At 39.3% G+C, this 60,948-nt stretch overlaps 2 protein-coding genes and 1 pseudogene across 2 annotated transcripts; 2 read left to right on the top strand and 1 right to left on the bottom strand.

Moving 5' to 3' along the window:
* Positions 1–13,717: 13,717 nt before the first annotated feature.
* Positions 13,718–15,003, top strand: LOC119526418 (annotated as a pseudogene).
* Positions 15,004–19,742: 4,739 nt separating this feature from the next.
* LOC119516802 (U2 small nuclear ribonucleoprotein B'') lies at positions 19,743–20,672 on the bottom strand. The gene has a single exon (XM_037813265.1). The coding sequence runs from the start codon at positions 20,629–20,631 to the stop codon at positions 19,954–19,956; it is 678 nt and encodes a 225-aa protein (XP_037669193.1). The 5' UTR covers positions 20,632–20,672; the 3' UTR covers positions 19,743–19,953.
* Positions 20,673–28,797: 8,125 nt separating this feature from the next.
* On the top strand, positions 28,798–36,984 carry CCDC190 (coiled-coil domain containing 190). Its single transcript, XM_037813277.1, has 4 exons — positions 28,798–28,980; positions 30,089–30,310; positions 35,467–35,578; positions 35,858–36,984. Exons 2-4 carry the CDS (start codon positions 30,115–30,117, stop codon positions 36,417–36,419), a joined length of 870 nt encoding a protein of 289 aa, XP_037669205.1. The 5' UTR covers positions 28,798–28,980; positions 30,089–30,114; the 3' UTR covers positions 36,420–36,984.
* The last annotated feature ends 23,964 nt before the right edge of the window (positions 36,985–60,948 follow it).

Genomic DNA, 60,948 nt, shown 5'->3' on the forward strand with positions numbered 1-60,948 from the left:
TATGGAAATTAAAGAAACTGTTGACCAAATTAAAAAGATTCTGGACACTCATAGTACAAGACTAGAGGAAGTTGAACAATGAATCAGTGACCTGGAAGATGACAGAATGGAAAATGAAAGCATAAAAGAAAGAATGTGGAAAAAAATTGAAAAACTCGAAATGGACCTCAGGGATATGATAGATAATATGAAACGTCCGAATATAAGACTCATTGGTGTCCCAGAAGGGGAAGAGAAGGGTAAAGGTCTAGGAAGAGTATTCAAAGAAATTGTTGGGGAAAACTTCCCAAATCTTCTAAACAACATAAATACACAAATCATAAATGCTCAGCGAACTCCAAATAGAATAAATCCAAAAAAACCCACTCCGAGACATATACTGATCACACTGTCAAACATAGAAGAGAAGGAGCAAGTTCTGAAAGCAGCAAGAGAAAAGCAATTCACCACATACAAAGGAAACAGCATAAGACTAAGTAGTGACTACTCAGCAGCCACCATGGAGGCAAGAAGGCAGTGGCACGATATATTTAAAATTCTGAGTGAGAGGAATTTCCAGCCAAGAATACTTTATCCAGCAAAGCTCTCCTTCAAATTTGAGGGAGAGCTTAAATTTTTCACAGACAAAGAAATGCTGAGAGAATTTGCTAACAAGAGACCTGCCCTACTGGAGATACTAAAGGGAGCCCTACAGACAGAGAAACAAAGACAGGACAGAGAGACCTGGAGAAAGGTTCAGTACTAAAGAGATTCGGTATGGGTACAATAAAGGATATTAATAGAGAGAGGGAAAAATATGGCAAACATAATCCAAAGGATAAGATGGCCGATTCAAGAAATGCCTTCACGGTTTTAACGTTGAATGTAAATGGATTAAACTCCCCAATTAAAAGATATAGATTCGCAGAATGGATCAAAAAAAATGAACCATCAATATGTTGCATACAAGAGACTCATCTTAGACACAGGGACACAAAGAAACTGAAAGTGAAAGGATGGAAAAAAAATTTCATGCAAGCTACAGCCAAAAGAAAGCAGGTGTAGCAATATTAATCTCAGATAAAATAGACTTCAAATGCAGGGATGTTTTGAGAGACAAAGAAGGCCACTACATACTAATAAAAGGGGCAATTCAGCAAGAAGAAATAACAATCGTAAATGTCTATGCACCCAATCAAGGTGCCACAAAATACATGAGAGAAACATTGGCAAAACTAAAGGAAGCAATTGATGTTTCCACAATAATTGTGGGAGACTTCAACACATCACTCTCTCCTATAGATAGATCAACCAGACAGAAGACCAATAAGGAAATTGAAAACCTAAACAATCTGATAAATGAATTAGATTTAACAGACATCTACAGGACATTACATCCCAAATCACCAGGATACACATACTTTTCTAGTGCTCACGGAACTTTCTCCAGAATAGATCATATGCTGGGACATAAAACAAGCCTCAATAAATTTAAAAAGATTGAAATTATTCAAAGCACATTCTCTGACCACAATGGAATACAATTAGAAGTCAATAACCATCAGAGACTTAGAAAATTCACAAATACCTGGAGGTTAAACAACACACTCCTAAACAATCAGTGGGTTAAAGAAGAAATAGCAAGAGAAATTGCTAAATATATAGAGACGAATGAAAATGAGAACACAACATACCAAAACCTATGGGATGCAGCAAAAGCAGTGCTAAGGGGGAAATTTATAGCACTAAACGCATATATTAAAAAGGAAGAAAGAGCCAAAATCAAAGAACTAATGGATCAACTGAAGAAGCTAGAAAATGAACAGCAAACCAATCCTAAACCAAGTACAAGAAAAGAAATAACAAGGATTAAAGCAGAAATAAATGACATAGAGGACAAAAAAACAATAGAAAGGATAAATATCACCAAAAGTTGGTTCTTTGAGAAGATCAACAAGATTGACAAGCCCCTAGCTAGACTGACAAAATCAAAAAGAGAGAAGACCCATATAAACAAAATAATGAATGAAAAAGGTGACATAACTGCAGATCCTGAAGAAATTAAAAAAATTATAAGAGGATATTATGAACAACTGTATGGCAACAAACTGGATAATGTAGAAGAAATGGACAATTTCCTGGAAACATATGAACAACCTAGACTGACCAGAGAAGAAATAGAAGACCTCAACCAACCCATCACAAGCAAAGAGATCCAATCAGTCATCAAAAATCTTCCCACAAATAAATGCCCAGGGCCAGATGGCTTCACAGGGGAATTCTACCAAACCTTCCAGAAAGAACTGACACCAATCTTACTCAAACTCTTTCAAAACATTGAAAAAAATGGAACACTACCTAACTCATTTTATGAAGCTAACATCAATCTAATACCAAAACCAGGCAAAGATGCTACAAAAAAGGAAAACTACCGGCCAATCTCCCTAATGAATATAGATGCAAAAATCCTCAACAAAATACTTGCAAATCGAATCCAAAGACACATTAAAAAAATCATACATCATGACCAAGTGGGGTTCATTCCAGGCATGCAAGGATGGTTCAACATAAGAAAAACAATCAATGTATTACAACACATTAAAAACTCGAAAGGGAAAAATCAATTGATCATCTCAATAGATGCTGAAAAAGCATTTGACAAAATCCAACATCCCTTTTTGATAAAAACACTTCAAACGGTAGGAATTGAAGGAAACTTCCTCAACATGATAAAGAGCATATATGAAAAACCCACAGCCAGCAGAGTACTCAATGGTGAGAGACTGAAAGCCTTCCCTCTAAGATCAGGAACAAGACAAGGATGCCCGCTGTCACCACTGTTATTCAACATTGTGCTGGAAGTGCTAGCCAGGGCAATCCGGCAAGACAAAGAAATAAAAGGCATCCAAATTGGAAAAGAAGAAGTAAAACTGTCATTGTTTGCAGATGATATGATCTTATATCTAGAAAACCCTGAGAAATCAACGATACAGCTACTAGAGCTAATAAACAAATTTAGCAAAGTAGCGGGATACAAGATTAATGCACATAAGTCAGTAATGTTTCTATATGCTAGAAATGAACAAACTGAAGAGACACTCAAGAAAAAGATACCATTTTCAATAGCAACTAAAAAAATCAAGTACCTAGGAATAAACTTAACCAAAGATGTAAAAGACCTATATAAAGAAAACTACATAACTCTACTAAAAGAAATAGAAGGGGACCTTAAAAGATGGAAAAATATTCCATGTTCATGGATAGGAAGGCTAAATGTCATTAAGATGTCAATTCTACCCAAACTCATCTACAGATTCAATGCAATCCCAATCAAAATTCCAACAACCTACTTTGCAGACTTGGAAAAGCTAGTTATCAAATTTATTTGGAAAGGGAAGATGCCTCGAATTGCTAAAGACACTCTAAAAAAGAAAAACGAAGTGGGAGGACTTACACTCCCTGACTTTGAAGCTTATTATAAAGCCACAGTTGCCAAAACAGCATGGTACTGGCACAAAGATAGACATATAGATCAATGGAATCGAATTGAGAATTCAGAGATAGATCCTCAGATCTATGGCCGACTGATCTTTGATAAGGCCCCCAAAGTCACCGAACTGAGCCATAATGGTCTTTTCAACAAATGGGGCTGGGAGAGTTGGATATCCATATCCAAAAGAATGAAAGAGGACCCCTACCTCACCCCCTACACAAAAATTAACTCAAAATGGACCAAAGATCTCAATATAAAAGAAAGTACCATAAAACTCCTAGAAGATAATGTAGGAAAACATCTTCAAGACCTTGTATTAGGAGGCCACTTCCTAGACTTTACACCCAAAGCACAAGCAACAAAAGAGAAAATAGATAAATGGGAACTCCTCAAGCTTAGAAGTTTCTGCACCTCAAAGGAATTTCTCAAAAAGGTAAAGAGGCAGCCAACTCAATGGGAAAAAATTTTTGGAAACCATGTATCTGACAAAAGACTGATATCTTGCATATACAAAGAAATCCTACAACTCAATGACAATAGTACAGACAGCCCAATTATAAAATGGGCAAAAGATATGAAAAGACAGTTCTCTGAAGAGGAAATACAAATGGCCAAGAAACACATGAAAAAATGTTCAGCTTCACTAGCTATTAGAGAGATGCAAATTAAGACCACAATGAGATACCATCTAACACCGGTTAGAATGGCTGCCATTAAACAAACAGGAAACTACAAATGCTGGAGGGGATGTGGAGAAATTGGAACTCTTATTCATTGTTGGTGGGACTGTATAATGGTTCAGCCACTCTGGAAGTCAGTCTGGCAGTTCCTTAGAAAACTAGATATAGAGCTACCATTCGATCCAGCGATTGCACTTCTCGGTATATACCCGGAAGATCGGAAAGCAGTGACACGAACAGATATCTGCACGCCAATGTTCATAGCAGCATTATTCACAATTGCCAAGAGATGGAAACAACCCAAATGTCCTTCAACAGATGAGTGGATAAATAAAATGTGGTATATACACACGATGGAATACTACGCGGCAGTAAGAAGGAACGATCTGGTGAAACATATGACAACATGGATGAACCTTGAAGACATAATGCTGAGCGAAATAAGCCAGGCACAAAAAGAGAAATATTATATGCTACCACTAATGTGAACTTTGAAAAATGTAAAACAAATGGTTTATAATGTAGAATGTAGGGGAACTAGCAGTAGAGAGCAATTAAGGAAGGGGGAACAATAATCCAAGAAGAACAGATAAGCTATTTAACGTTCTGGGGATGCCCAGAAATGACTATGGTCTGTTAATTTCTGATGGATGTAGTAGGAACAAGTTCACTGAAATGTTGCTATATTATGTAACTTTCTTGGGGTAAAGTAGGAACATGTTGGAAGTTAAGCAGTTATCTTAGGTTAGTTGTCTTTTTCTTACTCCCTTGTTATGGTCTCTTTGAAATGTTCTTTTATTGTATGTTTGTTTTCTTTTTAACTTTTTTTTTCATACAGTTGATTTAAAAAAGAAGGGAAAGTTAAAAAAAAAAAAAAAAAGAAAAAGACAAACAAGGAAAAAAAAAAAAAAAGATGTAGTGCCCCCTTGAGGAGCCTGTGGAGAATGCAGGGGTATTCGCCTACCCCACCTCCATGGTTGCTAACATGACCACAGACATAGGGGACTGGTGGTTTGATGGGTTGAGCCCTCTACCATAAGTTTTACCCTTGGGAAGACGGTTGCTGCAAAGGAGAGGCTAGGCCTCCCTGTATTTGTGCCTAAGAGTCTCCTCCTGAATGCCTCTTTGTTGCTCAGATGTGGCCCTCTCTCTCTGGCTAAGCCAACTTGAAAGGTGAAATCACTGCCCTCCCCCCTACGTGGGATCAGACACCCAGGGAAGTGAATCTCCCTGGCAACGTGGAATATGACTCCCGGGGAGGAATGTAGACCCGGCATCGTGGGATGGAGAACATCTTCTTGACCAAAAGGGGGATGTGAAAGGAAATGAAATAAGCTTCAGTGGCAGAGAGATTCCAAAACGAGCCGAGAGATCACTCTGGTGGGCACTCTTACACACACTTTAGACAACCTTTTTTAGGTTCTAAAGAATTGGGGTAGCTGGTGGTGGATACCTGAAACTATTAAACTACAACCCAGAACCCATGACTCTCGAAGACAGTTTTATAAAAATGTAGCTTATGAGGGGTGACAGTGGGATTGGGAATGCCATAAGGACCAAACTCCACTTTGTCTAGTTTATGGATGGATGTGTAGAAAAGTAGGGGAAGCAAACAAACAGACAAAGGTACCCAGTGTTCTTTTTTACTTCAATTGCTCTTTTTCACTCTAATTATTATTCTTGTTATTTTTGTGTGTGTGCTAATGAAGGTGTCAGGGATTGATTTAGGTGATGAATGTACAACTATGTAATGGTACTGTAAACAATCGAAAGTACAATTTGTTTTGTATGACTGCGTGGTATGTGAATATATGTCAATAAAATGATGATAAAAAAAAAAAAAAAAAAAAAAAAGCCAAAGGAGTGAGGACATCACTAGTAGTTGGGAAGAATAGAAGGGACAGTAGTTGAAATAGACCTAGATGTTTCCTTTTCCCTTTAGACAGTAGCCCCCATACCAAAAAGAAAGTCCCAATTTCCACTTACAAAGCAGTTATAGTCCCACTAGTGCTTAAGAGGATCTGGTTTTTATTTTAAGTTTCATCTGTGTGTCAAACTGCAAGCCCCTTAATAGCAAGAATTGCATCTTTTTCGTATCTTAATCCCCAGGAACTTGCAAACCATTGAAACAGATTAGGTGCAGAGTAGATGTTTGTGGAAGGAAGGAACAAATACATCAACCATCACAGCACTGTAAATAATGTTTGTCTGATTTTTCCCAGATGGACATCTCCCTTACTAGTCTAAATGAATTCTTTTGAAATTTGTTTTAAGCATAGCAATAAATACGATAATAGTTGAAGGCTGTGAGCCCCTTGAGGTCAGGACCACCCACAGTTCGTGTTTGTATTTCCAATGCTGAGCATGGCACCAGACACAAAGAAAGTGGTCAATAATTATATTTGAAATGAAAATGTGCCACTTCCTGTGATTGCACCAAGTCAGGTCAGGTCCCCAGCTGCTCTTTAGCATAACTGGACATTGTTGTTTGTCCACGATTTGGATGCCGGGCTATTACCATATCGCAGAGCCTCGTGAACCTTAGAGTAAAATCCACATTAGTGAGCCCTTTTGTCATCCTTTGTCAGGAGCTAGATGTGGGTCCCCATACTGGTAAGGTTTGCAGACCTAAACTTTCTTTCTGGCAAGCCTGGCAGGATTAACCTGCATGGAGCAGGGGCCAGAGAATTCTCCCTCAACCATTTACATCCCCACTCCCCATTTTCCTTGAAGCCTGAATGGTAAGGTCAGAGGTTAAATAAAATAACAATATGCTATTTAATGCATGTAGGAGACCCACCATCCCCTAATCTCTGCAAATCCTCAATCAGAATGGACTTCTTTGATCAAAATGGTGAGCTTGGCCAAGCTGCTGCTAGGTTTTAAAACTCTCCTGGTCTGAACCCCTGAGGGGCAATTTCCCAGTAGAATTTAGCTCTTGCCTGTCAGAGAAAGAACACAGACCTGCCCAATAAATTCTGGGCTGGATTATTCCTGTCACCAACAGGCTGTGATTGGAGGATGGGTACCATGAATCTGATGAGGTCTGTTTACAATACCAAAATAGAAACAGGAAAGGAGCAAGGTCCAGTTGAGCCAGAATCCTTCCCCCACATGCTCTGGGCACGAGAAGGTTATTGTTGTGGATAAACTTCTTAGGATCCTGATAGATGTCTCCCTCCCACCAGAGCCTTTGGGTGAGGAAACTCCCAACAAGGGACAACCCAGTCGTAAACCTCCAGGTAAAAGAGCTCTATCATGATCCCTGAAAACACTACAAGAAGTTAGTTTTATAAAATACAAGCATTTTTCCTCAGTACAAGTGCATCATTGTTGTCTAAGGAGCAATAAACTGAATGTTAGAAACACCAGTCTGTGATACCATTGCTTGATCTCTTGCCTCTGGGGGAAAATGCACACAAGATAGGAAAGCTCATTTCTAAGTTTCTGCATGGCATGCTTTTCTTTTAAGGAGCTCATATATTTGTCGCTGTCTCACAGTTATAGGAGAGGCAAGAGGTATTACCAATCATTTTTATCCAAACAAGACTCAGAATGGAAAAGGTATGAAGATGCACGTAAATTCAGGACAGGACTCATTCATCAATCTTCTGATAACTACAATATTCCAAACATGGAGAGCCAAGGCATTTGACTTACAAGGTGACCCAATGGTCCCCAAAGTGCGGTCCTCTCACCTGAGAACGTGTTACAAATGCAAATTTCCAGGCTCCACCCTAGCTCTACTGAATCAGAAACTCCAGGGGTGGGACCAGCAATTTGTGTTTTAACAAGCTCTCTGGTTGATTATCACGCAGATCAAAGTTGTAAAAATTGTGCTGATATCTGGTTCCCATCACAAGGCGCACTCCAATTTAATTGTCCTGGGCGTTAGGATTTTTATAAACTCCCCAGGTGATTCTAATGTGCAGTGACATTTGGGAACCACTGGACTAAGGGTTGAAAATTGATTGTCATACCTGTCTCGTGTAATTCCTTGTACCTGGCTGTTACAGCCACTTTAGTTTTGAAGAATAAATCTTCAAGGAGTTACACACCTTTCAAAAAGCCGATGCTAAAATTTAGTTAGACGTACTGCCACTAGTTGAGACGACTGTGCTGTGGCCAAGTCTTATACAACATATTCTCATTCCCTGAGGCTATGGAGATGCTGTGTTCAAACCCAGCAGATACTGTATCATGCATTTGCTAGTCCTGTTTAAAAAATAAAAGCATCTTTATCAAGTCATGTAAATAACAACAAATACTAAACAACCATTAGTTTTAAAGTGATACTTTGGAGCAATGTTTAAAAGTCTTTGGCATGATTCAGAACCTTCTCACTAACATTTAATTCTTATTCTGTCAACCCATCTATATCTTTGTTATAGGAACAAAAACTCCCTCAGGAATTCAATTTTAAGTTCCAGGTGGCTCAGCTGCAAAAAGACTCTTGGTTGTTTATTTCTAAAAGCAAACCCCTATTCTCTGTCAGCCGGCGGCAAACAGTCCATGACATTTCTGAGCTCAAGAAAGGAATCTCTTATTTTGCATTTGGAAGTAACAAGAAGAAAAATTCCAAGAGTTAAAAGACCACAGAGGAATATGTCAGGCATAAGTGCCTGTGCAGCAAAGGGTCCTGGGATGATTTGACAGTGCTAGGGTAAGTGTGGACAGAGTGCCTGCTGTGGGAAGCAGAAGGCAGAAGGGAAACCAGAGCAAGTAAAGCACTCAAAGAATGCAGGAGAGAAAGCAGCAGCAGGCAGGAATATAGACTGGGGAAGAGACTATCTAAGCAACGGTCCAGGGGATAAGCATCTGCAAAAAGAATAACAGGAGTCAGGAATTTAAGGGCCAAATCCAAATACGAGATGGCAAAGAGACATCAATGTCTGCAGTAAAAGTGTCCCTGTTTGAAACCCGAAAACTTACGTCAGGACCAGGAAGTGCATAGAGAACCCAAAGAGCCCAGGCAGGCCAGTGTGGCAGGGGATTGCATGCAATAGGTACTCAATACTGGTTCATTGAATGAATATATGTTCAAAAATATTCCTGGTTTCAATAGCATATTATGCTCTGCCAGAGACTCTAGTGTGCCTCCCATAGTCTGCACTCATTCTCTTTTAGAAATTAATGTATCACAGCAACTAGAGGGTAAACTGTAAATTTACGTGTGCTTAGGGTTAAAAAAAAAACCAAGCTATGAGTTATAAGACTTTGATGTGGGTCCTGGCTCTGCTTCTGACTAGCTGTTCAGCTTGGGACAACTCATTTTACATCTCTGCAGAAAATGAAGCAAATGGGATAGGGATACCAGATGATCTCTAAAGTTTCTCTCAACTCTAACAATCTGTGGCTCAGCACAACAGGTATGTTTCTGAAAATACATAGCAAAAATTGACGTCCACATATCAAATTGGCTTATGGTAGTCCTGCATATCACTGATTACATGTGACTGGTGATTTTCCAAATATTTTTAAGATCTCCACAGTTAGCAAGTAAATCTGATCTTTTAGGCTATTTGTAGGATGTGGGGACAAAAGACAACATTGTGGATACACTGCATGCCAGGGCACATGTGTTTATTGACTAAGTTTAACCAGAAGTTTTGTAAGTTTCTTCTAAGGAAAGCCCCTATATTCTGCCATCACAGACAGGGAAGCAGAAACCGGAGGGGTGGAGTGACATGTCTGGTTTCAGCTTTGGCCTTGGTGCCCTGTGGACTGTTAGGAGGTGGGGGGATAAGGCTTTGCCCCAGGGGTGGAGAAAGTATCTCAGACACATGGAGAGTGTGACATAAACACTTCCTTAAATCCCTCTCCTCTTCACGTCCCCCACAGGGACAGCACCCTCACCCCAACCAGCTACGTGCTCTGCTGCATTCTCAGCCAGATGCGAGCAGGCCGAAGGGCCAGCCATCTGGACTCTGAGAGCCCATTATTGCCGTAACAGGCAGCTGAATCTAGTTACAAACAGCAGCCTCTCCCCATCTGGCTGTCTCAGGCTTGAAATCACATACTCAGAAAGCATCTGCTTGGGACAAGGGGATGGAGGGAGGAGCAGAATGCAAGGACGCGGCCACAGGTGCACCGGCTGCTGGCAGAACGCAGGTTCTGGGTGACGGCGGAAGGAAGCCCTTTTCCTTTTGTCCCATACCCTGCTCCATTGTCTTCTCTTGCCAACCCATGAGGAGCATGTACACACATACACCCCTAAAATCATTCTCTCAGGGATACTGTTGGAAACAGGGCTTTGTTTAAAGCAGGAGCAGAGGAGAGATGTCAACATCCAGCTGTGAGAGGAAGCCACCTGCACTAGCAATAGTCACGTCCCCAGACAGCACTAGCCTCAGAGGGCAGGGGGAGGCGGGTGCTCTGAAGGCCACTTTGTCTCATTCCTTGTAGTTCTCAGGACAGGACCATGGATGGGCATGTGCTGTGAGAAAATGCTGTTGTCACCCTTCAAAGCCCTTTTTCCATGAACCTGTATAAAGGCATATGCGGTGGCAAAGAGACTAATGGCCACTCCAAAAATGGGATGCAAAGGAGCAAATTCCACTCTCCTCTGCTCCAGACGGCAGAGTGCCCAAATGTCCTCCCTTCCCAAGGAGGGATCAGGGTTCCTCTAAGTCACAGGCAGCCCCGATGTCCAAAGCAGAGGATTAAGAATGAAGAGCCTGCGTGTCATCCTCTTCCTCTCTTGCTGCCCCACAGGTGTGCCCTGCCACGCCTAAGTGGACTTAGTGAAGACTCCACATGTTAGTATGATCGGAATGTCCTCTCTGCCCGTACCCCACGTCATAAACTCTGCTGAACGCGGGGGAGTCGTTAAGAATGCAACCTTAAATGCCAGAAGCCCTGGGTTCAAACCCTGGCTCGGCCATTCTTGGTTGGATGAGCCCTAACCTCCCTGCCCTTACTCTCCTCACCTGTAACAAAAGGAGGAGGAACTTCACTTACAAAGGGTTTTAACAGTGCCTAGCACCTAGTAAGCACAGAATGAGGGCTAGTCACTATTCTGCAAAAACTTCCCCAATCCTCTCCTATCGTCACTCTCTCCAACAGTACCTAATTAGAAGTTTCACATTTTTTTTTTTTTGATTATTAGATGCCTGTCTCCTCCTCTAGTCTCTGAGCTTCTCAAGAAAAGAGATCGTGACTTACTAAGGTTTGCATCTCTAGTACAAAAGTGTTTGGCATGAACAGATATTTTAAAAAGAAGTGTATTCAATTAAATTGGATGGGAAACTTCGACTAACAATAATACCTCTCATTTAATGGGTGGTAACTATGTGCTAAGCACGTTGCTAAGCACTTTGCTGGTATTGTTAAACAGTTTCTTTAAATTTAATCTCATGTTTTCTTCTCTTCCTGACTAACAAGTTTGGCTCTCAGAAGCAAGATGGAAAATTACTATAAACTAAAATTTGAGGACTTAAAGCAAAGAAAAAAAGATGAACTGGAGAAGTGGAAAAAGACAAATAAAGAGAGCGAGATGTAGGAGAAAAATTATCATCTTGGAGTCTATTGATTAATACAAAAGAAGATGATTCTATGTGGTCAGTTGGACCTTTAGGAAGGCAGACTTGAGTCCAGAGAAGAGAAATACATGACTCATAAATGATATGTCTAAAAAGAATGGGAAATTCCTCAAAATAAAAGGCTGGCTGTGTAACAGAGAAGAGTAAAAATTAGGAATAAAGTGGATTGGCACAAAATAAACCAAAGTGGATACTTGAGGCACTACCATAGCCGGCTCCAAAGATAAGGAGTGAGAAAATTCTTGGTGGGTCTGCAGTTAATATGGCCTGGGGCTGTGAGGACAAGGGCTAGAGGGCAAAGGTGGGAAATACTGCAGAGAGCAAGAGGGGCTCTTGTTCTTAAGGGGAGGAGGCGGTTGTCCAATATTCAGAAAAACAAAGTATAATGCCATTGCGTAAGTAGATATTCATCTTGACAGATACAAAGAGAAGGCAGAACAACTTAGCTCCTGTTTACTTCCCTTCTGCCTGTTAAGGATGATCATCAACAAATCAGGAAGGGAAGACAAACATAATCAAGATGGAACTGTGATCAAAATAAGTGAAATGATAGTAAAAAAAATCCTTAGGAATTTAAGAGAAGGCAAATTGTATAACAATCATCACAGTTACACTTGTTTGGCATTTTATAGTCTTGGAAAATCCCTTCTACTCTCTTATCTCATTTTATGGATTTAAATCCCCAGTGGTTTCTGGGGATTCAAAAAGAAGAGTTGACATGAGCCGTTGGGCCAGACTCTCTAGAATTTTTTTTTTTTTAATTGACATGGTAAAGTACTCTTTATTTCATTTTAACATCCAGGAAGATCATGCTGCATCATTTTATTCTTAGAAAAGTACTTTTAAAGATTTTTTCCTAATTTTTATCATGAAAAATTAGCTTCAGCATATCACCTTAAAAAACGAAAACTTAATACAACAGTATTTTGTGGATTTTAGGAGAGGAAAATATTAAATGTAAAAGAAAAGGGAAGTGAGGCAGGCCCATTTGTTGATTCTAACAGGTTGATGCAGAGTTCTCACTTCACCCACCAAGGCTGTGTAACCCAAGGGTGTATAGCATTTCCAAAGTTCATGAGTTCCGGCTCAGAGCTGTTCATGGAGGCCTTTGTTTGACAGTGAGTGGTTTCAGAGCGCCACCCAGTGCCAGATTCAGAAATTACAATAGGCAGGCCTGAAGACGAGCTTTGGAAGTGTCCAACTGAAACACCAACCAAAACCCAATTTCAGGCTTATGGTTATTTCTCTAGCCCAGGCAACTAAATTCCAGTGGATACTTAATAGTTCTATATGGGATGATTCAATAAATGGTCTTAAAGCAAAATAGAGTCATGGGACTGGAAATAATAATAATTATCTTCCTTTTAAGTAACAGTAAGTGCTTCCTTGGTCACGCAAGGTGCCTAAAGACCCAGGTGTTCAAAGTGGAAGCTCTCTCATTCCTTGTCTGTTGCATTGTCCTTGATCCTTCTCTCTACAATGCTGCCATACTCTCTCTGAACACACCCCATCTGGTACCCCTGCCCCTCTCCACCTGTATACTCCACTCCTCACAGAATAACAAAGTCCACACTCCATCCCATGCTGTCTTTAAAACTCTGCCACCTCAGGCTCCAGTTGGATCTCCAAGGCATCTTCTTTGGCCCAACATACTGAGTTTACAATCAGGAAAGTCTTAGAGCATGTCTTGTTGAAATGGGCAGTATGATGAGATGGGGTAGGGTGTAGAAGACAGCAGGGGCTTTAGCTTCAATGCACCCTCTTTACCCGAGTTCCCACCTATGTCACCTATAATGCTAACAACATACTATCTCAGAAATTAACTTTCTTCCAAAGACCATGTAGACTAAACCTCATATTCCTCATTTTTAAAAATGTCTATATGCAAAACAATAACCTTGGCCTTATTGTGTTAAAAGTAAACTTGACGAGTGCATTACTTACCTTGACCCTTAGCTTGTTGGGTACAGTAACTGGGACCCAGTGTATGTTCTGTCATCTTCACCTCCGAACCTGTAGCTACCATGCATGAGTGCATCTCCATCCACATGGGCTGGGCTCGTGCCCAGAATGGCAATGCCTGCTGGGAGTTCTACTGCCTGGAACATGGCATCCAGCCTGATGGCCAGATGCCAAGTGATTAGACCATTGAGGGAGGAGGTGACTCCTTCAACACGTCTTCAGTGAGGTGGGCACCAGCAAGCACAAGCCCAGGGCAGTGTTTGTAAACCTGGAACCCATGGTCATTGATGAAGTTCACAGTGGTACTTACTGCCAGCTCTGAGCAGTTCACCAAAAGCAAGGAAGGTGCTGCAATAACTATGCCCACGAGCACTGCACTATTGGTATGGGAATCACTGACCTTGTCTTGGACAGAATTTGCAAGCTGGCCAACCAGTGCATAGGTCTTCAGTGCTTCTTGGTTTTCCACAGTCTTGGTGGGGGAACTGATTCTGAGTTCACTTTCTGCTGATGGGATGTTTCTCTCTGACTATGGCAAGAAGTCCAAGCTGGAGTTGTCAATTTACCCAGCCCCACAGGTTTCCCCAGCTGTAGTGGAACCCTGCAACTCCATTCTCACCACCCACACCACCCTGGAGCACTCAGATTGTGCCTTCATGATAAACAGTGAGGCCATCTATGACATCTGTCACAACACACAACAACCTTAACCACCTTAGTAGCCAGATTGTGTCCTCCATCACTGTTTCCCTCAGGTTTAATGGTACTCTGACTGTTGATCTGACAGAATCCAGACCACCCTGGTGCACTATCCCTGCATCCACTTTTCTCTGGCCACATATGCCCCCATAATCTCTGTAGCAGAGATTACCAATACTTGCTTTGAGCCAGCTAACCAGATGGTGAAAGGTGACCCTCGCTATGGTAAATACATGGCTTGTTGTCTGCTGTACCGTGGCGACAGGGTTCCCAAAGATATCAATGCTACCATTGCCGCCATCAAGACCAAGCATAGAATCCAGTTTGTGGATTGGTGTCCCAGAAGATTCAAGGTTGGTATTAATTACCAGCCTCCTGCTGTGGTGGCTGGTGGAGACCTGGCCAAGGTCCAGCGAGCTGTGTGCATGCTGAGTGACACCACAGCCGTTGCTGAGGCCTGGGCTCACCTGACCACAAGTTTGGCCTGATGTTTGCCAAGTGTGCCTTTGTTCACTGGTATGTGGGTGAGGGGATGGAGGAAGGAGAGTTCTCTGAGGTCTGTGAGGACCTGGCTACCCTTGAGAAGGATTGCAAGGAGGTCGGTATGGTTTCTGTTGAAAGAAAGGGTGAGGAAGGAGAGGAATATTAATGCCCATTTCTCTCAGCCCTACAGCAGGTCACATGTACAGAACTTCAGCTTCTACATTAGCTAAAAGCATTTAAGCTCTCTGGTTAGACTGTCTTCACTCTAAGTTAGGATCACGTCTTGTTTTTCCACATATACCTGTAAAGGTTTCCATCATGTCTCTAAGTAAAGGCTTTTTTTGAAAAATGTAAATTTGACTTCTTCCTGTCTCAGTTTCAATTACAAATGGTCCCTCTCATGATTCCAGGAAAAATTACACTAGGCTCAAGTCGTTTCTCCTTGATCACAATTTTCTTAAACACATGACCTATTTTGCTTCATGTTCATAGTCCGTTTTTAAAGAGACAATCAAATAATTTTGGAGACGCTTCATTTCTCTACTTGCTATTTCCTGCTACTTGATTGTCACCTTCTTAAGGCAAGAATTATTTTTGCAATTCTCACATCTCTCATGCTAGCACAGTGTAATGCTAGTTGTGTGTTTGTTGAATTAACCCAGAAATAAAAACTGTTGGATGTAGAGGAAACTTCTTGACTGTGGCAGTGTTAGAACTCCAGAACAGGGAACCAAGGGCAGGAGACAGATCTCTGTCTCTTGGATTCCTTAAGAAATGGGCAGATGGGAAGGCAAGAAGTGAACCATGCTAAGAAAGGACTCAGGTTTCTAAAACAATAAACTGATAAATAATACTGGAGGTTATGCTGCCCCAGTAAAAAAAAAAAAAAAAAAAAAAATGGAGGAAATGAGTATAGGATGGAAGTAAAGGGAGAGACACAGAAGGAAGAACCTGAGACTGATATATATGTTCATCTTCTGCAAGTGAGGGGACACTGAGGCATGCTCTGCTCAGGTGTTTCCGCTTCCCTCTGGCAGCTTCCTAATCCAGCTGTTTGCATCTCCAAAGCTATCCACGGCTTCTATTTCTAATGGAGGGAAAGCCAAATAGAACTTTGAAGTCAAGGAAATCTTTAATTTGCCAATTTCAGGGACTAGGCCAGAAGGGATCATTTTAAGAAGATCAGATTCTCTGCACAAGTAGTTGAGTTCAAAGTTGGACTTGGCTCTCTTGAAGGAAGGAGGAAGATCAGGATGTTTGGGGGGGCTGTGGGTCTTGATGGGGAGTGGGCATGCCCCTTTTCTCTGATGCCGTTACATCCCACTCTTGGAAAATCACTCTTAGTAGCTCACAGATGCGGCTGGTTGGGAACCTCTCTACTTCCTTTCTCTCCAGCAGGTTTTGCAGTAAGAATTGAGATGACTTGGAAAGTCTCCAAGACCCCAATTCTCCTAACAATCAGGTTTTTAAAAAAATTTTTATTGAGATTGTTCACATGCCATACATCTCTCCAAAAATCCAAAGTCTAATAATTGGTTTTGAGAGAGGAAGCCTCTGAAACATACTTCCTAAGAATACGAATAGAATTTGGGGAAAATGGGCATGGGTTGGCTAAGTAGAAAGTAGGTCAAGACAGATAAGCTACGTAGGATAAGCAAGGTTGGTTTCTGGTAGCCTGGATGGAAGTAGTATTTCATTAGAAATTTTTGTCCTTAAAGACTAGCCAGAACGATTTCAAAATGTTACACTGGTAAGATCACTAATGATGTTTTTTTTGCTATTTCCCTATACTTTTCTGTATTTTTTGAATTTTCTGCTATAAGCAGATCTTAATTTCATATTTGTTGACTATTAAATATTAAGAAAAAGAAATCTTCTAAGTTTCAATGGCTCCTATTTTCTACCTTTTTAAGTAGATGGTGACAAAATTTAACTTTTCTTTGATGATTCAGGATCTTGAAGGTCATATTCATTGCTGTAAATTTAATTTTTCATAACACATTACTTGTAAAATATATGGAATGTGAGCCCTTCTATACTTCACACCACAACTGAGTTATTTTTCCATATCAAAGTTCTAATTTTCTCAGGTTAAAGAATGTCTTCTTTTATTTTAAGCAAAGACACATTATTGGAAGGTTTTAATCAATGGGTGACAAGAAGTTCAATATGGTAGTGTGACCAAAGTAGGAGCAACAGTTAGGAGTCCATTATCATGATTTAGGCATTAAAAAAAAAAGGATGAGGGCAGTGGCTGCTAAGGAAGAAATGGAAGCAAGGGGCTTTGTAAAGGATAAGAGATCAAAGGAAAAAGAGGGATCAGTGAGGATAACAAGCTCAAGGATCTAGGAAAATTAGCATATCCATAACAGAAATAAGTAAATTAAATGGTTGATGATGGTACTTTAAGATATATCTCATGTTGCTGGAAGTTATAAAACAATAGATTAATAGGATATGTTTGGTCATTAATATAGTAACTCCCAGGAGTGAATACAGTAATATTAAAATAATAGCAATTTTTATTTAAAAAGTGATACAAATATAAATTCAGAAACATAGACCCAAAAGAAAGGGTTCCTCAGGACTTCTTTAAAGTCCCTCTTCAGCACTCACAGAAGGGGAGAAGAGATAGATGTTTAGTTTTGTAGGCAGGTTGGCCATTACAGGACTCCATCACTATGGAGATCCAAGTACTATGTAAAGTTACCCATTAAACAGATGGAGAGATTAGGAGTGTGTTAGCTCAATAACTCTGTGTACTTTGTCCTTGATAAGTCTGGCCACTGCATGGTTACCAGAAATAAAGAAGCATTGTCCAAACCTGCTTTCCTGGAACATCCCACCCCCACTAGCGAGACAACATGGCCAGGCACGTGAGCTGCACCCCTTCCTCTCTTGTGAAGGCTCTGGTTTTCAGAACCCTCACCAGCTCACAGAGTGTTTATTTCAACAGCAAATGGAGAAAACAAAGAGCAAGACACTCAGATGCAAATCAAGAATGAGGCAGTTGTGGGAGCATGAAAGAGGGAAAATGAGTCAACTTACAGCAAAGTGAGAGGGCCATAACCCAGCTGTGGTTTTCCAGAGGAGAGCCCAGCTCAAAATATTAGGAAGATTTCTGGCATTATTGCAAAAACACCCTCTTCTTTTTAGTGTGATAAAAGAAGTATTATAGGACTCTTGGTTTTTTAATGGGAAAATTAAAACTTTGAGGTGTGTAAGTTTTTTGGGGGGGGAGTGTTTGTTTAACTTGCTGACTATTTTTTTCCCTCTAATCATTTAGCAGGCACGTATTGAATACTTACCATGAGGCAGGCATTGTTCTAAATGCTGAAGATACCAAAAAGAATAAGAAAAAAAAAATACTCCTCCTTGCAAGGAGCTTCCACACCAATGGGAGAATTGATAAATAAATAAAGGGTACTGAAGTTATTTAAAAATTGTAATGTAGTAATTGTTTTCATTGAAGGATAATCATGATATTCATAATAATGTTTTGCATGTATTAATAAGGGAGCAGAGAGAAAAGTTGGCCTAATTCCCTCTGGAGAGGTAAGTTTCCCCACCTGCCCTCTTGGCACACTCCCATTCCTCCAAAGTGGGCAAAATGCCAAGGTGGAGAGAGTGGAAGAGAAAGCAAACTCATCTCTGCCAAGACCTAGAGACTTGAGAATACACTGTGTCTCTGGAGAAACGCAGAAGGCATGTGAGAGACTGTGGGAATTCAAGCAGGGGCCATTTCCTGACAATCTTTGTGTGGGCATCATCAAACTGGTATCTATAAACAGACAGGGGATTTTGAATTTCTCTCTGTGAGTGATAAGCATCATGGGTGTGAGCTTCATTTCAAACATATCTGTGGTGGCTTAGAACTATGCACCTCAGAAAAACATATTTTTAAACTTAATCCATTACTGTGAGTGTGGACACATGGTAGGTAAATAAGATCTCGTCAAGATGTTACTTCAGTTAAGGTGTGACCCAAATGAATCAGATTGGGCTTTAATCTGGATTACTGGAGTCCTTCATAAACATAGTGAGAGTCAGATGGAGAAAAAGCCAGAGTGAGTAGCCAGAAGCTGGAAGTCAACAGAACTGAGAAGCCACGAGAGGCCACCGTGTGCACTGCCATGTGACAGAAAAGTCAAGGACCAAGGATTGCTGGCAGCCAGCCCTAGAATGCCACATCCTCTGGGAGGAAACATCGCCCTGATTTTGGACTTCTCCTATCCTTAAAACCACGAGCCAATAAATTCCGGGTAATATAACTAAAACTTTTTTTTCCTCTAACTTTGTTATTCCTTTTCAAATTTGTTTGGCTACTTTGAGTCCTTTATATTTCTATCTGAATTTTGGAATCAGCTTCTCAATGTTTACCAAAAAATAAAATAAATCTGCTAGGATTTTGATTGGGATTGAATATATTGACCATTTTGAGAAGAATTAACAACCTAAAATACTGGTTTATTTACTCTTCTTCAATTTCTGAAATATTTTCTAGTTAACATTTTATTAAATTTATTACTAAATTTGTTATGATTCTTGATGGTATTGCACATAGTACTTTAAAATTTATTTTTCTATGTTTTATGTTGGTTTATCTAAATACAATTTTTGAATATTGACTTATATAATCTTGCTAAAATCATAGAAGATGCTATTTATTACTATTTTCTACATAGAAAATCATGTCATCTGTTTTACTTTACTTTCCAATCTCAATGTCCCTTTTTCCCTTGACTTATTGTACTAGCTAGGACCTCCAATACAACATTAAATAGAAGTGGTGGAAGCAGACATCCATGCCTTTTTCTCATTTGTTGGGGTTCTTCACAATTAAGTATAATGTTAGCCATAGGTTTTTTTTTTTTTTGTTTTTTTTTTTTTTTGTTTTTTTTTTAAATACAAATAAAAGTTTATTGTACAAAATTAAGGCCTTTGTATTTCACAGCTCACTAAGGCTCAAGAAAGACTAGATTATTTTTTAAGTCCTTCACAAAAATTTTGCTTTCACTATGGCCCCCCCAAACTATTAAAAATGGCCTAACCAAAATGTTATCAAAACAAACACTATAAATAACACCAAGTCCTTTAAAGAAGACTGTCCCAAATGTTATTTCTTGGCATAGGTGATCTTCATGGCATGGGATGGTGTGATCTTAAATCCTTGTAAAGCATCCCTGGCAGCTCCAGCCTGCCCATCATTTTCAAACTCAACAAAAGCAATGTCATGTCTTCCAGGTACCAAACGGACTTCCTTGAAACCAGGGAACTGATTAAAGAGCATGGATAACATCATCTCATTAGTCTCCTCTGGTAAGTTATTAAGGAATAAAATATAATTTGGAGGGTAATCAGGAACCTGAGGATTAGGTGTTGTATTTCCTTGGGTGTTAGTTGAATTTAGTATTCCCTGACCAGGCTTTTTGTTTGCAGTTGCTGCAGTCTGTTCCACTGTTTTGGCTTTTTTCTTTTCTTTTTTCTTTTCTTTGTCAGCAAATGTGCCACGCATTTTAGATATTATATCAGAATCTGTTTTTGCATACTGGATTCGCATTGGTTTACCATAAAATGGAAATCCTTGTAACTGTCTCAAGGCATTTGTAGATGAGCCCAGTTCCTTAAATATAACGAAGGCCTGCCCCCTCATCTTCATAGTCTTTAAAGCTACAATATCTACCACATGGCCAAACTGAGAAAACAGGGCATACAGGGATCGCTTCAATTCTTCTTTTTTAATTTTGTCATTCATGTTATTGATATAAATTGTATGATTTGGTCTGATATCCATGGTTTGGGTTAAATTGTCCAAATAACCTGAGGACTGCAGCGTCTTCAATCTAGCCATAGGTTTTTTAGATGTCCATGATTTGATTGAGGATGTTCCACTCTCTTCCAGATTTTGAAATTGGTATTGAATTTTATCAAATGATTTTTCTTCATTAGTTTAAGTGATTATATGTTTTTGCCTGCATTCTGTTAACATGATGAGTTATATTGATTTTAAATATTAAACCAACTCTGCATCCCTGAGATAAGTCCTACATGGTAATGAGTTGCCCTCCTGTTTATATATTGCTTGATGTGATTTCCTAATACTTTGTTCTTAATTTTTGCATCCTTGTTGATATTGATCCATAGTTTCCTTTTCTTATACATCTTTGATTTTGGCATCAGGATACTGCTGGCCTTATAAAATAAGCTGGAAACAACTCTATTTATCTGTTTTCTGAAAATGTTTGAGGAAAATTTGTAACAATTCTTCCTTGAATATTTGATAGACTTCATAAGTGAAAGAATATGGGCCTGAAATTTTCTTTGTGGTATGTTTTGATCAGGAATTCAAGAACTTCAGTGGATATTGGGCTATCTAGGTTTCTATTTCTTCTGGAGTCAGTTTTTATTAAGTTATGCTTTTCAAGGAATTTTCAATTTCATTTGCATTGGTCAAATTTATATGCATAAATTTGTTCACAAAATTCTCTTGCTATCCTTTTAGCATTGATGGAATATGTAGTAATACCTCAAATTTCATCCTAATATTGGCAATTGAGTTTCCCATCTTTTTTCTTGATTATCCTTGCTAGATTTTAAAATTTTATTAATCTTTTCTAGGAATTGAGTTTGGTTTTGTTAATTGTCTCCATGGTATGACCCTTTACAATTTCAGTGATTCCTAATATTATCTTTATTCTTTCGTTCTACTTACTTTGGGTTTATTTTTGCTCTTCTTTTTACAGCTTGATAAGGTGGGAAATAAGATAATTGATTTGTTATTTATTTCTAGTTTATTTCTACTGTAGTCAGAGAACACACTCTGCAGGATTTTAAACTTTTGAAATTGGGTGAGGCTCATTTTCTGGCCTGACATATGGCATATCTTGGTGAAAATTTCCCTGAGTACTTGGGAAAATGTTCATTCTGCAGTTTTTGGGTTTAGCATTCAGTTGACATCAATTAGATCAAATTAGTCAACAATGTGCTTTAGATTTTCTATGTCATTACTGATCTGTGTTCTACTTGTTCTATCAATTACAGAAACAGAATTGCTAAAATTCTCTGGCTTTTATTCTGGATTTGTCTGTTTCTCTCTTGAACTTTTCAGTATCTGCTTCATGAGTTTTGATGCTCTGTTATTAGGTGGATATATATTTAGGATTATTATATTCTTTCCTGGTGAATTATTCCCTCTATTACACATAATGCTTCTTAATCTCTTGTACTACTATTTGTCTTGAATTCTACTTTATCTGATATTAACATGACCATGCCATCTTTCTCAAACCTATAAGGGTATGGCATACCTTTGCTCATCTTTATTTTCCATCTATGTGTCTTTATATTTTAAATGCTTCTCTTTTAGTCCATCAATAATGTACTTCTTAATATAGTTAGATTTAAAGCTACCATCCTGCTATGTGTTTTTGATGCATCCCTTCTCTTTTTGTACTTTTCTTTCTTCATTTCTGCCTTCTCTGGGGTTAATTAAATATTTATTTAGTATATCTATTTTATTTCTTCTATTAGCTTCTTTGCTATACCTCTTATTATTCTTTTTAAGAGTTGCTCTAAGGCTACCAACTGTCATCTTTAACTTACTGATGTCTAATTTGGATCAATATTGTACTACTTCAAAATTCACACTCCACATCTGACATTTCCCATATCTACTTCCTCATTCTCACTTCATACCTAACCCTTTCCATATCTTGCTTCACATTGTAATATTTCCTTTTCATGAATAACATAAATTTACAACAGTATAATATATTTATCTATACCAACCCTTTGTGCAATTTTGTAATATCTTTTACTTCTATACATATTATAAAGCCCATTTTCCAGTTATTATAATTTTTGCTTAAAACAGTTCATTTTCTTTTAATTAAGCAACAAAAGAAAATTAAACATAATTTTCTGTATTATCATTTCTGTTGCTCTTCACTCCTTTTGGTAGCTCTGCATTGCTATATATTATCACATTTTTTTGGCCTCAAGGAAATACTTCAGGGTTTCTTGTAGTTCATATCTGCTGGCAATGATTCTATCAGCTTTACTTTATCTGAAAATGTCTTTGTTTTGTTTTCAATTAAAAATGATATTTCCTCTGTATATACAATTTCTTTTTTTTTTTTCTCAGCACTTGAAAGATACCATTTTAATGTCTTCTGGCCTCTACTATTTCTGATGAGAAGTCATTAGTTTTTCCTCTCCTTATTTGCCTGTGTGCAGTGTCTTTTTTTCTCTGGCTCCTTTCAAGAGTTCTCTGTATCTTTGGTTGTCAGTAAGTTCACTATGATTTGACAAAGTTCCAGCACCATTTGTTGAATAAGATTTTCCTTTCCCCATTGAATTGTCTCAACATCTTTTTCAAAAATGAACAGATATATATGTATGAATCTATTTCTGGAACTTCTATTCTGTTCCACTGATACATTTTTCTATCGTTATTTCAGTACCATACTGTCTTAATGCTTATAGCTTTAAGAATGTCTGAAAATTGGGTATTTTAAGTCTTCCAACTTTGTTCTTATTTTTCAGTGTTGTTTTGGCTATTTTAAATACTTTACATTCTCATATAAATTTTATAACAACCTTTCCAATTTCAAAAAAAAAAAAAAAAAAAAAAAAGCCTGTTGGAATTTTGAAAGGATTTAGTGGAATCTACAGGTCAACTGAGGAATAATTAACATCTTAGCAATATTGTTCTGATCCATGATCAGTCTTCAGTACACAGGTTTTGTACTTCTTTTGTCAAGTTCATCATTACTTATTTATTTTTATGCTATTGGAAATGCTATTCTTTACTTAATTTCAATTGTCACCCAGTCATTGCTAGTATAGAAATAGTTGATTTTTGTAGGTAAATCTTGTATCCTGGAGCCCTGCTAAACTCAGTCTTTGGTTCTAGTAGATTTCTAGAAGTTCCATAGGACTTTTTTATGTAGACTTTTTATCTGCAAATAAAGAAAGTCAATTTTTCTTATTCCTTTTTAATCTGGATGCATTTTCTTTCTTTTTTATTTTATCTTTTGCACTGACTAGAACCTCTGGTGCAATGTTGAACAGATACGGGCAAAGCAGACATCCTTGCCTTGTTCCTGATCTTAGGGAAAAATCATGTAGTCTTTCATCATTAAGCATGAAGCTGGCTATATGCTTATATATGCTCTATATGCTGTTTATTGGGGTTGAGGAAATTTCCTTCTCTCTCTGGTTTCCTGAGATACTATATCAGGAACAGATTTTGGATTTTGTCATTTTCTTAATCTGTTGAGATAATCATATGTTTTATCTTTTAGTCTGTTAATATGGTGGCTGACATTGAATTATTTTTGAATTTTAAATCATCCTTGAATTCTTGAGATAGACTATATTTGGTCATGGTGAATTATGCTTTTTATTTATTTTTTCATTTTATTTAATAAATTGTGTTTAAAATATTTGCATTTATGATCATAAAGAATATTATTCTGTAGTTTTCACTTCCTGTAATGTCTTTGGTTTTTGAATCAGGGTAATATGAGTCATAAAAAGATTTGGGAAGTATACCCTCTGTGGTAGTCTGAAGTTATATGTACCCCAGAAAAGCATTTTCTTAAACTTATTCCATTCCTGAGGGTGTGAACTCATTGTAAGTAGGACCTTTTGGTGAGGTTACTTTGATTAAGGTGTGGCACACCTCAATCAGGATGGGTTCTTCTTTATTGACAGTAATATTCATGGCTCTGAAAACTATTTTGTTTGATATTAAATAACCACCCCTGACTTCCTTTAATTATAATTGGCATGCTACATCTTTTTCCATCCTTTTATTCTTAACCTGTTTGTATCTTTATACTGAAAGTGCATTTTTTTTAGCAGCATACAATGGAGTCTAGTTCTTTTGACCTGATAATCTTTGCTTTTGGATGGGGTGTTAAGACCCTTTACATTTATTGTGATATTTTTATACTGTTTGGTCGAAATATATCATCATGCTATTTATTTCCTATTTATTCAATCTTTTCTGTTTTCCTTCTTTCTTCTTTTTCTTTTGGATTTAATATTTTTTATGGTTTCATTTTATCTTATTTGTTGACTCACTAGCCATAATTATTTGTTGTATTATTTTAGTATCTGCTTTAGAGTTTATAGTATACAACTTTATATTATTACAGTCTACCTTCAAGTGACATTATAGTGTGCACATATAGTATAAGAACCTTAAAACAGTATACTTTCATTTCTTCCCACCTGGGCTTTGTGATATTGTTGTAATGCATGCTAGTTCCGTATATGCTATAAGTGCCAAAATACATTGGTATTATTTTTTACTTGTAACAGCCAATTATATTTTAATTAGATTTAAGAATAAGAAAAAAAGTATATTTACAGTTAGTTACCATTTCCTGTTCTCTTCATTCTTCTATGTAGATTTGGATTTCCATTTCAGTATAATTTTCCTTCTCTTTGAACATTTCTTGAAGAGTAGGTCTGTTGCTGAAGAATTCTTTTAGCTTCTGTATGGCTGAAAAAGCCTTCAATAATCCTTTGCTTTTGAAATATATTTTTGTTGGGTATATAATCTTGGTTGACATTTTTTCTCTCAGAACTTTAAAAATCTTGCTCCACTATTACGCCTGCTTGAAATTGTTATGGACACCAGAAGAGCCATAATCTTTTAACCCAATCTTGTTGGGCAGAGCCTTTTGATTGTTTCCATGGAGATGTGATTCACCCAACTGTGGGTGAGACCTCTGACTGGGTTATTTCCATGGAGGTGTGTCCCCCACACATTCAGGTTAGGCCTTGATTGGTTCACTGGTGTACTTAAGAGAGCTCAGGAGCCAAGACAGGTGCTGACACTTAGAGATACTTGGACATACAGATAGAAGGACATTTGGAGATGCTAAGCTGAGAGATGGAGCTCAGAGTTTGCCCCAGAGAAACTAAGAGAGGTCCCCCAGATGCTTAGAGAGAAATGCCCTGGGAGAAAGAAGTAAGGATGCACAGGAGCTGAGAGAGAGGAGTGAAGACAGAAACCCAGACACATTTTGGAGAAAGCCATTTTGAAACACAACCTGGGAGCAAAGGACCAGCAGACACCAACCATGTGCCTGTGCCTTCCCAATGACAGGGGTGTTCCAGACGCCATTGGCCATTCTTCAGTGAAGGTATCCTCTTGTTGATGCCTTAGTATTGATACTTTTATGGCCTTAGAACTGTAAATTTGTAGCCTAATAAATACCCTTTATAAAAGGGGATTAAATCTATTTCTGATATTTTGCATAACAGCAGCTCTAGCAAACTGGAACAACTATTTTCTGGCATACATTATTTTTCACAAGAGGTCTACCATAATTCTTATCTGTGTTCTTCTGTATATGTCCTTTTTATCCTGGCTGTTTTCAGGACTACTTTTTCATTACTTGTTGTTAGAAATTTGACTATTTTATAAGTCGGAGTGGTTTCATTCATGTTTCTCTTGCTTGGGATTCATTGAGCTTCTTGGATCTGGAGTCTTGTCCTGCTAATGTTAGCTGCCTTGGCCTTTGTGGACTTCTATGTTGTCTCCTTGACTCCCTTCCCAGATGCTTCCTCCCTGTGCTGTGGCCTTAAACTCCAGGAAATAAATTGTGGCAATCATAGGGCTCCATGGCTTGTTTCCACTCTCTCCAGGATCACTTTCCTATCTGCTTGATGTTCAGTATTTTAAAAACCATTATTTCATATTTTTTCTGCTTTTTAAGTTATTTTAGAGAGTAAATCTTGCCCCTATTACTCCATCTTTGCTGTAAACCAGAAACTAATTTTTATTGAACATCTACTATGTGCCAAGCACTTTGCATCCATTTTTCATTCAATTCTATAACAAGTTCTAGGATGTAGATACTATTAATCCATTCTATATGTGAGAAAACTAGAGGATAAGAGAGGATTAATGACTAAAGTCATACATCCTATCAAATGACAGAATAATTTATTTCATTACAGACACATGCCAGCCCCATATAAAACAGAGAATTATAGAAAAGCATATAAATGTGAATTAATGAAATCAATTCTGCAAAATTCATTTAAATCATAATCACTTTACTGAGAAATTTAAACCTCTTCCTCCTCTAGTGGTGGTAGCAGGGACATGATTTGGGAATGACACAGCTTTACATTTCTAAACATTATATTTATTGACCTTTCTTATCCCTTGATGATATTTTGGGGAGATTCTACACATTTCTAGTCATTTTGATTATAACAAATTCAGTCCACTTTGAAGTTCCAACCTCATATACAATTAAACCTCTCCTCACTGGACTCCAAGGGGCTCATAGAAGGAGAAGGCACATGATCTGCTCCTTCATTCTTCCCTCTCCATCCCCTTGGGGTGGAGATGGGAGCATGATCTTGCCTGTATACCTCCTCTCCCTCATCTTTTCAATACTTACACCCCATGAGGTTGAGGGCCAGGAGGGGAATATGGGAGGCATCGATCTTCCTATGGAACTGCTGCATTTGCGGTGTTGAGGCATTGCTGATGCTTTCCTACCTACTCATGCTCCATGTGGCTGCTGTCCTCTGTTTTTAAGATGATGTCTATAGTGGTGCTCTGTGTGGTTTTCATGATGAAGTTCACCTTCACTAAGATCTACTCTATCCCTGTCTCCCTTTGGCCCTGCCTGTGGTTCCATCCCTTAAATGGCCTAGAGAATTTCAGGGGAACCCCTGGTTTCTTCTCCTTCATATAATCTTAATGCTTCCTCATATGGAGCTGGGGAACTGCTAGAGTCCTCCTTGGGCCTCTCAAAGCACTGAGGAGAATTAGAATGGTATGGCCCCTGCCTCTTCCCCTTTCTTGTCCTTCTGCCATGGATTATTTCTGAGAGCCTCTCTTCTTCAGCTCTCTCAAGATGAGATGCAGGAATAAAACTTTTCTAAGATCTTCCTTGTATCCTTGACTTCAGTGGCAACAAAGGGATAGGGTAGGGGCTACAATTTCTGTAGTTCATCAAACCTCCAGCTGTGGAGTGAGGTGCCAGTCTCCCTTGTGTAGGTATCCCATTCTCTATGATGATTCTCTCGGAATCTCACCCTCACTCATTTGAATTCTGTGAGAGAATTACCTCATGGGAAGTGATGGGAAAGGAATTACCTCCTACTGAGCGAACAATGGTGAATTTCCCTCTCCCTCTCCCAAGTAATCTCCTTATAATAACTTGTTTGCTGGGCGATGATTGTGAGTAATAGAGTCTGTTAAACTGCCTCTCAGTTAGCTCTGGGGAGATAAACAGGCCCCAGTATTGGCAGGTCTCTTTAGACTGTGGAGTATTAGAGCCTATTGTTTTCAGCTAAGGCCCCAAGGCAACAGGAAAACCCCACTCAGCATCTTATTACATAACCAATAGTTCAGCTTGGGTCTGCCGGAGAATGGGTAACCAACATTCTCCTGAAGCTGCCCAGAAAAATAATCACAAAAGCTCATTCAAATTTCGCTTTGCCTAAACCTGTTGTCACCACTTTGAGCATCTTAATAAGCACTGAATGCACTGAACATCAATAGAAGCTTGCAAGAAGTCAGTAGTGTGTCAGCAAGGCAATAATAATAATTACAACAACAACTCCTCTCCTGCATAAAATGTCTACAATCATGACAAAATGACAAGGTGCCTTCATCTTGGGTCTAATCTGGATTTCAAGAAGTAGGAACGTGGTGTAGGGGTGCACAGAAAACAGAGGAGGAGAAAGAGAGAGGACAAACAGTACAATTCTCCTTGCTTTTATTCTTGGCTTCCAAGAACACAGTCCAGAAGGAGCACTGTGTGCGCCTTGGAGGAGGGTAGGGGTGGTGGCTAGAAACTGGCAGGTTTCCTTCCCACACAGAGCTATTTTAGAGGTCTGGCCTCTCCAACAGGGATTGGTGCCCACGGCCCAGGGGGTTAGTATTCCTGACCAGGGGAGGTGGCAAGGGAAGAAACCTTTCAAGTGCATTCAACATGTTCCTTCTGAGCCCTCGCCAACCATGCCCCCCTACACACACACACACACACACACACACCACTCACAAGTTTACTGAAGAAAAACAGGGTCATTAATCCAGACTCAGCCTGGCATGGCAAAAGAAACAAGCAGCATTCTCACAGGGAGAAACTTGAATTTGTAGGTAAGTGCTACTCTGTTTTTTAATAAAAGTTTAGTCTATACTTTAGACTGTAAAGTAATTTGCCTTAAAATGTGCTTTATTCCTGTGTCCTGAGGTTGCTCTCCTTTTCAACACTCAGCATTTTCCTGTATTATCAACACCAAACCTTTATTGATAGCATTTCATTTATATCTTGGGCACATACTGTGATCTTAGCTCTCAGAAGAGTATTGCAAAGAACTCAAGGGTAAGGGAAGATGAGGCCCCACCTGTTAATGTTATAGAGCTCAGGGGAGAAAGAAAGTGGTATGGGCTTGGGCATTGGGATATGTGAAGGGCAGGGAGGATCTAAGGTCTGAGAATATAACCAGAAGCAAGAACAGAGGAGTTAATCCCCAATCCAGGTGGTTTCACCAGAGCTGCCTATACTACTCCTTTTGGATGCGTGTTCTATTTCTTAATTAGGAGACACTGCTCTGTTCACTTCTTGAGATACCGATTTTTCATATTTGGCATGCATTATTAGACTCCAGAGTCACAACAGCTGAAAACTTCTTGACAATAGGATCTATGTCTTGTTCACCAGCATCCTCAGCTGTAAGCACCTTAGCATAGCAACCAGCACATGGTATGATTACGCTCTGGATGAACCCATGCAAATGTCAATGAATGAACTGGATGGCCCCAGAATGGCTCTGCCGTATGTCCCCAAATCCTCCCCATCCTGCACCACACATTTGAACAGGCTTTTCAGGAGGCTTTAAGTAACAACAGAAGTGACTTCTATTATTGGATGGATAATGCCTTATATATGTAAGATGCTGCTATTTTTTTTTCAAAGAGCTATTAATACTTCTCACTTGGTCTTTGCAACAATCTGATTGGGGGGGGGGCGGTGTAGGGAGCCTATGGTCTATCCCTGTTTTTTGACAAGGAGACTGAGGTGCAGATGATTGCTTTTACCTCAATGCTTCTTTTTCACTCTTGAAACTCATTTTTCTTTAGAGCAAAAGTACCCAGTAGTGTGATTTCACTTGATTAGGTGGCTGTGGTTTCAGAAATGTACAAGTTTCAAACACCAATCTTTGACTAAAAACCAGGAGTCAGGCTCCCTGTCTTGTTTTTGCAGGCTAGTTGTGGTTTTGTCTTTAGACCATGAAGAGGATTGAGAGACACATGACCAAGGGACTACTGTATAAACACTTTGATTTGGAGAGAAAGTATGCCAAACGGGCTGAAGTCATGCTGGGCCAAAGATTGCAGAGCCTAGAGAATATTTGCCTCTACCACATGAAGTGGCTAACCAGGGAGCAGAGACAGCTCCAAAAGGAACTGCAGCGGTTGCAGAAAGGTAAGGCTTCCAGTACTGGGGGGAGGCAGGGCAGGGCACCAAGCCCATCACTTGCTGAAGCGAGATTACTCTCACCCTTTCCTCAAAACAGGGGCCCTCTCAGGACCACTGGACATCAGGAAGCAAGAACTCTGGGTCTTAACCTGGAGTTTAGGCTGCCTTTCCCTCTGTACCCCTCCTTTCCCAACTGCACAGTTCTTTGGAGCACTCCATTCACAAATTTTCTTGAGCTAATACTTCTCAGGCTTCCAATCACTGCAGTCTTTCAAATTAGCTCGCTCTTGTTTAAATCCTTTGTTTCCCACTTCCTTATTTTATTTCTCATTCTTCTTTTCTTTCACTATTTCTGGGTTGCTTGGTTTTACCCCCTTTTTTTTTATGTTTGGTCCTTCTGTTTTGGATCTAACAACCATTTGTTGAGCACCTACTCATGTGCAAGTCACTGTACAGCTCTTCTACTTTATGAAAGGAAAGTCAAAGAAGAAAGTTCTCCAGGATTAGTTATCAGAGAGTGGTATATGTATGACAATAGCTGACCAAAGCCCTCCTTCCCATGGGGAAGGGGGGGTTAGTTGCAAGAAGCCCCAGGCAATTTTCAACACTCACCTATTTGAGATGAAGGCCCTTCCTTTCCTCTGTGGAAAGTGAATTTCTCATTTACCCTCCTTATGCTCCAAAGTAAATTCATACTAGAACCTGCAGATTTTGCTTAGAATTAGAAATTTCCGCATAGGCGATAGTGTTTTCTTCATCTTTTAAAGCCAAAGAGTAAACATTTTTATTCATTTCCCCAAAGAAGACCTTTACCCCAAGCTGTGTTCTCATGTACTTTATAATAGTCCCTTCCCATAAAACCTCCTTCCCCAGGATTACCCTTTTCCAAATTTATACATCACTTAGAGGAGTAACGTTGCTAGCTTTAAAACAGCTGATCATTACAAGTGGCAGAGCTACATATAAGAATCCAGAAGCTCAGAACCTCTAAAGCTGTCTACATCATGCAATAAAAAAGAGGGGAAAAAATTCGGAAGGAATTCTTTCCCAATGATTCCATCTTCATCCATTAAAACATAGTGGTTGAGAAGACAGACTCTGGAGCCAGATCATCAGGGTTGGTTTAAATCCTGACTCTATCAGTTACTGGCTCTGAGGCTTTGGGAAGTTTACCAGATCTGTATGTGCCTCAGTTTTCCTCAAATGTAAAATAGAAATGATATTACCTAACTCATGAAGTTATTTGAGAATTCAGTGAAAACTTTTTACAGTACTTAAACACAAAGTAAGTATTGTGCAAGTGTTTACTTATCAATCAGTAGATAAAAGATTGTTACTGGGTTGAAACTCTTCTACAGCTTTGTTTCAAGTTGTCACAATCATTCAATTTTGGTAACCATTTTTTTGTCCACAATTAAAATAACTCGATTTTGCAATCACTTCAAAATTCAGCCTAAAATAGACATATCTCAGCTCTTTAAGAATACAGTCTTTCTTAATTAAGGCAGAAGCCAGAACACAGGAGCTCTGAAAATGATGTAAATTTTTCAAGGGGAAAGCTAAGATGCTATGGCTGAATGCAAAATCTTTTACATCTACACATCTAATGTGTGGACAAGAAAAACAAAAGCCAACAGTCTGAATTATTCTAAGCTCCAGCTTCAGGCTTGGATGGTAACTGTAAACAAGTAATTGAACTTTTCAGCATCAATTTCCCTATTTGTAAAAAATGGCTGCAGCCAACCTAGAAAGAGAGCTCACATACTCAAAAACGATCTTGGAGGCCATTAGATTGACTCCCACTTCAATTCTCAAAAAGGAACCCATGGTGATGAATGCATACTATGTTATCATACTGTGGACAGTGGATTGTATACTATGAATGATTGTATGGTGTGCGAATGTATTTCAATAAAACTGAATTCAATTAAAAAAAAAAAAAAAAAGAATACATGGAGAGAGTGGTCTTCCTTAAATAGGATCATTAGGAGACCTCTCTGAGAAGGGGACTCTTGAGCCAGGTCCTGAAGGACCATGACAAGAAGTCAGTCTTGTAAAGAGTTGCAGGAGGAGCCTTCCAGGCAGAGGACACTGCAGTGCAAAGGCCCAGCAGCAGGGAGGAATCTGGCCTGTTGGAGGGCCAGTGCGCCCATGGCCCTACGAGGCTGGTGCATGCAGGAATTTGCAGGCCTGGAGCCTAGACTTTGAATCACCTCCTAGGTGCCTTGGAGGATTTTAAATAGAAGACTTAAGTGATCAGGCTAATGCTTTAAATGCTTGCTCTGAGGCACATGGAAGAATGTTCTGCAAGGCGGCAGGCATGAAGGCAAGGAGAGTGTTAGGAGAGACTGATGCAGTGACCCAGGCAGAGATGGCATGGCTTGTCTCGGATGGGAGAGGAATAGGCAGTTCAAGATATTTTAGGATCAGAGTGGCAGGAATGGGGTATAAGAGCTCCTGCTTGTTCAAACCCACTGTGAAAACGTCTCCCATAGACTTGGTGGGTCAGGGGTAGCAGTGGGGGAGCTTAGAAAAGGGCCCAGATCCCAGGAAGTACAGGTTTGGGCTTTGTGGTCTCTCCTTAGTCACACTGTGCCAGTTTGGATATATTATGTCCCCCAAGAAAAAGCCATGATCTTTTAATCCAGTCTCCTGGGATATTGGGATTAGATTGTTTCCATGGCGATGTGACCCACCCAACTGTGAGTGACACCTTTGATTAGGGTGTGACCTCTTGATTGAATGTTTCCGTGGAGGTGTGGCCACACCCAATCAGCCTGGGTCTTGATTAGTTTACCTGAGCACTATAAGAGCTCAGACAGAAGGAGCTCAGAGAGCTGCAGATTAGAGAAATGTTTTGGAGACGGCCGTTAAAAGCAGACTTTTGCTGAGGCTTTTGGAGATACTAGCCCAGAGATTGCCCCGAGAAGATAAGCCTAGAGACATTTTGGAGGATGCCATTTCAAAATGCAACCTGGGAGCAAGCAGATGCCAGCCACGTGTCTTACCAGCTAACAGAGGTTTTCCAGATGCCATGGGCCATCCTCCAATGAAGGTACCCGATTGCTGATGACTTACCTTGGACACTTTATGGCCTTAAGACTGTAACTTTGTAACCAAATAAACTCCCTTTATAAAAGCCAAAAAAAAAAAAAAAGGGGGGGAACCCGAAGATCAGATACCTACCCTCAAGGGAGGGTGCAAAAGGCCAGGCTTGAGGCTGGTGGCTCTCCTTCCTGGGAAGAGTTACCTCAGTGGCTGGTGGTGTGGAAAGACTCTGGATTAGGAGGCAGAAAACTTTGATTCAGGGGTCTCTGCCTCCGTATCCTTTCCAAAGTCATGCCTTCTCTCAGCCTCAGACTTCTTGACACTAAAATCAGGGCAAAGGGAAGAAAACAATTTGTATTAACATTACATTGTGTCAGAAACTGTGCTAGTAATATTTTTGGTTTTTGGCCAGGCTTTACAAACACATGTGAAATATAGATATGAAAAAGCATAATTCCTGCCTTTGAGATGCTCGGATTTAAATTGGAAGATAGCTGTGCTTGCAAACAACTATGATATAAAATGTTAATGGTTAAATTGGAGTTTTATTACAAAGTAGGACAGGAACATAGGAAGGTTTCTATGTCTGTCAAAGAGCCTCAGTTAGGATCTGCCAGAAGAGGTAGGTGTAAGCAGAATCTTAAACGAGGAAGAGGAATAGGGTAGAAAGGGATAAGAGTTTGTCACGTAGAAAAAGGTCACTCCCAGCCAAGGAACAGTATGCTCAAAAGAATATGAATGAGCACAAAATACTACAAATAGCCCAGTCAATACTGCAGGAGTGAGGCATGAGGGGTGAGGGGCTAGAAGGTGTAGAAGCTGTGCTTAGCAGCAAAGCTAGATGGGCAGTGAATCTAATCACAAAGAAAAGCTTCATGGGCCTTGCAAAAGTGTTTAGATTTTACTCTGTAGGGTTTGGGAGTTGGAAGGTTACACATTCAAATGTTAGAAGGATCCCTTGAAATGTGGTGTTTAAGGTAAAATAGACAGAGGTCAGGCCAGAGTCAGAGTAGACCTCTTGGGTGAATTCCAAAGTTCAGGCCACAGTTTGAAAGGCAAATGAAAAGAGGATACCAGCATCTCAAGACACTTAGGAAGTTTAATTGTCGGGACTTGATGACTAATTATATGTCCAAGGGCAAAGAAAACCGGAGTCAAGGGTATATTTCCTGGCACAAAGCAGGCACTCAACCCTATTTGCAAAATTGGATGACTGACTTGATAGAAGATGCCATTCCTTTGCAGAGTGAACACTGGATAAAGGTCATGTTTCAGAGGGAAAAAAAAAAAACAAAATCTGCTCATTTCTGAACCTGTTGGTTCCATAGGTCTAAAATGCAGAAGAGTGGCCTGGCTGGTAGAAGAAGCTCAAAATTCCTCAGTTTATAGGAAATAAATGAAGTGCTTACATGGAAGAGAACTCTTCTCACCCAGGGAGACACCAAAGGAAGAGGGGCCCACAAACACTGATCTCTGTATCCTGACTACCTCCCAAAGGAGTGATCAGATGAAAAGGGCATTAGGAATTTAATGTGAATTCTAGGCCCCTTGTTTGGTAATATTCCCTCTGCCTGGTGCCCACTATCCCCAGTGCAGATTTAGGAGGCTCACTCGCATTAGAGCAAACTAGTGCAAGACTTTCAACCCCAAATGACCAACTCCTGAAATGTCTTGAAAACAAACTGGGTCCTCTATAGCAGCTATGACTACAAGATACTGAAACACCAAATCAAAAAGTGAAAAATCCCCGTACTCATGGCCAGCAGTTGAAAACTCCAGCCACAAGTGGGTAGGAGGTCATGTATTTGTGGTGAGACAATAGGACACCTTCTCTAGGTATCACTCACACCCAGTTATTTTGTTCCTGAAAACACTGTGCTTGCCAAATAAAACAATCAAACAAAACCTCCATGGGCCTAGCCAGTGCACAACTGCTGATCTAAGTGTTTCTAAACCCACTTTAACATGTTATAAGTACACATTGGGGAACTGAATTCAGTTTTCTGTTTTCTTCCATTATTCAGACACAGCCTAATGTGAAATGTGAGGGAAGGTACTCTTAAAGACCAGTTTCTAGCATTCTTTTTCTTTACTTTTTAATGAACTCAATGCAGATATCATCAAGAAAAAATTCTCCTATTTTGGGAATGGAATCCAGGAGAGACCAAAAGATGTTCTTGTGTTCTTACCACAGAAGCAGAGAGCCCCACAATCTAATAAACCCAGGTAAGAAAATGCTTATTAAACTCGTGGATATGACACTGAATCCCTCTTCCCATTTGACCTCTTTAAATCATCCTTGAAAAAAATGCTGCCTTCCCCTTCTTAAGTGAGGAGATACTTTTCCCCACTTTCTTACCACCCATTCTCACCCACCACACCATTCTCACCCACTTAGCTGATACCATAATGAAGGGGGTCACAGTCTAATAACTTGAAAGATCTAAATGTGAGCCTCTTCATCAGTTTTGAAAGTGGTGTCTTCTTTTTGACCTCCTTTTCCAGAGCATTGACAGCCAATATGTCCCAAAAAATATGTAAAACCAAGTCCCAGATGCCGTCTTTCCATCACACTGGCCTCAAAGTCTCCAAGAGGAACAAAGATCAGTTGCTATCTCAGAACAGCAGAGCTGCCCGCTTCACTGAAGAGAAGCCACAAGTCCAAGAGAAAGATTCTACAAACCCACCTAAGGGTGCAGGCACCAGCAAGGGCATCTCTATTCTATGTAAAGATCGAGAAGTCTCCATCAACACCCCAGACCAAGGCCCTGGACCTAGCCTAGCCAGTGGCAGTGGAATGACACATGCTGATGAGACCAGATCAATAGATGCCAATCTAAAGCCAGACTGGGATGCTGGGAAACAAATTCCCTGGAATCCCATGGAAGGGGCAAAAAACTTTAAGGCTGAGCCCACAAAGGCAACCTATTTAGAGTTGTTTGAAAAGGTCAGAAATGCCCACTATATCCGGCACAGGGTGCCCCCTGAGTCTGAGAGGTTGCTTAGCACAGGAGAGATATTTGTGCATGAGGAATCTTTAACAGTCCAGGGAAAGAAAGGAGTGTAAGAACAGGCTGCCTATCTAAGTTACTTCCTCTCTAACCACCTAATACAGCCTCCCCAAAACTTACAGTCATCAAGGAAATGTGTTCCTCAAATAACTGTAGTACACAATACACACACACACACACACAAACAGCAATATATGACAAAATTTTCGTTTAAACCCCAGGTTTTTCTCCCCTTTACAGGAATATAATCTTTCGCTGAGTGAACAATGCTAGTATATGAAAAATGAGAGGGAGGATAAATCTTCTGAAAATATTTTCAGTGTTGGACTAGTGTTGCTAATGCCATGAAAAATATGAATCTACATTGATGACTAGTTTTTTCCTGAAAAGAAAAATATTAAGGGGCCTCCTTTCATTTATCCCCCTTTCTTATAGGAGATTCTTATGGTGCCATCTGCTGGCGAAATGTCATAGCACTTTCTGTATGTTTTAATTTCACATAAGATGGTGGGAAAAATGTATACTATAAACTATAAAGCAGTCCATAAATAAAACCTGCTCTTCTGCCATAGCTCTGTGTCCTTTCTTGAAACCCTTTTCTTGCTTCTTTCATTTCCAGGTAGCTCCATTTTAGTTTTCTTATTCCCACTTTAATCCTACTCACATCAAACTTATTGGATCTTATTAAAAGATTAATGAGCAATCTAGTTCTCCCAAAATTTCTAAACACACTGTCAAGCTCACATCTGAATATATAGAAAGCAATTTCAGGGTAAAATGAGAAGTACTAATTTCTTCAAACAATTACTGTTTTATGTAGCCACTATGACTAGAGCTATGCTGTAAATGGATCTAATAAACCTTCTCTCCCAATCAACCGGTCCAGATATCACACTAAAAGTAGTTAATATCAGAAGTCAGCAGAAAAAAATAGTTCTGTTAATGCTTTTTTAACCTATTTTTCACCTATTTAGTGCAAAATAAAACTATCATCTCTTTTATCATTTATTATTTATACTGACTCCATCACAATAAACAACTTGAACTTTTAGGTCCAATGTCTTAAAGAAATCAGGTATCCACTGATGAGTAAATTCAGATCTTCAATGCAATGGCAAACTTGGATTCCAGAAGAATCAAACTCTGAGCCCATTTAATATAACCCAGCCTGGGATTATTTAAAGAAGTAGGATCCATTTAGATCTGAAATAGTAAAGGACCTCAACCTATTAATATTACAAAAGGCCTAAAATGAAGATTTAGTTCATGTTTAAAATTCCTGCGTTTAAAAGTAAAAATTCATAATAGCGCTTATTTCTCAGTATCTCTTACTTGCTGACTGCTTTCTGTACAACATGGAAAATGATCCTCACAGCTCCAAAAACATTTTTCTTTATCCCCATCTTACTGACAAGGAAACTGAGGTTATAGAGCAGGGTAAACTTGTTAGTAAACAGCCAGACCAGAATTTGATCCCAGGTCTTCTTGGCTTTCTTGGCACACTCTCCTTTCCCACCTATTTGAAGACAAGAGCTTGAGCCAGTCATATGAGTCAGTTTTATTAGCCCAGCCTCTGGTCTTCAAAGAGGAGACAATACTTTGCAATGGAAAGAGCACAAGAACTCTGCTCCTTCCAATACGTTCTTCCAAGAAGCAATGGGGAAAAGCATGCCCGGGTTGATGAAATGGATTCATGAAAACTTAATTTACACTAACCAAGATTAGGCCAACAGGGATAGGGCAGGCATGTTAGTAAAACTCCTTTGTGAACTGCCCAAGCCCTCTCCCTTATGTTCTTGCTCCTTATCTTCTATTCAAATCCTTCCAATCTCCATCATAATTTTCCTCCAAGAGGGACTTCCCTGATTTAACCCACTCTTACATGGGTCTTTTCACTTGTGATATTCATAACAAGAGGAGAGGGCCATCATCAGGACAGGGAAGACCTTGGCTACAGCCCAGTCCCTACTCCACTTTATTAAACCCTCTCGGTTCCTAAAACCAACACCTCACTCTTGTGATCACAAGATACAAAGTTCTGAAAGCTACTCCCATTATCTTATTTCTATGTTCGTATATCTCACAAACCCAGATGTGTCTATTCTCCTAAATTCAATATTTTAGTACATTGTATTTCAAATAACGTTTCATGCATTGCCACGAAATTGTGCATTTTCAAACCTTCTAACCACATAGATTACATTTTCTTATTTTGTGTAATACATTTTCCTTCATCAATACAATGGATTTCTTCCCTAATTAGCACAAATTAGCACAATCAAAGGGAAAGCTGCTGCACTGTGGCTTGCTTGGCTTGACTCATTAAATTCTAAAGGATATTTAAATCCCTAATCCTCATCAAACACATTGAGCTCTGGGATGACTTGCACCTAAATAGCTTAAAGTCCTTCACTTATTCCAGTGGTTCTCAACTGGGGGCTATTGTAACACCCCAGAAGGCATTTGTCAATGTCTGAAGGCATTTTTGGTCTGGAGTCTAGTAGGAAGAGGATGGAGATGCTGCCCAGCATCCTACACTGCATGGCACAGCCTCCAACATGACAATAGCACCAAGACTGAGAAACCTACCCGATGTCATTGTATTAACTCTTCACAAAAACCCCCTGAGTAGGAAATCAGCAGGATAATCACCCTCATTTTACAGAAAATGAAATTGAAGCCCTCAATAAGTAAAGTGACTCCCTCAATACCAGTGAGTGAACAAGGAACCAAGGCCAAGACACAGCCTTCCTGTACTATGCTTCTCTCTCAAGGACAGTGGTAGGAGATACAGTGTCCAATGGCTTATGCCCTCATTTTCAGTAATGAAATATTTTTAACCCTACAAATAAAATCCTTAACAACAAAATCAGAAAGAATTAATGAAAAAGAAAAATTCATACTTCAAGTTTGAGGGACATGATATTTTTATTACAATCATCCATTTATGCATTCATTCGCACATGTATTAGGGAGAGACGATCTCGTCTCCATCCCCTCCCCATGAGGAAAATGAGGCTTTCAACTTGTTACCTGAACCCACTCAATGGGGAGGGAATTCATTTTTCACCTGAAGGTGGAAGAATCCGGAAACTCTCAGAGGTGGTGATTCAGCTTCTCACCAGGGTCCCAACGTCCCAAGGGGACTGCTGAAGGGGATCCTGAATGTTCTCCCTATCTCCAGTGTAGGTGATAAAACTGAGGACATTTTTACCAGAAACATGGAAGGGCCCAGGCTCCAAGGGTGAAATTGGCCTTGAAGACAGAGCAGAGGGAATCATGCCTGGAGAGTGCTTTGCTCCCACACCAGGAGTACCAGGACAGGGGAAGCCTGGGTCCAGTCCAGATAGATGTCTACAGTCCTGCATCACTAAACACAGCCAGAGAAGCAAGGAACTGCTGCAACAAAGGAAAGCCAGAGATGTACGGACTATTGCACTAGCCACCTCCCTCCCTCGCCCCCATCCCCACCTCTGCTGGAGCAGGCATTTGGGCACCGAGGACAGAAACAGAAAGAGCAGGGTGGCCAAGCCTCACTCTTCTGCCTGAGGCAAGTAGAACAGAGGCACTGGGCTGGGGAAGCAGGGAATAGGAACAATAAAGAATAATACCTAAATGTGGTTGAATGAATACCCATCAGAAACAAAACTTTTTTTAAATTCAGTTTTATTGAGATATATTCACATATCATACAGTCATCTGTGGTGTACAATCAACTGTTCACAGTACCATCATATGGTGGTGCATTCATCACTCCATTCTATTTTTTTGAACATTTTCCTTATACCAGAAAAAGTAAAAATAAGAATAAAAAATAAAAGTAAAAAAAGAACACCCAAATCACCCCCCCACCCTATTTTTCATTTAGTTTTTGTCTCCATTTTTCTACTCATCCATCCATACACTGGATAAAGGGAGTGTGATCCACAAGGCTTTCACAATCACACTGTCACCCCTTGAAAGCTACATTGCTATACAATCGTCTTCAAGAGTCAAGGCAACTGGTTTGATAGAGAAACAAAACTTTTAAAGCAGAAGTGCCTGTAAGTTATTGGATAAGAGAGGGTTATGGGGAAAAAATATAACCATTTTATCTTAACACCTCACCAAATTAACATTTCTCAGTCCAACCTATATGGAGGCATTAGGCTCAGCCATGTTTGCCATAAGGAATACAGGCATCTATGATGTGGTCCTCATCTCAGATGCGGCTGGGTAGGGTGGCCCACTTGAGATTTATAGGGAAATGTTTTATCTAATTAGGTGTCATATGAACTATGTCATAAATCCCCCACTTTCCTACCACTATTGTGAACTTGTTGCTGTCATGTGTCCTAGTAGTTAATTATTTCGAATTGCTCAAGTTTAATTCCATTAAATTTGTGCCATGAAACTGGGCAATGAGGAACTCTTCCTGGCGAAAGGAAAAAGAAACATAGAAAGAACTCTAAATACACTTGACACACATTGGTTACCATCACACCTGATACTAGCACGGATCCTCCTATCTCAATTATTTTTTTTTATATTGCCTTTGTTACATTTAATGGAAGCATATTACAATGGTACTGTTGGCCATAGACTCCAATTTGCTTTGATTATGTTTTTTCCCCAATACCACCCCCTTTCCAACACTCTGTATGGTTGACATTCATTTGCTCTCCCACATGCAAGAACAGTTTTATATTTGTACATTTAGTCACAATCATTGACCACTCCAGTTTTTGCTAAGTTAAACAGTCCCAGTCTTTATCTTCTGTCTTTACTTCAGGTGACATTCATGCCCTTAGTCCACCTCTTTCAGCTTTACTCATGGACATCTTTGTTCAGTGTAGTTACAATAGTGTGCTACCATCACACAGTATAATGCTATTTCTGGATCTATACAATCAATCCTACTGAACATTTCTGTAGTCCTTCGGCATCAAATGCCTGATCTCTACCCTCTTTCTATCTCCTGGTACCTGTGTTATCAGCTTTTAACTCTCAAAGTTTGCTCCTTAATGTTAGTTCATATAAGTGAGACTATACAGTATTTTTCCTTTTCTTTCTGGCTAACTTCACTCAACATAATATTCTCAAGGTTCATCCACATTATTATATGTTCCGTGTCTTTGTTCTGTCTTACAGCTGCATAATATTCCATCGTGTGTATGTATCACAGTTTGTTTATCCACTCATCTGATGAGAAACATTTGGGCTATTTCCATCTCTTGGCTATTCTGAGTAATGCCACAATAAACTTCGGTTTACAAATGTCTGTTCATGTCTTAACTTTCAGTTCCTCTGAGTCATATGGCAAATCTATACTTAGCTTCCTGAGGAACTGCCACACTGTCTTCCAGAGTGGTTGCATCATTCTACATTCCCAACAACAATGAATACGTGTGCCTCTTTCTCCACACCCTCTCCAGCACTTGTAATTTTCTGTTTTTTGGATAATGGCCATTCTGGTAGATGTAAGATGATATCTCATTGCGGTTTTGATTTGCATTCCCCTAATAGCCAGTGAAGTTGAGCATTTTTTCAAGTTTTTGAGCCATTTGTATTTCCTCTTCAGAAAAGTGTCTGTCCATGTCTTTTGCCCATTTTTTAATTGGGTTGTTTGTCTTTCTGTTGTTGAGTTGTAGGATCGCTTTATAATTCGGGATATTAAACCCTTATCTGATATGTGGTTTCCAAATATTGCCTCCCATTGTGTAGGCTGCCTTCTTACTTTTCCAACAAAGTCCTTTGATGTAAAAAAGGGTTTGATTTTGAGGAGATACCATTTGTCTATTTGTTCTTTGGTTGCTTGCACTTTGGGTGTAAGGTCTAGGAAACCACCTCCTATCACAAGATCCAAAGAAATTTCCCTACACTTTCTTCTAAGAGTCTTATGGTCTTAGTGCTAATGTTTAGGTCTTTGATCCATTTTGAGTTAATTTTTGTATAAGGTGTGAGATAGGAGTCCTCTTTCATTCTTTTGGAAATGGATATCCAGTTCTCTAAACACCATTTATTGAAGAGGCTGCTCTGTCCCAGTGGCTTTGGCTTGACTGTCTTATCAAGATCAATTGTCTGTAGATGCAAGAGTCTATTCAATTCAATTATTTTTAATAAAATATTCTTTTAAAACTGTATGCTAAAGAGAAAATGCATGCAAGCCATATATAAAGACTTTTTAATCATGTAATTCACTACTGGAAAATGTTTAAACACCATTGCTGAGGACTCTGTCCATACTGAGGTGGAAGAAATGAGACAATGGACATAAGGTGTTCAAAGGACAGAAGTTGGGACTGCCAGACCAAGCAATCAATGCCTCTTACAGCTATGGAGAGAACAACAGGAAGTGACCAAGGATATGTTCATATCCTCATCCTATTTCCCCTTAGCTTCTTTTTTAAGCCCCAGGAAATAGGGTAGTATGAGCAGAATAATTACTGATTCCAATAGTTATTTTGATATTATTAAATAAAATACTGGATATAAGTTTTCAGAATACATATAAAATACATTTGCATGATGTTTTCTTAGAGGATAGTTTCCCTTATTTTCCTTATAGGGTGCACAGTCACACAAACACTCATACACTCACACAAACATTTCCACACTCACACATGCACACTTCTCAGAGACGGCTGTGAAAGAAAGGAGCCCCTCTGATCTCGGTAGATGGTTCACTGCAAACATTCACATCAACTTGGCATGTGCAAGCAAGTACTCTCAGCATGCTAGTGGAAGATGGTCATGTTTTAGGGTACTTCTTCTTCAACTTAGATCTGAATGGTGGCCTGAAAATGTCTTTTAAATTCCAACAAATTTTGGTAAAATTTTCCATCCAAGTCCATCTAGAAATAAGAGCAAACGAAAAGGAAAATGGTATTTAAAAATTTTGGATTAAAAGGGAAGGGGATTGACATGCACAGGAAGAGAATTAAGTCATAGAAGGAAAGAGACCAGAGAGATAGGGTAACTGAAGTAGCAATACAAGGAACTCCTGGAATCATTGGGAAATTGAGGACGTGTTATCTCAGTCCTAACTCCATCTCTCACCAAAGTGACTGGGACTCCTCATAAACAAAAAACTGGTATATCTGAGCTTTGCTTCTCCTTTAATACCCATGTCCCTCTAGCAGGAGCATTAACTACCGATGTCATGACCAAACAGTAAACAAATTCCTGCATTAAAGGCCAACAGTGATCTCGCTTCTAAAATCAAAACTCTTTGCTAATTATCCAAGCAGTACTGCATCTTTTTCACCTATTATAACAACCAATTTTCAATGGACATTCTTATATGAGAGAAAACAAGCAATAATTATGCATCACACCTAATTTCCTTTTATCTCATAGCCTCCAGAGGTTGAAAATAATTCTCATTCGGGAGAATATACTCCCTGCAATCTGATTCAGGTGATCAGAATCTCTAGGTTGGACAGTGCCACCGTTCACCCCTACTTCACCAGTTAGTCCTAGATATCGCTAAAAATAAAACTGTTTTAGTAACATAGAAAAAAAACCATATTGTTCATACAAGTCATCTTGGAATTTTTCCGTAGGATATTGGAGTTGGCAGAGGCTTTAGGGACTAACTAGTTCAACTCCAGTCCAGAAGTGTTGAACAACTTCAAAACAGACTAAAAATGAAAACACTTGTTTTCAATGAATTTCTCACCAATGCATTTTTGTTGAGAGTTGAAAGATTGTTCATCCTAAAGAAACCAGTGACATTCTCTAGTGGCAAAGATGGCAGGTCCAAGCAAATAATCTTGAAGCCCCAAAAATCAGTTATAATAGTTTCTCAAAGGATATTTCATGAGCTGTTGCTAAGTGCTACAGGAAAAATGGATTCTGGGCTAAAATAACTTTGGAAAATCTGGGTTAAACAATGAAAACAAATTCTCTACTGTGGGACCTCTCCATATCTTTACTATACTAATATCATTGTGAATAGCTAGGGGGAAATTATGTCATGCTGAATTCCGCCAAATGATACGACCATGAAAACTTTTTCCATAAATCATCTCCAGGGACTGTGATAATTCACTAAGCACAATTTGGAAACACTGTCCTGGAATAAAAACTATATTAAGATAAACTTATCTCATATAGTTCAACTAGCAATGATTTTATAAAATCCAGATGGTAATAGCAGAAATGATATTTTTCTTAGAAGATTTTTTTTTTATAATCCTTACAGGAATCCCTACATGCACATGCATATGCATACACACAAACATGCACACATACAGCCTCTCTCAAAATATTCTTAGGGTATAATGACAGAAATGGTAATTAGGTGAGGAAATATTTGCGGTTGTTTTAGGTTCTTTATATGTTATCAGGAATACACACACACACACATATGCTTCATTTTAAAGATCAGGAACCTAAAGTCCAGAGATCTAAGCTTCAGAAGTCCAGCTCAAGCCTGCACAGGCAACAAATATAGAGCTGAGGGTCAAGTCTATTTCTGTCTGGCTCTAAAGTCCCTGCCACATTATGCTGCCTTGTTTATTTCCATCCAAAAGATCAACAATAACAATAAAAACTTCCACATGCCAGACCCTGTGCTAAAGGCTAAAGATAGGAAGATAAATCCAGCAATGCCTGACCTCAAGGAATTTACTGTCTGGTGGAAAAATCAGACCCAAAGACAAATTCAATGGAATCCGATGTTGCAGTCACAGTTGTCTATTCCCAACATCTATTCCATCCTAACAATTAAGCAAAGTCAACTGCAGTAATTCTATCCACCACCACCACCCCAGCCCTCCACCCCCGCCAATAACATAGTCAGGAAAGGGCATGTGACTCAGTCCTTGCAAATTAGGCATGAGGGGAATTGTACTGGGTTTCTGGGAAAGATATACCCATTCCTAAGAAATAGACACAGAGAAAATAGTTGCTTTTGTCCTTTAAACACTGTCAGGTCTAGATGTGATTCCCTGAACTGCTGCAGCCACCTTGCTTCTGGCTGAGGAGGAAGTACAGGAATTGATGAGCAGTTAACTGCAATTAGAAGAAGATAAAGTGGAAAAGTGGGTAGAACTCAGATCATGAAAGGCTTTATCTTTAGAGTGACTATATAATTTATTATTCACACTGGAACATTTTTGAGAGTAAAGGGGGATGCTACCAATAAATAACTGGAATAACAGGCATAAGATGGGGAAGCCTACTTATGCACCATGCCAAGGAGCTTGCATTTTGTCTGGGTTTGGCTACTTAACAGCTTTTAAACAAGGAAAAGTTACAACCTCACTTAGGCTTTAGATACATCTTTCTTGCTGCAATAGAAAGAAGTGATTCATGGGGACAGAATTAGAATCAGAAGGTAAGACTGATTATCCCTGGTCAATATGAAAGAGGTTGAGGAATTAAATAAGGGCAGAGTTATGTTTCAGAGGCAAATACTTAAGAGAATCTGATGACTGATCAGCTCTGGAGCATGAAGACAAAAAGGGACTCTAGAATGGCATTCAAATTCCTGACTTGGACACCTGCATGGAAGTTGACATCCATTTCCAAGGACTGGGAGCACACAAGGAGTAATAGTCCTACATCACCCTGAGAAGGCCAAGGCAAGCAAAAATCTGTAGATCTTGGGAGGCTAAACTCACTTGGACATGCAGCTTAGCTTGTGTATAAGACGCCATCTTGATTTAAAGGAAGTAAACTGGGAGTGGGAGAATTGTGTTAGTTCTCCTGCTCTCAATCTTTCTGGTGGAATTACAAATGAGAGAAAAATTTGAGGGAAGAAAAATTATCCAGGGGCTAGGAGTCCAGTGGGAGGCTGTCAATGGGAAGAGACTGAGGGCAGTGTATTACAATGCATCTGAGGTTCAGGAAACACCAAAGAGCCACACCATGCCTAAATTTTAAATAACACCTACATTGGCACTTTAAGAGTCTAAATCATTTTTTCTCCCAAGAATCAATCTCTCTTCCTAGTTTTCTCTCCTTGTTATTTTATCAGGGTTCTAACATAATGAATGAGGGGGCCTGGGTTTTATTAAGCATTTCAAAGATAATGTGCAGAGCAGTGACTGCCAGTCAGGACACCAGGCAGGGGAAATGAGGGGACCGAAAGGCACTAGGAGCTAAGGCAGAAGACAAGTCCAGGATGGTGTGAGGTGAAGGGCTGGACACTTGCCATCAGGAGGCCAAACAGCCTAAATGACTGTCCCAAAGGGTCAGGTGTTTGACCAATAAATTGTTCAGAGGATCCAAATGGCTGACACAGGCAAGTGATGCATTCCTGTTACTTGTCAAAGGACATAGAGCATCTCACCCAGTATTTCTCAGTCTTTTTTTTTTGCACCATAGAGTCGTTGGCAGCTGGAAATGATAGAGACACACTCTAATAGTGCTTCTTAATGAGGGGACTGGAAGGAGGATTGATTTTCTAGAAGGAAGATATCAGGAAAAGGAGAGAAAAGACATGTTTTAAAATTTCTCTTAGGTGAGTCTACTAGAACCCCCATTGCTCTGTTGCTTCAGAATTCATTCATTCATTCATTCAACAGATATCTATATTGAGCATCTATTATGCCATAAATGCTATCCTCTCATTGCAGACAGCAGGAAAGTCATGAGTCACTGACAGCCTGGCTCCAGGCTGTGTTCAGGCCGGTGAACATCCCAATTCAGTAAGGACAGCTGATGGGCTGGCATTTGTCAAGAAAGCACATCATTCTCTTTCTCTTCCCAACATCCACTCCAAATTGATGATCATATCACGTGCCTTTACAAGAACCAAGAGAATAAAGAATGGGGGAACTTAAAATAAGCCTTGAGGGTGAGTGAGATAAAATAATACCCAGTTTTTGTAAATTAACAATAAATTTTCACTTTTCTTATTATGGAACTTTTTTGCAGAAGATTGTCCCAAGTCTAAGAAGAGCTTTCTCTCTATATATATATATTGTATTCTTTGCATCTTCAAAACAACAATTGTTTATTACAAACTACTATAGCTGGTGATGGTCAGAAAGGTTGGTCTTAGAATGGCTTAAAAAATAAATCTTTTAAAGGAAAACACTTCCAGTTAATACAGAGCTCTATGTTATTTGGCAGCTCATTTAACACATATTTATTGTCTATTCTGTATAAAGACCCTGTGCCAGGTGGCCAGGTGTTAGGAACACAGACAGCCTGCACACAGAAGCCTCTTTCTTGGAGCATTTAATCTGGCAGGGAAGCTAAGCAATAAGAAAGTAACTATTCAATTATTATTTTTTTAATTTCAAAAATTTTACATGTATCCTGAATCACGCCAACAGTGCCACCCCTATTCTGTAATTAAATTAAATGGTGGGCACATTCCCCTTTGTCTAGAACTCTGTGACAACTTATGACACAACATGGGTTACTCAGTACCAAAATTCCCCAATGTAGATTCCAAACGTGAGTGGGGTTTCCAGCAACTTTTGCATTGATTATTCAATTAATTTTTAAGTCATAATTATGATGAGTGCTATGGAGAAGTGCAAGTATTAACAAACCCTAAAACAGGGGGACTGAGCTAGTCTGGAGAGACAAGGGAGGCTTCTATGAGGACCTGAAATTTAAGCTGAGATCTGACTGGTAAGGAGAAATTGGCTAGGTAAAAGGGGGCAGGGTGAAGTAAAGAGTTTCTAGAAGGAAGATGAACCTGAGCAACGGCCCTTTAGGGAGAAGCATGGGGTGAGGGAGCTCCCAAAAGAAGAGCAGTGTGGCTGGAGCTTGGATAAAGAAGGAAGAGCGGCAGGAGATGGGCTAAAAATGTTTTGGAGAGAAGGCAGAGGCCTTGCTACTAAAAGTTTTCAGTTAAACAACATGAAAATAACATACTACTTGGGGATTGTCAGTGATTCATACCTGGGAACCAAGGGAGGCTCTGGCACGATTCAACTAACATCTTATGCTGGAGAAAATTTACAAATCATTACCATTTGCCTTTTCTTCAGTGATTGCATACACTGGAGGAAGTGATTGCAAGCTGGAGGAAGGGAAGTAGTACAAACTGATTAGCAATGTTGTGCTGGTATGGATATATTACATCCCCCAAAAAGCCATGTTCTTGAAGGCAATCTTTAGGGGCAGATTTATTAGCCCTTTGATTAGGGTGGAACCTTTTGATTGAGTGTTTCCATGGAGATGTGACTCACCCAACTGTGGGTGATAGTTTAGATTAGATTATTTCCATGAAGGTGTGGCCCCACCCATTCAGTATGGGTCTTGATTAGTTCACTGGAGTATTTAAGAGCCAACACAGACCCAGATGCTTGCTGACACTTGGAGACACTTGGAGATACAGACAGAAGGATGTTTGGAGATGCTAAACTAAGAGATGAAGCCCAGAGTTTGTCCCAGAGAAGCTAAGAGAGGACCCCCAGATGCTTAGAGAGAAATGCCCAGGAGAACCAAGCAGAGAGCTGAGAGAAGCTAAGAGAGACAGAAGCCCAGAGACATTTTGGAGAAAGCCATTCTGAAATGCAACCCAGGAGCAAAGGTCTAGCAGACGCCAGCCACGTGCCTTCCCAGTTGACAAAGGTATTCCTGACATTATTGGCCTTCCTTCAGTAAAGATATCCTATTGTTGATACCTTTAGTTTGGATACTTTTATGGTCTTAGAATGGTAAATTTGTAACCGAATAAACCCCCTTTATAAAAGCCAATCTGTTTCTGGTATTTTGCATAACAGCAGCTCTAGCAAACTGGAACAAATGTCTTTGCAAATTATTTAAAGGAAAAAAAATTCCATTATAGTTGTCTACTTCTGTCAAGCCCTACTAGTATAACTTAGCACAATCTGTGTCAAGACAAGATATGGATCCCTACTCTCCTGGGACCTTGAAAATAGAATGGCAATACATGGATCTAAATAAACCCCTCAAACAAAACTAATTCAACAAGTTTTTCTAGACACCATTTGGCATAATATTATTATTAGCCTGGTTTCCAAATGGCATTGGAGACCAGGTACATCCAATCCCAGGTTAGATAGACAATGAAGAGCTAAGCCTTATGCCTATTCTAGCAGCTCTCATCATCCAGATTACTGAATGGGACAGCAAACTGCATTTCTGATACAAGCACAAAAGTGGATGTGAGTATAGATTCCTATATACAAACATAGACATTTATACCTACATAAATAGACATGTAAATATTGATTATCATATTTCATCTGACCCAGGATGCCATGTTTTATGAAATGCACCATTATTTTATGTACTAAGAAAGAAAAAAATGCTACCAATCAAATTATGACATGCCATTGACTATAAGATGCATCACAATTTCAAAGGTGTTAAAATATGAAAAACTATAAATTTTAGAATTGATTAAACGAGGTGTACCTGCATGTGTCTATTGTTTTGTGCAACACATACATATCCATACCTTTTTTTGTGTGTCCTTCACCCATGAACAACCAAACATCATGTCAGAACTAAAATGAAGGCTTGAAAGCTTTGATATTCCCTATCACCTCAATCTTAAGAAATCAGAACAGGGTCACATCAACTAAAAATTCAGACTGTACTGAAATCCCTTTACTCTTTGAGGTTCAGCTCAAGTCCTACGTAATGTACAAAGCCTTTGTCAACTGATCCACCACACTGATCTCTCCCTCCTCATCCCTGCAAAAGGACCTGCCATTTTTCCTGAACAATTCAAAACTTATGTATAGAAAGTGTTGTTTTGCCCTCTCATTTTTTCAATATTTAAATTGTTTCCCCATAAAAACTTAAGGTCCTTGTAGTGTGTATGTGTGCAGAGGTAGAGATTACTGTGGCTCATGTTTCTATCCATCTCTGGGAGCACTCAGCATGAGCATGCCAAAGTACCCATGCTTTTGACTTGGCTCTGAACACTGTAAATGGGCAGAAAATGAGCAGTCCCAGCAGGTTGCTCATTAGTATTCCTGGTGATTTTCTAAAGGATGCAAAGAGTTATAGGAAAACCATTTCAAGATTTCTCACTCTGCCCCAAGTTCCCCTTTTCTGAATCCTTTACTTAATTACAATCCAGCTAACATTTATGAAGTGCCTACCAGAAGTAGGCACTACTGAGCTAGTGCTGGAAATACGAAGAGAAGAGCTAAGTCCTCCTGAGCCCTCACTCCATGCAGACAAGGGCCTGTAGCTGCCCTCAAAGTGGTGTGGGTGGAGAAGGGACAGACACATCAACATCCAAGTACAGTACCCCGAGATCTCTCTTAGAGAACACAAGCAAGGTTTGGCAAACAGGTTTGTTTCTCATGGGTCTTGATTATTAGCAGCTGCTTCTAGATCACTTTGTTGAGAAGGGTTCTGAGGCCCTAGAACTTACTAACACTTTGCTCCATAGTAGAGTATCATTGTGAAGGAGTTCACAAGAAAGTGCAGTTTAGCAAAGGAAGGAAGATAAGTCATTCATTAACAATTTGCAATATTTTTAAGTTTAGCCAACATTATCAAAACATAATTTTTATTTTTTTCTGATTTAATTAGTAATGTGTGTTAATTGCAGATATTTGGAAAGTACAAAAATGGTTACAGGAGGCTAAACAATTATACATAGTCCTGCCATCCTCCCACTGTTAACATGTTAACATATTTCCTTCTAATCTTTTTTTCTAAGCATTGTCAAAAATGAGGAAAATTATAACAACAATAAAAATTTGGTTTCTTTTAGGGTATGGACATTACCTGACAGCAATGATTCCATAAGTATATTCATGGAACACTCTTGCCACAAGATACTCTCAAAAAAGGGGTCTGTGGTTAAATATATTTGGGATACAATGGATCCTGTATCACCATCCTAGGAATTCACATGTGATACCGTGGTATTAGCACAGCAAAGATCTTGAGACGTTACACAATATTCCCATGAAACATATTCCTGGAAACATATTTCCATGGAAACATTTCTTGCTTGCTTGTTTACTTGTTTCTTGCTTGCTTTCTATTACTACTTTTACCTACTAACATATTGAAGCAGCACTAAATTCCTGCAGAACACACTTTGGGAAATACCCTCTAACAGAAAGACAGATCTAAATAGATGTTCCTAGGGTCCCCCACTCAAATGAAGCAGGGCTAACTTATCTAAACAGTAAATGCTGACATGCTTGCAGTGCACTTAGTGACATCTGCTGAGCTAAATTGCCTTAGAAAACATTGGAAACTGAACAAATCTGCCAAATAAAACTCCACCAGGTTGTGCCCTCTGGAATTGGTAGTGTAAGGTAAAGGTGAAGAACTAACAACTGTGAAAACTCCTAAAATGTTCAAATAATAGTATTTTGCTATCTTTATTTCCCAAACCTGAAATTCATCTCCTCTGATCCCAAAGGGAACATGTTTTTATAAGTAAGGCGTATTTCCTGTTCATGGACAGGATGATTGGCACCAGCAGCATGCAGATGAAAGGAGGCAGAATGCCACATGTCAGTTATGTCATCACTGCCCTGGGCACACTAAGCTGGAATAAAGGCCCTGGGGACACAGATAGAGGGTCTATGAGGATCTGCATCCATCAGATATTTACTAAGTCATTATCATGTGCAAAATACAAACCTAGGCAAATTCCTTCTTAATTTTCCTCTATACTAGAGAGCTGTTCAGTTCAACTGCCATAAATTAAGTGTCCACTACATGAAAAACACCTGGTAAAAAAGAGAAGACCTCTGCTCCCAAGAAACCTCTAGAATAAAAATATTGACAGCTATACTGTGCCTTTACGTAAGAGATGATTAGAGGAAGGGACAGTGGTCTCAGAGGTATAATATCCTTTGCTTGAGGTAGCAGCTTTAAGCACCAGAGAAGACTGGAAGAGCTATAGCTTGACAACTCAGGAGAAACTTAGCCTGGATCCCATCACTTTAGTAAGTTCTGCCTCTATAATGAAAATCTCAGTCTGAAAAGAACTCATGTTGGTGAGTTTCGGCTATTTTTTTTTTCATTCAAAGGTAGTTTTGATCAGTAGCAACTTGTTACCCCAGGCAGAATTGCTTCACTATCCCATGAAAAGCATGCACTATTCCTCTTTGAATATATAGGGACCACATGTTATTTACTTCTTCTACCTAGTCCTTTTTACTCATTTGTGTGTGCATATGTGTGTGTGTGTACAGTGTCTGGCATAGATTCCTGTGATTCCCTGCCCGAGGCCAAAGAACCCCTGGGAAATGTAACAATACCTATTCACCTGTTTTGATAGGGAAAAAAAATATTGAAATATTTCCTCAATTAGAATGTACAGGATAACAAAACTTTTAAAAATTTTTACTCACATTATAGCATTTCAAGTTCCTATCAAGCTAATTAGAAGCTCTGATTGGCAACTTTAGATTTCTTGATTAAAAACATGAATAAACTGATTAAGTTTTAGGCAATCTTTCAATAACAAAGTATTCCTAGTAGAAAGATTGGGAAGTATTCTACTTGGGGCTTAGTGAAAAAGTTTTGAATTAATGTATATATCAGTTATTGCTACATCTTTCCTAAATTCAAAGTTGTTTTCAAATGGCAATTTTCCAAAACAAGAGAGAACTGCTTCATTATTGTATCATTTAATTTTTGATGAATTTTATTCTATTGACAATTTCTTTAAAAAAATTAATTTTATCTTAATTTTATTCATTTAAATGAGGAATAGAAAATACCAACGTAAATGAGATAGTCGGTTTGACCCACACAAAACAAGTCTCCTGTCTTTCTTCCCCAGTCACCAGTAGAGAAATGTTAGCCTGTAAAGCAGCTTTCCCATCCAGTTCCTTATGTGGTCAAATAAAAAGCTAATAATACTTCCTGGGAAGCCTCAGACTCATTATCACAATCCTTTGCAACTCATTATTTATTTATTTTAAATTTATTTTAATAAACACTAATATAGCAGTTGCTTTATGTCAGATACAGTGCCAAGCACTTCATAAATATTTGACCCAGAAACCCAAAACTTCCTCCCCAAAGAGTAATGAGTTCTATCTAAGAATAGCTTAGAAGAGCTGAGAGAGCCATGTTGCTATCTTATTTTCAGAACCACTCAGTCTCTAGTTGAAGAAATATGAGAACTAAAACTCAGAATCTCCAACACAGACAATCAACAGTAGATCAAAAATAAATAGGAAGTCACAGCCTAGATGACCCCTCATTATAATCCCACCATGAGTTCAATTCTGGGAAAAAGGCAAGAAAACCCTGAGCCTTTCTATACGGTGTGTGTGAGATACCTGTATCTGTTATCTTGCTTCTATGAAACCCAACAACAACCAATAGCATAAGTCTTTGAAAGAACTTTCCTAGTTTAATTCTTTCCCAGTTTCTCTCAGACTCTTCAGAAAGAACCAGTAGCTATTTTATTTCTTATTCCCCATTTGTAACAGTCTCAAACCTCCCTTGACAATTGTGGCTCGTGTAAAATGCCAGAACCCTTCAAGAACAAAGAACTTGTAACACGTTCTGACCTTGCCCGGCTCCAGCTCAGTTTTTACAGGATAAACAAGAATGGCTGGAACCAAAGGACTTGAACAGAGGTAGAAAGGCAGATGGAAATATGGTGTGGCCACCACCCCACCCACACAGCTGCAGAGATCATTGTAAGTGCAATTAGGAGAACTACCCCTTAAAGACCCTCTGCTAGGTGATTACATAAGGTGGAAATAGACCCGAAAGGAAGATCAGCATAAAATACGAAAGAATTAATAGGCAAATTTTAAGGTGACAGTTACTGGAGTTGGTTACAGCACATACCTTGAAGGAACCTGCTTAGGAAAGTGCAAGCAGAATGAAACATACTAACAGAGGAGACACAAAGGCCATAGACTAGTCCAGGACTGGTTAGGTAATGGAAAGATGGTCATTTACCCAACTCAGAGAGATGAAAAGGGAAAGATTAGTCTTAATGATTGGTAGGTATTAGCAGACACACTGATTTTATATCTCTTACTAGAGAGGAGGATCCTACAAGCTAAAATCTCGAGAAGCATGTTAAGAAAACAAACCTCTGGGCCTGAAACTAAACAGAAAGACCCTAAGAAGACAGACACTCAGATCCTACAGACAGTGTTAGTTCTACATGTGGTGGAGGAAGAAAAGGACAAAATTGGGAAACAGGCTAAAATTTTTAAAATCTCAGCAGCCTAGAAGTAAAACCTTGGAGGAAACATAACACTATTAGCATAAGTTGTTGCAAATTTCAAACATGTAAACGAGAAAGGGCAAAGTTTGGTGAACACACAGCAGAACAAGCACTGATCTTCATTAAGACCCCTTAAGCCTTGACTGTGGAAGCACTAACCACAGTTTTGGTTCAGGTGTATGCCGATGATACTCTAGCTGAGATAAATCTAGGGACAATGGGTAAATTCTCTCTAGGGAGATGCTGTTTTCATAGGCATAAAATAAGTCAAGGCAAGAGGGATGGAAGGAAGGGAGAGAAGAAGGGAGGGAGGGAGGAAGGTCCAGAGCAAAGCACAGCAGAAAAAGCCACAGTGACATTGGACTAAAATTGCCTTGAACCTTTTTGGGAGGGAGAAATTCACAGAAAAAGCAAAAGACCTGGACTTGGAAAAGGCCAGGCAACGAGCCTTTGGGATATATCTACCACCACCGTGTCGCGAGACAGAGCCTATATTCAGTACATCAGTGAGATGCTTGGGACACATGACTCAAAAGCGACATGAAACTTAAAGGTTTTAAAGGAGAGAAATTTCAAGCAAAACTTGGTGACTGGCCACTATAGTAAATTTCTTTAAATTTGCAAGAAGAAGAAATGCCTCAAATGCTATTCTCTGACAAATAATATGCTTAGGTGTATTTTCCTCCAAATATGATAAAGTGACTTGATGAACCTCATGAAGGGCGATTTCTTCCACAATATAAAACTCTAGATAGCTGCTCAGACTGACTGGCATCTACATAAAGCTGAAACCTGGAAGATTTTCTCTTTTCTCTTGTATTTTTGCTGCCTACTCTCTTCCCCTGATACTACAAAGCCTCTACTATAGTCTTTGGTGGATACAGCAATGTGGGTCCTGACGTCTTCTTAGGATAACTGCTATAGGGTCTCAGGATTTGTTCATAGTTTCTAAATTTGGGGGGTGTGGGGCTAGTAGTGTTAAAATCTTCTGTGTCCCATTCATACTATAGATTCTTTACAGAGGAAATCTTGAGAGAACGGAGACTAGGTTAATTCAACCAAACAGAGTTCAAAGGGATCTATGCCCATTCCAGTAAGGGACAGATGAGGATGAGGCTATTGAAGAGACCCTACTCACCCTAAACATCTGAGAGTGGTGGCAAAAGTGAACAAAGAAAATGGAAAAGGAATATTTGAGAACCTTCCATATTGGGACTTTAACTTAAAAGAGAAAGCAGATTTAATCTTTGGACTCTAATTTAAAAATGTTTGAGGTACAGGTTGTTCAGATTCGGGGATTTTGTACGTTTAAGTTCATTGTTAACCTCTGGGGAGCTATATTGGACAATGGGCAATGGGGCAGACAATTGGAGAATTGAGATAGAAAAGGGAGTTGAGAGTGAATTTTTACTTTAGGTATAGTGTGACAGAGTTAATTTCAATAATGAACTATTCTGGCCCATTCCAGAATCTTCGGGTGTGGGTGCGGGAGTTCACCTCATGAACTCAGAGGAAGCACAAGGGGCAGTGGTGCTATCAGAACAGTAATTCTTCAAAACTCTTCCAAGGGGCCAAGAATATTTTCTTGATAATGCTGAGACTTTATTGCCTTTTTCACTCTTATCTCTCATGAGGATTCAGTGGAGTTTTACAGAGGCTCCATGCCACAGGATGACAATCACTCTGAAGGCTAATGGGAAGTGTGCCTGTGCATTCTAGGGTTTCAAAATTTTGGCTTTAATATCTAATATGGTAAATATCAATAAATATGACCCACATAAACAACAGCTCTTTAGAGTCCTTGATAGCTTTTAAGAATGTAAAATGATCCTGGGTCCAATGAGCTTGAGAACATCTATGTTAGCAGAACCTTCTCAGAGGAGCGGGAGCAGGACTGCCCTGAGAAGCTGTGGCCTCCTCCCCAGGGCTACAGGCTCTCCCCTGGGAGCCCACTGCTTTGGCTGCCAAGTCCAGAGGTTTAAAGGAGCAAAAGAACTGTCAGTGCTAGAGGAGCTATTTCCTCCCTCTCCCACCTTCCAACCAGTCAATAAAATAGGAGCTTCTGTCTTCTTGAAGGATAGATAGGAGTGTCCATACTTCCACTGAACCCTCCTGAGAGAAGATCTTCTTCCGTACTTACTTCTACCTCCCATTTATCCTCCCTGTGGAAGGAAGGGTGATTGATAAATGAGATTAAACAAAGGCAACGAGCAGAGTTGGCTTGCTTACAAATGATATGCGTTCTTGTCTTTTCTGCCTCCTCCATTCAGTGACGCAGGCTCTGTCCCCAGTGGGAAGGCTGTAATCATCCACCCTGCAGCTCAAAGGTAGTGTTAATTCAAAGGAAAAGGACTAGTAAAGTTCTAATTTTTACTTTCAGATTATCTGGTAATCTCTCTATGTATATATGTTACTCAAATAGAGTATAAACCGAAAAGGAAAGTGTTGTGATTAACTTATGCCTCACCCATAAGAGATGTCTAGAAATATAAATTCCACAGAGACAGAAAGTAGATAAGAGGTTACCAAGGCATAGGGACAAGGGGGAAGGGGGAATGTATGTTTGGTGGAATTGGAGTATGTGTAAATAAAATCAATACATTTTAAAAATGAAAAAAAAAAGAAGGCATGTGTAGGTGGGATGTGGGTGAACTGGAGGGTTGTCCCAAGCATGGGGAATGCCTGATTAATGGGGCTCTTTGGACATTTAGGTTTGTATCTCCAAGGCCTCATGCTGTTCTTGGCATATAAGAAGTACTGGATAAGTATTTGCTGAATCAATAAACTAGGTTGTCAAAAAGGTAAAAGGAAGAAAACTAAATAATAAAACATTTAGCAATGGAATTTTGAGTCTATGAGGACTAGATCTAATCCCTTTTTTTTTTAACCTGAAAATTCAAACACAGGCAGAACTGTCGTAAACTAAGGCAAGGCTTCTGACACTGCCATAGAAATAAAATCAGAAAATAAGGTCTTCCTGGCCAGCTGGAGCTAATTTTCATAAAAGTAACACCATTCCCTTCTATAAATACTCTCAGACTGCATGGTTTCACTCTGTGACACCCCATCACTCTTTTCTCTTTGGGATGTTCTTATGTTCATTTAACCAGGTTTAGAACTATGGATTTGAAAAGCTCTTGGATAATGCTGGGTTTAACATTCAGCCAACACAACCAAAGGGGTTTGTTCTGGTTTGCTAAGGCTGCCATTATGCAAAATACCAGAAATTAATTGGCTTTTATAAAGGGGATTTATTAGGTTAGAGATTTATAGTTCTAAGGCCATAAGTGCCCAAACTAAGGCATCAACTGAAGGTATCACTGAAGGAGGGCCAATGGCATCTGGAACACCTCTGTCAGATGGGTAGTCAAGTGGCTGTTGTCTGCTGATCCTTTGCTCCTTGGTTGCATTTCAAAATGGCTTTCTCCAAAAACGTCTCTGGGCTTCTGTCTCTCCTAGCTTCTCTCAGCTCTCTGCTTGGTTCTCCTGGGGCATTTCTCTCTAAGCATCTGGGAGTCCTCTCTTAGCTTCTCCAGGGCAAACTCTGGGCTTCATTTCTTAGTTTAGCATCTCCAAACATCCTTCTGTCTGCATCTCCCAGTGTCTCCAAGCATCTGGGTCTGTGTCAGCTCTTAGTTTCTCCCAGGGTCAAACTCTGGATTACATCTCTTAGCTTCTCTCCAAAATGTGTCTCTCAGCTTCTCTGAGCTCCTTCTCCCCTTTAGCTCTCTTAAAGGACTCCAATAAACTAATCAAGACCCACCTGGAATGGGCAAGGTCACACCTCCGTGGAAATGATCTAATCAAAAGGTCTCACCCACAGTTGGGTGGGTCACATCTCCATGGAAACAACTTAATCAAATGTCCAACCCTAATCAAAAGACTAATAAGTCTGCCCCACAAGATTGCATTAAAGAACATGGCTTTTGTGGGGGACATAATAGATTCAAACCAGCACAGAGTTGTATTAGGTTTCAAATTTTGGACTACTTCCATACCACTGGGTAAATAGCAATGTACTGAGCCTCCAGGATGTCCCTTCCCTCACCCCTGCCCCAGAACCTTTCCATTGACTAGAGTTGATTTCCTGCTCTACCAGGGACCACCTCCGAGACTCTGCTCCAGTGTTTATGGCCTGTGTTTTGTCTGATTCGTTGATTCCCATGCCATACTGGTTGCTAACTATTTTGAGTAGTTGTAATAGTCAGTAACTATGTATAATAAGATGCTAATTTTATGGCATGTAATTCTTGACACAGTAGTTTTCCACTAAAAGAAACTATATCTTTCACCAGAGTTAGGAATTATGAGATTCAGATATTAAAGGAGTCTTGTTTATGACATATGTGATTCAGGAAAAAGTACATCAGAAAATGTTATCAAAGCCAGAATAATCTCTACAATTGGAGATGATAAAACTAATTTTTAAAATACATATCTAACCTTTGCTTAATATTCTTTATCAGTACCTGCCACTGCAACACATAAAACAAATGTATTGCAGATATCAATGCCCAACACATGTAACACAAGGGTATGAAGAATTGCTTTCAATCCAATTTGTCTACTTTCCTCCCCTAACTGGGGTTGTGCCAAGGATGGGACAACATCTCATCCATACATAGGGACCAGTCCATACTTCTCAGTCTACTCTGTATACAGTTTTATTTCGGTTTGTAATTTTTCTCTCTCAAATTTTACTCTTTATAATTGAAGTAGAAGAAATAAGCCTATAAATATAATATTAGCCCAAAACTTAGTTTAGTAGAATAGCATTGCTATTAAATTGTAATACTGAATACAAGAGCCTATAAAACTCAAAGCATTTTTACTAGGATAAAGTGGCCTAAACATTGGTTTCAAACACCTTCTAGAGCCCATCAGCAGTGATCATGCCCTTCTGGATCTGCAGTCCTTCAAATGTGGGGAATGTATGAAGCACTTTTTTGAAAGATGAGAAGATTTATGAAAAGAAGAAAAGAAACGGAAGACGCATACTTAATATGCTGTCTAGTTATGAATCAGAAAGTTGTTCCTTTCCTAGAGAGTGGTTTATGAAAATTAAATATGATATGTGCTCATCTCTGTGCTTGACCCGGAAGGAGCTCAAAACTTGCCAATCCTTTATCCCTTCTCTCATCGTGTTCCTTGGAGGGTAATGGTTCAAATTCCCAAAATGATATTTAGGGGCATATTCTGGGAAAGAATATTGGTTTTAAAAAAATGTTACCCAGCATATTTTTTGTTTGTTTGTTCAACAGTTAATCAGGTTTATTTGTAAATTTTTAATTACATAAATAATTGATGATTATATTCTTTATATAATAAATTAAAGCATTGAAGATAAGTTATTTTTGACTGCCATCTCAATCAAGACCCCTTCCAATCCACCAGAAGCACTTTCTTTGCATTTATGTACATAGAAACATACGCATTCATTTTGTGGGATTTAAAAGTATATATAAATGATATCAAGATATCTCATTCTATGGCTGGTATTTTTCACCCAACATATGTATGTAAGACATTATCAGTTTATTTCACACAGATCTATCCTATTACAAAACGTAGCATAGAATTCAGTTATTCCTCTACTGACGAAAAACTAGTTAGCTTCCAATCCTCGTACCCGCCTCCTTGTACATACATAAGAGGGTCTCTCTCAGAAGGACATCCAAAAGCAGCATTGCTGGCTCATAGGGCAGTCATACTTAAAATTTTCACCAGACACTGCTTTCTAAAGGTGGTTATAAAAATTCACACCCAGTAGTCACACTATTTTACACTTTCTGATTACTACCAGTCTGATGGGTATGAAACGTTTTGCATCATAATTCTAATTTGCATGCCCCTGATAACTAGTGAGGTTGAACATTTTCCTTGTGTTTATTGGCCATTGCATCTCCTCTTCCAAGAACTGCCAATTCTTACCCTTTGCCCATTTTTCTATGTAGTTATTAGTTGTTTACATAGTGATTTCTTTGTAGTATATTTTTATTTTCTACCTTTTAATATTTTACCTAGTATGTGTTGCAAGTATTTCCCTCCCAGCTCCATCTTTGTCTTTTAACTTATGTAATATTTCTTCTCAAACATTCATTTGGGATTTTTAGTAGTTAATTTCACCCATATTTTCCCTCAAAATCAAAATTTTTTTTGATCTTGAGGTCTTGTTTAAAAATCCTCCCTTATTCCAAATTCATGATCACTTTCTTCTATACTATCTTCCACTATATTTAAGGCATTTATTCATTTGTGTGTGTGTGCATGCATGTACTCATGCATTCATTTATTTACATTAGCGTCTACCCCATATGGCATTTATTTCATGACTGTTTTGAGGTAGAGATCTAAAACCATGTTTTCCACATGACTAGCCTTCGGTTGAACACAGCGTCTTCTAACTTGGCCCAGCAGGGAGGGATCCAAGAAAGCAGGGTGGAGAAAGGAGCAGAGTGAATTGGGAGGTGCATATAAAGAACAAG

Source organism: Choloepus didactylus, chromosome 2 (assembly GCF_015220235.1).
Source record: "Choloepus didactylus isolate mChoDid1 chromosome 2, mChoDid1.pri, whole genome shotgun sequence".
In the NCBI taxonomy this organism is placed as follows: Eukaryota; Metazoa; Chordata; class Mammalia; order Pilosa; family Megalonychidae; genus Choloepus; species Choloepus didactylus.

What these genes read in the sequence shown, in the direction of transcription:
- CCDC190 (XM_037813277.1), top strand. Translation starts at nt 30,115, where the DNA reads ATGAAGAGGATTGAGAGACACATGACCAAGGGACTACTGTATAAACAC. An exon ending in ACTGCAGCGGTTGCAGAAAG is followed by an intron (nt 30,311 to 35,466) that starts GTAAGGCTTCCA and finishes AACTCAATGCAG; the next exon opens with ATATCATCAAGAAAAAATTC. An exon ending in CCACAATCTAATAAACCCAG is followed by an intron (nt 35,579 to 35,857) that starts GTAAGAAAATGC and finishes CTCCTTTTCCAG; the next exon opens with AGCATTGACAGCCAATATGT.
- LOC119516802 (XM_037813265.1), bottom strand. Translation starts at nt 20,631, where the DNA reads ATGGATATCAGACCAAATCATACAATTTATATCAATAACATGAATGAC.